This window comes from Ailuropoda melanoleuca, chromosome 11 (assembly GCF_002007445.2).
Source record: "Ailuropoda melanoleuca isolate Jingjing chromosome 11, ASM200744v2, whole genome shotgun sequence".
NCBI lineage: Eukaryota > Metazoa > Chordata > Mammalia > Carnivora > Ursidae > Ailuropoda > Ailuropoda melanoleuca.
This window is the reverse complement of record NC_048228.1, coordinates 5,599,583-5,650,121: the sequence shown is the minus strand read 5'-3', so window position 1 is coordinate 5,650,121 and position 50,539 is coordinate 5,599,583. Positions and strand designations below refer to the sequence as shown.

The window sequence follows — 50,539 nt, the reverse complement described above, 5'->3', positions numbered from 1 at the left end:
GAGGAGCCTGATGTGGGGCTCGATCCCATAACGCCGGGATCACGCCCTGAGCCGAAGGCAGATGCCTAACCGCTGTGCCACCCAGGCGCCCCGGAAGAAAGCACATTGAGGATGAAGAGTGGGGCCTATACCAGGAAAGCCGCATTCAGTGGGCACCATCCAGTCCACTCCCACCACATGAGTCATCAACGCTATGTCAGGTGGCCATCCCTCATTGCAAGGGAAGTGCAGAAACGGATACTCGGCCAATCCAAACAAAATCAGGGTTCTGTTCATAACAAAAAGGTGAAGAATGTTTACTGGAGAGGCAACAAGCAAAGCTTTCCCTGACCCCTAAGATTAGCTAGCCTAGCTCGGGTCCTACAGTGAGATACTTTCATAGTGTCATTTACTCCTTCTTTGTGCGTCCCTTACAAGTAAATTGTAATTCAATGATATCTTATGAAAATAATGTTTGATATTTGCTTCATATCAGAATATAAGCTTCGGAAGGCAAGAACCATGTCTCTCCTGCCCAGTTTATCCCAGGACCCCCAGAACCTAGCCCAATGCCTCATAACCAGTAAGCACACAATAAATATATGTGGAATTGGTAAACAAACCACTTAATAAAAGCTCATTGATAGACTTACTAACTCTAGACAATTGGCTTTACTTTTTTCTTATTTAAACTCGGACTAGAAATATTTATATGCCTTATAAGGTTAATGTTATGAAGAATATGTGAGAAGAAAATCAAGAAACACTGGGAAAATATTTTGGGTAAAAACTTGATACGTGTGGCAAGAGAGAAAACAGAGCCTTAGAATTCATAAGGGATATGCTTTAAGGTCATGGGAATAGAAAAATGTCACACAGGAGAATGCCAGGAATATAACTGCATTATTTGGTGATAAATACGGGAGGTGGGGACATACTTAGATATGGCTGCCTTTTCTCTTCCTTCTTTTCTTCCTCTTCTCCCAGGAAAAGAGAAATGTGTTCTTATAAACTGAATTAAACAACTCAGCAGAACGCATTTACCAATAGAAGTACATCTCCATTCACTCATTCAACCAACAAACCAATGCTTGCAGGAACTTGCACCGTCTTGGACCCTAGGACCACAACCGTTAGCAAATGAACTCGGTCTTGACCCGTACAGCACTTCTGTGCCAGTTGGGGCAGTGGGGCAAAACAATAAAGAGATAAATAGATTTGCTCCTGGTGATAAACGCTATGAGATGCTGTGGCAATAGAATCATGAGAGGGAAGTGATATTTAAGCCACCACCCAAGAATGAGAGGACAACTATTAGAATAGCCAGGAAAAGCACATGAGGTGGCCAGAACATGGTGGGAAAGGGGAGAGCGGCTTGATATGGTTCCTTTCTCTGATCGCCTCTCCTGTTGCTCTCTTTCGCTCACTGGCCAACCCTGCTGTCACTTGAACATGCCAAGCATGCCCTTGCCTCAGGTCCTTTGCACATACTGTCATCCTGTGCTCCACTTAAGCATTTCCATATATCTCCTTATTCACTCTGATTCAGATCTCTGCCCAATAAAGGGATAGGGAAATGGATGATGCTAGAACTATATTCATTCTCGCATTAATTCAGCACATGTTGGTTGAACTCCTACTGTGTGCCTGGTACTGTTCTAGGCCCTGGGGATATCTGGTTAGAGGCAAGGTGAATCTCTTGCTCTTGCAGGCCCTTCATTGGATTTGGGGAAATGCATAAACAGAATATGTCAGTCAGTGGTCCGTGTAAGTGGATAGGAGTTTCTATTTGAGAGAGGGTGGTCAGAAGAGGCCTCTTTGAAGAAGTTTTGAGCAGAGAGCCAAACAATCTAAGTAAGCCATGAGAAGACCGGGGCAAAGAGACAACAAATGCAAAGGTCCTAAGGCAGAAACTATCTCAAAAAACCACAAAAATAAATCTTAACAAAGCTGTTAAAAAGTGAAGTGAAAACTATGTTAAAATTTTGTGTCCCCCTCAAAAGATATGTTGAAGTCCCAGCCCTCAGTACCTTACAGTGTGACCTTACTTGGGGAAAGGGTCTTGCAGGGTCATCATGCATACATTTACATACTGAATCCAATAAGACCAATGTCCCCACAAGAAGGTCATTGGAGCAGAGATTGGAGAGATGCAGCTTCACGTCCAGCAATGCCGAGGATGGTTGGCCACCACCACCAGCATGAGGAGGCAAGGAAGGACTCTCCTTCAGGCCTCAGAAGGAGCGTGGCCCTGCTGACATCTTGATTTTGGATTTCTGGCTTCCAAAGCAGTGGGACAAGAGATTTCTGTTGTTTTAAGCCTCTGGGTTTGTGGTACACTTGATGGCAGCCCTGGGAAGGAGATACAAATGCCTTTTAGACATCCAAGTTCTGGAGTTGAGGGCAGAGTTTGGGGCCAAAGATGTAAATTAGGAGATATAATTGTAACACGAAGAGCAAAGAGGTTAGACTTCACTCTACAGCCAAACCCAACAGTCTGCCATCATAGGAACTACATGAACACGAGCAGATGGCAGCCTTTGAAGGAACAAGATGGTTGACATTCTAAGACGCCTGCAGAAATTGAAGAAGAGCCGGGCGGACCGCCATAGTATGGGATTAAATCAATGCCAGAGCAAGAACCATCGGCAGATAAAATCATCTTGTAATGGTAGACCATTAAACAATAAAACCATAACACACAATTCATGATCCAATAAATATAATAAAAATGTCTTAAATGGTGAAATGCAGCCAATACACATACGTAATGGTAACGGGTGACCTCAACAATTACCGAAGTGACAGAATTAAGTATCAAAGAACAGACCAGGAAGTGGCCCAGGTTGAAAGAGTAAGCACAACGGAATTAGCAGGTGTAACAGTAAGGAGAGAGGTAAACTTCCTTTGCGAGTGTACAGGTCTCTCCAATAAAAAGTCATCAAATTGTGGAGCAGATGTTGGTCACATCTGTGGATCCAAACCACCATAAGGACAAAAAAATGAACAAAAGGAAAAGGTACCTTGAAGTAATCAAAACTTCATAAAGCATGAAACAACGTGGAGGTTGGGATAAAACTCAGAACATGTCCGACCATTCTCGCGGTGATAAAGATAAATATAATACCTCAATTTGTAAAATGCCGTCTTCGATTAAAAATCACGTCCTTTGGGTTCTAGGGTGTGAGAAAAGGCTGCCTGGGACGGGCGTCATCCGTCTGATCGCCGGGTCGGCGTGGCGGGCCCTCCCCTGAGCTCAGGCCCCACCCGGAGGGAGCAGGCTGGGCTTTTCATGGAAGAGCTGTGGCCCCCGCTTACAGAAAATCGGCTAGGTTTTCTTTTGTCTTTCTCACAAGTCCCTTCTAGATGCCCATTTGTAAAGAAATCTCATTGCCTCTAAGCTTCAGGGCCAAATTTTTATTCCAGCAGCCTGATCATCAAATTAAAAACTGTGTAGAATCCATTTTTAACAAACAACGATCCTCAGACTCAGGCGTTTAAGTGGGTGTCTGGCAGCCGCAGGGATTTCCTGCCTCTTCTGCTGGATGAAATCGCTAGTTATGACATTGTTATGTCACCAAGACATAGAGCTTGCCAAACCTCATCTTAGACATTTATGTGGGTTTTCCCGAATTCCCTTCAGCAATTTAAATCCTAGATGTTATTGCCAGCTACCAGGAAAATTAAATAGGGAATATTCAGGAAATATAAAGTGACTAACAGTTAGCATTGCACAATTCTTTCTCATGGGCATTTTCCATGGCTGGGAAACAAACTCGAGGGTACAGTGGAACACAGTAAAATGTTCACAGACATCCTGAGGTTCAGGTCTACAGACATATGGAGAAATTTCTGGTCCTGTTCCTGGAAGGATTGAATGTTTTCACAGTAAACCTCTCTGCCTGGGGCTTGTTTGATTGTATCTTAGTCCTCGTGATTAAATACAGTCGGAATCGGGCATTAGCAAAAGTCAAGATTTAAGTTTTAGGGGCACACAGTTGCCCCTCTCTCCTAAGGATAATGCATTCCTAAGTTGAGAACTGTCCTTAGAAACACACTTAGACCTTCCCATTCAAAAGTAACCTCCCACCACCGTTTGAGATTGTATTATTATACCTTCATAAAAAACAGGCAATCTAAAGAGGAAGGGCTAACTTGTTGCCTAAACAAAGAATGGAGACCACATTGGGAGATAACCAAGGGCGGCCCTTACTCCACAGTGAGGACCCTGAAGAGACAGGGCCCGGGAAGGGAGCGCAATTCTTACCGGAGCAGAGCGCGTTCTCACGTGTGTAAGATGGAACAACAAAGCACAGGAAACAACCATGTGCCTGATTGACCTGGACTAAAAAGATACATTCCAAAAAATAGAACATAGAGTTTTTTGGCCAGGAGCCTTTACATCTGGAATCTCCTCAGTTTTCCAGTAAAATGGGAATCAAAACCTTCAGTGAAAACTTTACTTTTAAAACAGGCTTGTTTTATCTTAGGTTGTCTGTGATGGTTGAGTTTAGTTCATGTCAGTGTTAGTGTCTGAATGCACCCCACATAGGGAAGTTGTGAAAGGTGAGTAAGTTTGTTGTCTCGCTCGCTCTCTCTCTCTCTCTCTCTCTCGCTCTCCTCCTGCCCCTATATGTATGGAACAATAAAACTTTAAAGGCATGCTCATTATTTTCGCAAAACGCATTTATCTAAAGTAAAATGCTGGGCCTTGCAACCTAGAGCAAGGAAACGCTTACTTTTCTGCTAGATATCATTGTCTCTGTGAATTTCTAATTTCCTTGGAAGAGAAGACATCCACCTACAATCTATTTCTGTGTTGAGTCTAAAGTAAGTAGCACGTTCTCTCTTGGTCCCCATTCGTCCTGTGCTACCAAAAACAGGGGTGGGGGCGGCGGGGTTGGGGGGTGGTTACTCAGAATCTATAAAATCCTGCTACTGCGAAATGTTTTTTGTACCAACTGACCCCATCTCACAAACTAATAAACTGTCTAACTCCGTGCTGGTCTGCCCTCCAGAATACACATCAGAGCCAGATGGAAATTCCACTGACCAAATTAAAACACACTAATTGGGCATCAAATTTCTTCCGAAAATGTTCCTTCCCAGCATCATAGATGAGGTATCGTGTGGGTGTCGGATGTACAACTAAGAGGAAATTCATTCTTTCTGTACAAATAAATCATTCAAATTCACTCTACTAAACTTTCTTATTGGCTCCTGGAAATGATCAAATGTAGGATGTGGGGAATTTAACTGCTCAAACATTCAAAAGGCTTATTCAGTGAATGGACACAAGAATAGTGGAAACAAGACAGCTAAATTATTTTTTAGATAAGACATGTTCCTTTGCAAAAACAATTCTAGAAAATCAAAGGCTACATCTGGGATACAGACATACAGATATTCTTAGCTTCATACAAATGCATGTAAAAATCTCTGCTGTTCAAATATGCTAAATGTTTAAAGAATTGATCTTAAGACTTTCTGTTGTAACATTAACTCCTAGTTCATAGTATCACCAAGAACACACTTATAAAATTAACCTTACAGTTAGGGAATTCCCATCAACATAATCAACTCCATAAATTACAATGAACTTTCTGGCTATTGTACAATTTTTATGATGATTCAAAAATAATTGAACATCCACATTTTTTTCAGAATAGTTGACCTGACCGAAATGCCACTGATTATGTTTATAGAGCCTTAAATAACTCTGTATTCCTCGGGTCAAGGTCAACATCAACAGTGACAAATCATGTTAATAGCACATACCCTCGATAAGATGTGATACAAATGGCCCTTCACCTCTATATGGTCTTCCTCTTTCAAACCAATAACATCATGAGAAAAACACTAGATAAATTCCAATAGAGGGACATTTGACCAAACACTTGACCAGTCAGTCTTCCTCAAAACTGTCAAGGTCATCAATAACAAGGAAAGTCTGAAATTGTCACAGCCAAGAGAAGCCAAAAGGAGACAGGACCACTACTGTTATCTGCTGCTGTGGTTGGGCTCCTGGAACAGAAAAAGGACATCAGGTGAAAACTAAGGAAATCCGAATAAACAATGGGCATTAGCTGATAATAATGCATCAATATGGGTTCATTAATTGTAAGTAATGGCAACATGGGAGAAACTGGGTGCAGAGTATATGAGAACTATGGACTGCTTTCTCAATTTTTCTCTAAAACTGTCCTAAAAAATAAAGTCTATTTTTAAAATCTTTATGGCTAGTGTTTAGAATGCCAGTTTCATGTCTGTAACTTATCTGTAAATTGTTCAAATAAAAATTATATAGAGAAAAACAGGAAGAAAAGACAAATGTAATAAAATGCTACCGTAGGAGGACTCTGGGTGAAGGTATCTGAGAATTCTTTATACTAATCTTGAAACTTTTCTGTAAATCTGAAACTATATCAAAGTTAAAAAAAAAAATTAAGGCAAGGAATTGCCATAAACCACCACAACAAAAAGGGACATATATTAGGGGCGCCTGGGTGGCACAGCGGTTAAGCGTTTGCCTTCGGCTCAGGGCGTGATCCCGGCGTTCTGGGATCGAGCCCCACATCAGGCTCCTCCGCTATGAGCCTGCTTCTTCCTCTCCCACTCCCCCTGCTTGTGTTCCCTCTCTCGCTGGCTGTCTCTATCTCTGTCGAATAAATAAAAATAAAATCTTAAAAAAAAAAGAGAGACATATATTAAACGGGGAAAATATTTGTAATATATGTGATAGACAGTAAATTAATTCCTTCATATAAAAGTCGTAAGAATAAGGCAATACCACAATAGAAAAGATAAATAAATAAGTCACAAAAGAAGTATAAGGGCCAATCAACATGTGTATGTGTGTATATGTGTGTGCATACATACACATATATTCTCAACTTCAGTATCAATAAGAGAAACGTACATTTTCCTAAAACAAAATTTTGCCTAATAAATTGACCCTCAAAAACAAATCAGCAAAGGCAAAACCCTAAAACTAATAAAAAACTCCAAAGTTGGAGAGTGTATCATTAAATGAGCAATGTGCTGCTCGTGGGTGTCCCAACTGGTCCCATAATCTGGTTCTAATTTGGGAATCAAAAAAGTTCTCAAAGACGTTCAATCCCTTTGATATCATTTACTTGATAGCATTTATCCTGAGGAAATAAGCAGAGAGGTAGAAAAATTACATACAAGGCAGTTGATTATAACATTATTTGTAATAATATTATGTAAAAAGCTTAACAACTGGAACTGGTCAGGCATGAATCATACTATATCCGTATGATGGATTACTAAGTAGCCGTGAGAATATCGCATCGTGAAAGAGGGCTTATTGACAGGGGGAATGTTAACAATATATACACTGTTAACGGTCGTTATCTTTGGGTGGTGTCATTACTGTGCTGGGAATAACCTAGACACCATGGAAAGGGGTTCTGCGTGGGCTGTAGGACATGAGCACAGTGGTAATTCTATTTCTGAGGGAATGCAATGGCTGCGATAAGCAACTGAGAAGCCGAAGGATCCACCCCTGAAAAATGACATGGACTTTACAATAAAATATTGAGTTTTCCCAACTTAAAAAAAAAGGTTATGTATGTATTCATTCATTTTGCAAATATTTAAGTACCCACTCTATTCAAAATATTACAGTAGGTGCTCTGCAAGGAGAGAAGTCTACCCAGCTGGATAAGGGAATCTCTCTGTCCTCTACGAGCTTGCAATCTAGCAGGTTTCTCGAAACAGTTTTACAAATAGCTATAATATAAAGCAGAACACTGGAGGAGGGAAGGAACATGTCCAATTGAGATGACAACTGAGGAGATGGTATTTGAGATGAAACAGAGTCATCTTTTAACCAGTTGCTATTGCCATGGGGAACTCCGGGAATGAACCATGTAAGGAAAGTGCAGGGAACGGCATGACCATGGAGGAGAGGTGGTAACAGAAGGCTTATTTAGGAAAGCGTGAGTTTTCTAATTTGGCTGAAAGCGTGAAGTAAGGTGAGCTAAGAACTGGAAATGATAGGCTAAAGACGAAGACCAAAGCACCCATCTGAGAACTCTGGACTTAAACTGTTAGGCAAGTGTGGTTATTAAAGGTCTCTGAGCAGGGGCGCCTGGGTGGCTCAGTGGTTACGTGTCTGCCTTCAGCCCAGGGCATGATTCCAGGGTCCTGGGATCGAGCCCCACATTGGGCTCCCTGTTCTACTGGGAGCCTGCTTCTTCCTCTCCCACTCCCCCTGCTTGTGTTCCCTCTCTCACTGGCTGTCTCTCTATCAAATAAATAAATAAAATCTTAAAAAAAAAAAAAAGGTCTCTGAGCAGTTTGAAAATTTGAGAAAATTTGACTGACAAGATGAATCTGACTTCCATTGTGGGAACAAGGGGGACGAGATATCCAGAGAAATTCTCCTGGTTGCAGAGCAACTCAACTGCAAGCAAGATATTTGTAAACATCTTTATAAATATATGACTGGACTGGCAAAATAGTAAGTGAAATCCTCAGAGATCTGACACAGGAAAAAGCAGGACTCCAAATGGGTAAGAAAATGATGAAGTTGCCACCTGCCAACTCCTGATGGCCAAGAGCAGGGGGTCAGCAAACTGTAGTCCATGGGCCACATCTAGCTAGCCGCCTGCTTTTGTAAATAAAGTTTTATTGGAACACAGCCACAACCATTCATTTATGGATCATCAATGGCTGATTTCAGGCTATAACGGCAGACATGAGTAGTTGCAACAGAGGCAAATATTTATATAGAAATAATTATAAAATTTATATAGAAATAAATAAAATATTTATGTAGAAAAAGTTTGCTGACTCCCGGCCTTGAGTTTTAATGCATTGAGTCTGTGGGATTTGGGAGACAAAGTCAGGTGTCTGCATAAAGTGGGATGCCATAGAAAAGGCTACAAAAGTTCGGACCCTAAAAGGTGACACTTCCAGTAGATGAATTAGGAAAATGTTTGTTCTGAAGAGAGAGATGGAGAGGATACTTACTTGCCTATCTTGGCTGTGGCGGAAAGAAAAAAAATTTCCCCTGAAAATTTCTTACCATTAGCCCATCCTCATACATGTCAGAACCCACACTATCTGCGTGGGGATCCAAAAAACCCTTAGCTCAAAATGCACTTTATTCAAGTAATTCTGGCTTGGTAGTGCCTCTTGGTGTCTAGCATAAACAAAGACCAATCTTTGAATTCCCACAGATAAAGCTCTAAAAAACATAAGCTTCAATTCAAAAAGCACAAAATGCATGAGCAAACAAGTTAGGAAAACTAAGCAGAAAAAAAAAAACACCAGGAGTAGACCCACAGAACTTCAGATATTAGAAATTATTATAGAATTATAATAATAATAGAATTATTATAGAATTTTTTTAAAACTAGCACTGGGCCTTTCTTTCTTTCTTTCTTCCTTTCTTTCTTTCTTTTTAAGATTTTATTTATTTATTTGACAGAGAGAGACAGCGAGAGAGAGAACACAAGCAGGGGGAGTGGGAGAGGAAGAAGCAGGCTCCCAGTGAAGCAGGGAGCCTGATGCGGGGCTTGATCCCAGGACCCTGGAATCATGCCCTGGGCTGAAGGCAGATGTTTAATGACTGAGCCCCCCAGGCGCCCCTATAAAGTCAACTAATGTTAAAGTAGGAGATACAGAGAGTAATAACAAACTGGAAGATAGATTTGAAAAAAACTACACAAAATCCAACACAGAGAGCCAAAAATAGAAAGTACAAAAGAGTTAAGAGACACAAAGGACAAAGTAAAAGGTTTTATACTCATCTAGTCAAAGTTATAGAAGGAGAAAAAAGAATGGAGAATGTACAATAGAGGTAACAGAAATAATACCTAACAATTTCCTAGAATTAATGAAATATAGCAATCCTCAGATATAAATGAAAGAACTTCCATATACCAATTATAAGTAAACTGCAATGTACCAACAAAAAGAAAGGCTTTAGGGGCGCCTGGGTGGCTCAGTCAGTGAAGCATCTGCCTTTGGCTCAGGTCATGAACTTGGGGTCCTGGGATTGAGCCCTGCTCAGCAGGGAGTCTGCTTCTCCCCCTCCTTTTCTCTCTGCCCCTGCCCACTTGTGCTCTCTCTCTCCCTCAAATAAATAAATAAAATCTTTAAAAATAAAAACAAGGACTTTAAGGACAGAAAGAAAATTAATACCTACAAGAATGGACAGTTAGGTTGACAACTAATTTTTCATCAATAATGATAATATTAGAAGACAGGGGGATAATACTTTCAAAGTTCTGAGGAAAAAAATCAACAATTTAGAGTTGTACATACCTGAAATTATCCTTGAAGGAGGAGGATGAAAAAAAGACATTTTTAAGCAAACAAAAACTAACAGAATTTTCAACCAATATATCAATCCTAAAGGAACTTTCAAAAGAAATATATTGTAGGAAGATAGAAAAGTAACCCTAAAAATAATATCGGAAAAACAAGAAGGAGTTATGAATAAAAAAGGTAAATGGTCAAATCTAAATAAATACAGTTGACTCTTGAACAATGCAGGATTTGTTCTGTGTGTAAATTTTGACTCCCACAAAACTGAACTACTAATAGCCTACTGTTGACTGGAACCCTTTCTGATAATGTAAATAGTCAATTAGCAAATGTTTTGTATGTTATATGTATTATATGCTGTATTCTTACAATAAAGAAAGCTAGGGAAAAGAAAATGTTATTAAGGAAGAGGGACATCTGGGTGGCTCAGTTGGTTAAGCATCCGAGTCTTGGTTTTGGCTAAGGTCATCATCTCAGGATCATGGGATTGAGCCCTACGTTGGACTCTGCTCAGCAAGGATTCTGCTTGTCCCTCTCCCTCTGTTCCTCTCCCCACTCACTCTCTCTCTCTCTCTTAAACAGATAAATAAAATCTTTAAAAAAAAATCATAAGGAAGAGAAAATACATTTACAGTACTGTATTTGTCAAACAAAATCATGTATAAGTAGACCTATGCACTTATATTTCCAAACCTGTGTTGTTCAAGAGTTAACCGTATTGATGATAATAATAATAATAATAATAATAATAATAATGTCCAATTAGTGGTACTAGAGACAGAGAGATTAGAATTCTAGATAAGAAAATAAAAATTTGGAGGCAGTGATGTGAGTTAATGTGTTCTTAACGTGTTCCTTGTATTTTTCAGGAGGATAAAGATATTACCTTTAGACTTTATTTGTTAAGTATGCACTTCATAATTTCTAGATAACCACTAAGAAAGAGAACTAAAGAGTACAATTTCTAAATTGGGGGATGGGATGACAAAAAATGTAACAACTGCCTAAAAAACAAGAAAGAAGAAAAAAGAAACTCCTTAGAGCAAAACAAATAGAAGGCACAGAATTACATGATAAAAATAAATGACAATTATAGCAAATATATCAGTCATCACAATAGATATAAGTGAACTAAACTCTCCAGTTAGAAGATATTTTTTTTTAACTAGCTCTGTATTTTTTACAAGACACACCTAAAACTTAAGGAAACTCAAATATTAAAAAGATTATTTTGGAAAAAGATTCACCGAAGTACAAACTAAAAGAAAGCCAGTGTGACTATAGCAATACCAAACAAAACAAACTTAAAGAAAAAGTTATTATTAGTAGAGGTTCATTATATATTAAGAGAATGTTAAATTTACCAGACAGGTTTAGTAGTTCTAAACTTGTATGCACCTAATAACATAGCCTCAAAATATCTAAGTAAAAATGCCAACCAAATTACCAGAATAGAGTGAAGGAGAATAGACCAACAGCCAGGGAGAACCAAAGGAAGGTACTATAAGGAGCTACCCAGATCCCCCTTGAGGGCTGAAAGTTTTACCTCTGGATTAGACCCCATACTTCTATGATTGCTGCCAGAAAATAGTCCTTAGCTGTCAGCCCTCTTTAGAGAGTATCTCAGCTGAACAACAACAACAACAAAACTGCTTTGCCCAAGATTACTCTTCCTCCCAAGGGACCCACATCCAATGACTGGCCAATGAGGGTGGAAGGAATAAAGACACAGCTCCCTTGCCCAAGTTGGGACAACTCTGGAGGGCCAATCCAGCTCCAAACCTTTCCATAGGGTCAGCTAAGGCCTATCTTGGACCTGCATCACAGCTCAACTTCTCCTTCTGACCAAATCTGGTCCTTCCTCCTCCCTTCAATAGATTCCAAAAGCACACTCTAATAAATTATCCTCCATCCCAAAGCCTGCTTCCCAAGGAAAACAATCTGCAACAAATATCCAAGGGGGAAGCACTTGTAAGAAACCAAAAGTATGGATTTAAAAGTCAGGAAAGAAGATAGGGCTACAAGAAGATTTTGGTGCAATTCATGTAGAGCTGATAATAAAAGTTCAGGAATTGAATGAGATGGCTAAGCTAGAAACAAAGAGAGCTCCAGAGGATGCCCACAGTGAAGCATCCTAGGAAGAGAAGACTAGAAGGCTGGGGAGGACTGAAGAGGGACACCAAGAATGTGTGACAGTGTAGTGTCATCAAAGTCAAANGAGCTCCAGAGGATGCCCACAGTGAAGCATCCTAGGAAGAGAAGACTAGAAGGCTGGGGAGGACTGAAGAGGGACACCAAGAATGTGTGACAGTGTAGTGTCATCAAAGTCAAAGAACAGAAAACGTCCAGGTATTTGTAAGTTACAGTTTAAATGTTTATCCTATAGAGAATATTGTTGCGGATACTCGATGTACACCAAAAACATCCATTCCTGGTCCATTGTTCAATTTGACTGGAAGAAATCACCACCTCCTCTGCCTTTAGTTGATGTGTTTCCGGGGGAGCTGATTTTACCCATGGTTCCAAGGGTGGGCTCACGCTCAGGCTTGGCCACTCAGAACCCTCATTCCCTGCCCCTCCGTTGGAACTAATGAGAATCAGGCCCAGGATTTTTGCTCAAACCATTAACCAATCTTTTTTTTTTTTTTTTTAATTAAATGACCCAGAGTTTGCTGGCAGCCATCTTGCCTCAGAGCCGATGGCAGCCATCACGCTGTGGAAGAAACTCAAGATGAAGTCGCTACAAAATAGGACAAAGCCAAAAGTGAGAGCAAGCCCTGATGTGGGTGACATTGAGCACCTGAATGAAGCAGTCCATGCAGCCACACACCCTTAGACTTGTCCGTGACTGAAGCACTTAAGTCCCCCCTTTTTTTTTTTTAATGAATTTGAGTTGGATTTTTCTGTCACTAGCACAGTAAAAAAGGCCTGATGACATGAGGATAGGTATTCCATATATTCAATTTTTTACACCGAGCGTGATAATGGAAGAATTTGTGGTGTTTGAAAGTTACTGCCTCAGTTTAAACCCGCAGGTACCAGCTTTGTAACCTTGGGCATGTTACTTCACCTCAGTCATAAACCGAGTATAGTAACAGCATGGACTTCACAGGGCTGTGTGAAGGTTTAATTAACTCATCCAGGTAAAGCCCTAGAACGGAGCGCACTTCCTAGTAAATGCTATAAAAGCATTAGCTGTTATTAGTTATTATTATTCCTAATTATGAAATCTGCATAAGCGTCATTTTAATAGCTGAATAGATATTCGATATTTTACATGCCGATTATCCTACTAACAGGCCAGTTTTTAACTATTATGAACGACACTGCATCAAACAACTTTGGCTGGGAAGCTTTAGTTATGATTATTTCCTTAGTGTAGAGTGAGTGAAAATACAGTTTCAAAGAGTCTGAGTCTTGAAGTTTTTTAAGGAGGCAGAATCTACAGTCTTGTCATGAAGACTCCTTTGCATTTTTATACGAATTAGGCTTCCTGTGTGCTTGTCTATAATCCCCACCACCCAACATTCTCTGCACGTTTCTCTGGCTCACTGCCCAGTACCTAGCGTGAATGGGCACACAGTAGAAGTTCAATAAATATTGATTGGAGAAGGAAGGAAGGAAGGAAGGAAGGAAGGAAGGAAGGAAGGAAGGAAGGAAGGAAAGAAGGGAGGGAGGAAGGAAGGATGGATCCCGAGAAGTGTTGGCATTCGCTGAGTTCTCACATTGCTACTGTACCTAATCACTGGCTATATCCCCTTGTCCTTGCATTACAGAGAAAACGGTAAAGCCATTCATATTTAAAAGTTTCTCCAGGGACTTTGTACAAACTAAATCTATTTTTCAAAAGGATACATGTTGGGGTGCCTGGGTGGCTCCGTTGGTTAAGCATCTGCCTTCAGCTCAGGTTATGATCGCAGGGTCCTGGAATCAAGCCCCATGTTAGGCTCCCTGCTCCATGGGGAGTCGTCTTCTCCCTCTCCCTCTGCCCCTCCCCCCACTTGTGCAGGCACTCTCTTTCCCTCCCTCTCTCTCAAATACATAAAACCTTAAAAAAAAAGGACACATACTTATGGGTGTTTATGAGTATGGGTTTACAAGAAGATGCTCATAGGTTTGTGGCTACTTGTTACCTTCCCTTCAGAGATGCTGAGATTCTTCCCGTGCCTAATGCATCTCCCCAAGGGTTTCTGGTGCCTGAAATTTTGCTATGGCAGTTCCTCTTCTTTGCGCTAAGTGGAAATACTGCAGATCAAGTAAGACATTTTATCTTCTAAATTGTTTATGCTCCTGGAATTTAACGAAACAACCTCCCAGACAAATGAAATCATGTATACTAGTAAGCAATAGAGAATTTTGGGATCTTGCAAAGAAAGGTGTTCAAAAATCCCTCAACGAGTATATTACCAGCAATCACAATGAGAATATAGCAATAATGATAAAAACGGATATTGTTATTGAACCCTGACTGGGGCCAGGCTACGTTCTAAACACTTTGCCACGTACGATCTCATTTCTGTGGCCCAGGACCCTGTGGAGTAGGAACCACTATTATCACTGTCCTACAAAAGGTGAAGTAAGTGCTTGAGTCACTCAGCTGGTGAGAAAATTAGGATGTAAGCCCAGAGCCTGGGCCCTTCTTCACTGCGCCAGATTTCTTATTCTCATTTTACCCAGAATAAAAGAAAATATCTGTCACCGAGAGATCGATCTGGTAAGATAATAGCAAATTATTTTGGAACTAAATCCAAAGAAGTAAATGTCTCAAATTTTTCTTAGTGGAACAGTTTTGCTCTCCATATATGCTGTGTATGCTGAGTGATTCATTTGTGTCTATATCAACATGCCTCATCTGTGTTGGTGACAGTAAAGAAATGAAATAGATTTCTGAAATCTCTTAATGAAGGGTTTACATTAATATTTTAATTAATTTATTAATCTGGCAAGGGGCTAGAGCGCACCCTACTGGCCAGCTAATAGGAAATACAGCATTTCCTTGGAGGGGAATGTAATGTTAAACTTTGAGGATAAAATCAGATTCACGTCTAAAAGAAACCTGAAAAACACTGTCTTGCAAACATCCACGCATTCGATTAATGCACCTATTGGACACTAAAAAGTTTCTAGTTGTTCTAAGTTCCAGAAATGGGCTAGAACTGGAAATACAATAATCACCAAATACCTTCAAAGTTTTCTTAAGGGAGAATGAGGTCAATGAAAAGTGGTTCAATTTAAAAACAAGCAACTATATAAAGAGCCTCTCTAAAACTCATACTAAGAAAAAGGTCGTTAAGCCATGGCCCTAACACTTAAACAATAAATTGATCAATTAAAACCAGCCTGCTCAGTCTTCTCACAGGCTGAGTATACGGTACATATGTTTTTTCTTTTCTCTCTCTCTCTCTCTCTTTTAGGGGAAAATCTAGGAAGGGAGAGAAGTATCCCTAACTACAGAAGGGGAAAATGGAAGTTATAAAGAAACCTTTTCCTGCACAGTATTTCAAATGGGTGCTACAGTTGGAAGCTCCACAGAGACTTCTTTGGGGTGTGGTGCCCTTCATGAATGAACCTCGGCTCTTACCAGCATGGCTGTTTTGCAGTAACCCACAAAGGTTATTGGATATAGAAATACATATCTGTGCCCAATGACTCCAAATCATAAGGTGGCATACTAACAAATGACCTCTAAGAAATGCAATTCTTCCATTGTCCTGTGTTTTTATTGCACACTTAGCTATAAATTAGTAAAAAGGAAAATTCCATAGTCACATTTATATCATGAACAGACAAAAGTAAACACTCTAAAACTAAGAGGGTGATTCAGAAAGTGTCTCACGTAAAAGTATTTCTTTATAAACAACATAGAAACACAAAACCATCAATAATCAAGAAGAATAAACACCAAAATGTGTATCCTCTTCTGCAGGATTCAATAATCATTCAAAGGTAAATTTGGAAAGGTTGTAAGGCCCCTGTCCAGCATGTTCCTGCTTACACACGGCTTGCCGTCTTGCTAGACAGGAGGAAAAGGAACAATGTCTTTAGAAAAGCAGTGTCTGTGATTCTAGGGTTTCTGAGCCAGAGCTTCTCCTTGTTCGTACTCCAAGGACAGCTTCTTCTTACACTGAAAAACGGGCAAGTGGAAAGGGACAATTTGGGTCAATGAGATGTAAGCCTAACATTTTAGATGTTGTGTTTAGTTTTTTTTTTAATTAAAAAACAATCAGCTAATATAAATTCCTTGAGAAGTGCATCAAAACGAAATGGACTGTGAGAGAGGTAAAAAAAAAATTGTCTGACTTTAAACTTCTCTCTTACTGGAGACAATTTAAAACAAGTTAGGTTTGGTACAAAGAGAATCTTTTTACCCTAATCCTCAAGTCTAATGTTCTAATCTGCCAAAAGTCAATGAGTGCTTACTTGATGAACACACCATGCTAATACTGTTTCAAGCTGCTGTAGCATTTTCTTTTTAAACTCTTCCCAAAATATTCTACAATATCATTGACTGACCATGTTGTTACAAAATATCACTAATAGACTATTACATAAAAGATTTGTGGGGTGTGAGTCTATTCATGTAATTCAGCCACAGCTGAGAGAGCTATATTACGTGAACATAATTGTAAGCAAAATTCAGTAAGCTAGCAACTATAACTGTTTTTTCCCCCAAAATGAAAAAAGATGTTGATTTTGCTGGTTTAAAATAGATCGGAAGAAAAAAATGGATTAATCATATATTACTCGTGTGATTTTATGGTTTTTGATAATTTACCAAAACAGCTCACCCTACAGCTCACAACCATTTAGGGACTATTCTGCGGATCTTCTTTCTCTAAAGAGGGGGTGTGTTTGATGGTTGCTCTGGGAATTATCCCTGGTAATGAATAGGGGAATGTAAAAGCACGCCAATAAGGCCAAAGCAGAAATTACAACTGTATTGTAGTGGCTTGCAATAGCCTAACGAGGGTTCCTTTTGGATGAAACTTGAGCTCATCTAGGTCCCCATTCAGTAAATGCTGCACTGTGAGGTCTGAAAAGATGTTCTCTGGCAAGTTCTCAGGCTGGTCCTGTCGGTACACTGATAACAGCATATGGGTAAGTCTTAAACATAAATGAAACCAGAATGGGGGGGGGGACAATCTGGATAGATTTTCTGTGAATCAAAAAACCTAATTTGGTTAAGAAAACCAGCAAGGAGTTGTGACAAATTTCCATCATCCTAAAATAAACTAAATGAAGGGCACTAAGAACATAAGTTAATAGATGGCATAACTGAATTGTTGATAAGTAGCACAGGCACGAAAATGACCCAAGAGCCCCTGTAGGCCAGAAGGAGCCCATCAGAAAGACCAGAAAAGACAGTAGAGCTCTCTGCTAATCACGTTTATCTTGCAACTGAAAGAGGGTGAAGGGATCCTTCTTGCATGTGTGTGTGTGTGTGTGTGTGTGTGTGTGTGTGTGTATTTGAGAAAGAGAGAGAGAGAGAGAGGGAAGGCATTGAATTCAAAATTAGGCCTTTGAATTAAATTTAGAAGAATGTAAGTAAACAATAGGGGAGAAAAGGCAAATCATTTCATGGAGTGCGTAAGTTAATAGTTAACCTGAAAATGAGGTCAGAATCTCATTCCATATGTTAAACTACCCCAATTAGGTAGCGCTAAACGTGTAAGTCTCACGCACAATTGCTGAAACCAAGAAGGGGCTCTACAGGACTGAGGAGGTCAGCCGGAGGTCTGTGGCCTCTACTTAATAAGAGAGTACCATTCAGGGGACTGTTCTAGTTAAAACTGGAGGGTTTCTCTCTGTTTGCTTTTTTTCTTACTTTAGTTACTCTTGGTTTGTTATCATTTGTAGTATTTATTTTACGGTTAAACTATAAGCCTAAGTTGCATCACCGTCGGGGGAGAAGCCTCCTCCCGCAGGCTGGCGGCTGGTTTGTCCTTGGGCATCACTGGGGGCCCGAATGCCCACAGATGCTGAGAGTAGCGTGGGTCTGATAAGTAAACACCAGATTGGAAACTGAAGGAGAGGCCAGGTTGGGGTTGGGGGTGCTCCTTATGGAAGTCCGTGGGCTGCCCTGGGCAGGTCAGCTGTCACCAGGGCCTGGCCTTGATTTTCAAACATGTGGTTAGAGGAGAGGCGGCTGGGCAGACCCACGTTCAGTGGTCCCATGAAAGGCCCTCAGCAGGGTGGCCTCACTGCCCCTCAGTCTCACCCTGTCCCATGCTGTCCCCCTCTGCCCCACACTGTGCAACTCTGTCCCTCGATGTCCCGTGCTGTCCTAGAGCGTCCCTTGCTGTCCCCACACTGTCCGTCAATGGCCCACTCAGTCCATGCTGTTCCCCTGCTGCCCCTCCCACGCCTCTGCCCGCAGGCCTCCCGGTGCGCGCGGGCCTCCTGCCCGCAGAGGCTCCACTGGCCTTGCACCGGGAGTCCTCGGCCACCCCCGCGGCGGCAGCGGCCCGCGGACCCGGTAACACCCGCGAAACCCCGCTGGGGCCAGGAAACGACGGGAAACCCCGCTCGACGCTCGGCGCCCCCTTTGGCTTGGGAGGAACGCGGGCCGAGGCCGAGCCGCGCGCACACTAAGGAGAAAAATTCAGCGTCAGGATCCTGGGGGCTCAGCAGCTGCTGCTTGGAACGGGCAGAGCTGAGGCGCGGAGGCCGCCGAGGCCCAGAAACGGCTCCCTCGGACACAAAGGCTGCATCACCGCGGGGCCCCGCGACGCCGGTGGACCCCAGGCCAGCTCCTGGGCCGCGGCATCGCCCCTTTAAGCGGCGCACGCCCGGGATTGGCTGAGCGGGGGAGGTGGGGCGCCGAGCGTGATGACCCGCCCCCGCCACTCGCTATATAATGCGGCGTCGGCTGCCTCGCCGACGGCGGCCGAGTGCGAGCGGGGAGCGCGAGCGGGGAGCGGCGGCCAGCGAGTGGCGAAGCGCCTGCGCGGTGTCCGGGCCCCTGAGCCCGCGGCGCTGAGCCAGCCGGGACGGACATGCGCGGGAGGGCGCCGTGGGGCAGCCGCGGCTCCGCGGGGGTAAGGGGCCTGCGGGCTGGGGGTGGGGTGGGGAGGGGAGGGCGTCACCGCCCCGCGCCCCCGCCCCTGCCGGGCCCCTGCGCCGGACTGCGGGCGGCTCTTGACGCTGGGCGGGTCCCTGGGGCGGGAGAGGGTCGCCGCGATGCGGAGCTCCCCGGACGGATGAACAGACAGACGGACGGGGGTCGGTGGGAGGGGCCGGTCCGGAGGCGCTGCGCGGGGGCCCGGGCTTCGGGAGCCGCGGGCCAGGGTCCTGCGCCCGTGAGGCTGGCGGCGGCCTCGGCGTCCTCCTTTCCACAATGGGGCTGCGCTGCCCCGGCGCGCACAGTGTGCCCGTCAGCCCCGTCCCGAAGGCTGTGCTGGGGGATGGCCGGCCCGCGGTCCCCCAGCTCTGTCTCTCGACGACGACGGTCGTCCCCGGTCAGGGTCTTTGAATTCCACGGGGTAGTTCCGAGCCCCCCTCCGCCTATCTCAGAAACGCGATCCTTTGGTCGGAGCGTCCTAAATACTGTTTCCGAAGGAATGGAAGTGCAGAATTCTGTGTTCGGAACGTGACTGCTTGTTGGGTGTTTCTCGTGTGTATGTGCGTGTGTGTTTATATGTATATCACAGCCTCGTACAAATTAGATGACTTCTTAACCATGATTGGTGCTGTATCGGTGCTTCCTAAGTCTTTATTAGGATTTCGTCATTGCTTGAAAGGAACCAGTCTCTTACCTGATAAAAAAATATGAATAGATTGTTAGTCATAAACTTAAGTGCAGTCAGAATAGACTGTAGCTTTAAAAGAGATGTGTTGGTGACTTTAGGTACACCTGCAACACAGGTAGGGCCGGACTGGTTTCTAAGCAACTGTCGGAGGTGAAGAAAGGTGAGGTTAAAATGCCTTTTTTTTTTTCTTCTGAAGAACAGTATTCTGCACGGTTTTCAGTTTTTATAAATCTGTAAGAGTGCAAAGAATATGTGTTTGTTGAGGATACGGAAACATTCACCATACCAAGTNTTTTTTTTTTTTTTTTTTTTTTTAACTCCTTTCCCCCCACCACTTTTGTAATTATACAGTTTTCAGCAAAGTTTTACTTGAACAGACCAAAGACAGGAGACCAGGTACCCATTTCAGGAATGGACCAAAGTTCGCTAAGACAAAACAAGAGTTGGCTTCTGGTTAATTGCACTATGATTGGTTACCAGTATGTTATCAGATAACATACTGCTATCCTTTCCAGATATTGGCAGATTTGAAGACAGATACATACAGCTTTTAGCTTGAACTTCAGACGCTATTTGTCAGCTTCTTCACTGCACACAGAGGTTTATTTTCAGCTGCATGTTTCAGTGGATACTGGCTAATAGGTGATAGAGGTCCTGGGCTAACAATTTATAACCTGACATATATTAGATTGTAAACTCCTTAAGGGCAGGGAACTGTTCCTTGTACAGCTTCTATCTTGTGCAGCCTTGCACATAGTTGATGGCTGATAAATAATTGCATGGAAGCATATTTTACATCTTAAAGCTCAGCAGGATTGGACCAGTCACTGATAAGGGTGGAAAGCAAATCTTTTTTTATGGCTGTTATGAAATGTCTAAATTATTCATTTTTCACCAGATAGGTAAAATTATTGTTTCAATGAATTGTTTCTCCTACTTTTGTTTCACAATAGGTACTGGTCACTCTTTCTGTGAGATTTAATTATACTGTAGACTTGAGTTTTTGTGTGAAAATAACTCTTAACTGCTGCTTCTCAGAAGCTGAACCAGATAATACTCCCTTTCAGCTAATACTAATGGTAGCTTTTAAAAGCAAGTTGCCTAAATTACAGGTACTATCTAACATGCTTGAAACTGACCTGAATGTCTACATACCATCAGGTTGCTTTAGAAAGGTGAGCAGAGGAGGGAAAGGTGGTGCCAAGGGTAATTCCAGGAATTTGAATGTCATCAGCTCTCTCTGCCAGAGAAACAGCTCTGCTTTCAGTCTCAATAAATTTGAATTGGTACCTCATCATCAGGATTCTTTTTGCATCTTTTGGTGCTGCTGGTGTTTGGCCATGCTTCATTAAAGCAAACGAATAACCTACTAGATGCTAGATACACAGGATCCAGCTGTGGCATTCTGGCGTTATTCGCACAGCATAAATGCAGGCTCAGTAAAGGGGGATAAAACTGGTGAGTTTCAGGGTTCTGGAAGTAACTAGCATACTAGAGAAATTTGCTTTAAGGTAGGGAAAAGTTAGTGTGGGACTCAGATTTCAGAAGGGGAAAAAGGGGTTCTGCAATTTGGAATCATTACTGATACTTTAACCCAATTCCTCATACTGTAAAATGGGACAGTATTACTAAGAGGTGAATCTTCCAGGCCTTGGTGAATGTATTTGTATATGGGGCTCTGGCTCCATGAGATTTACTCCTTTTCCACTCCAGAGTGCCATGATTCAACATTTCAGGGGAAGCAGTAGGAAGGTAAGGATGAGCGGACATTGAAGCCCCTCTTGAAGACCCCCAGAACGTGAAGCCTGGCCAGGTACCGGCTATTTCAGATAATCTGTATTTCATTCGTTGTGTAGAATATTCTTCTAATTCTTCTCATGGCTGCCTCTTTTTCATCATTAAATTTCAATTTAAAAAGTCACCTCAGGGAGGTCTGCCCTAACTACCCTCGTCAGTCCGGCCTCCCCACCCTGTCCTCCTGGGGAAGTTATCACAATCTGAAATTGCTTACTGTCTCCCCGTTACCTCGGGGTGCTCAGGCAGCGGCCACGTCTCTTTCACCACAGATGATCTACTCCAGAATAAGCACCTGAGAACCATTTGTGGAAATAACTCATCCTTGCCCTCCAAGAATTTGTGAGTGAAACCCTGTGCATGGAGCTCCAGTTCCTGTCTCTGCAGTTGACTCGCACTGAGATCTTGAGCGTTTCGCTTAGCCATCTCTGCATCAGTTTCCCCATTGATAAATAAGAACATTAGAAAGAGAAGTGAGGTTGGGGTGCTTCGGTGGTTCCGTCGGTTAAGCGTCTGACTCCTGATTTTGACTCAGGGTCATGGGATGGAATTGTCATCCCCCACCCGCTCCGCACTCAGTGGGGATTCTGCTTGAGATTCTCTTTCTCTCCCTCTGCCCTGCCCTTTGCTCATGCTCTCTCTCTCAAATAAATAAAATCTTTAAAAAAAAAAAAAAGGAAAAAGAAAGAAGTGAGGTTTTTGCCTAGAACGAAGAGACCGTGGAGAGGAGAGGAGTGAAAGTGTAGCAGGGGAGTGCTGGATTAGAGAGCGGAAGAGCCTCACTGGCCTTTCTGCTAACAGGAAGATGTTTGGCCTCACTTCCTCATCTGCAGAATGCAGAGTCTAATCCCTGCCTCCTCTTACAGGGATGTTCTGGGGATCAGGTGAGATAATGTAGCAGAAAGTGCTTTGTAATTTGTGGAGTACTTTACAAATACAAGATATTCTGTTATTAAATTCTAGACTTTAAAATGGAGCCTGATTGTAACGCCATTGCTGGGATCCATGCTGCAAGGAGTGTGTTAAAATGAGGCCCATGGGGTATACGTGGGGACCCCTGTTATGGGTAAAGACAGACCTGCGTGATACCAAGTACCTTGTAAGGAGTTCTGATTGGTGAGGCATCAGTGTACCCTCAAAGATTGAGGGCTTTGAAAGAATTGCTCGAAGTAGTCACAGAATATAAAATTGATGCCTTAACCCACCCTTCCGGAGGATACATAGGCCAGATCTGCAATTAATAACTTTCACAAGAGGATTTGTGGGAGTTGAAGTAAAACAGGGACTTTCATAGTCTAAGGGTTACCCAAGAAAAACTATTAGCAAGCAGCAAATCCCCAGAAAAGTCTGTCTGAGCCACACTTAACACAAGCCTTCTAGTGGGTCAGTTAGGAGCCCGAGGGGCTTGGAGAGGCCCGGTGGTGTGGTGAGAGCCTGGCTTACGTCTCCAGGCCCCACTGTTGACCTGGAACGAGGCACTTGTTGTGCCTCCAGTCCCTCATCTGTAAATGAGGGTCATAATAGTAACCAGTCCCATGGGTTGTTGAGAGGATTACGTAAGTTATACATATAAATCACTTAGAACAATGCTTGTCAGATAAGTTTCCAAAAATTAGTTTATTTTTTGTACTGGTTTTATGTTCATTGTGACAATCTGGAGTCACCCATTGGGTGACTCCAGTGCTCACTAAGTAAATTTTCAAGTTTTAAAGACTGCCTTCCCATCATTGGACTATTGTGCTCCTTGTCGTTAAGATGAGAATAGAACCCACGTATTTTTTCCATTTGGAAATCCATTATGTGTATGTCGAAAAGGAATAATATTTTCCCACCCCATGCGTGTGCTGGTACTGATCGTAGCATCTGTAGGAAGAGTACAAAGGACAAGAGTCCGCGTCCCCGCCGTGGTCCGCTCCTGCCTCTGCGCAAGGCCGCGGAGGACACTAAGCGAATCAAAAGGCTATTGATGACGATGCCGTGGAACGAATAGGTTTTTGTTAGTTTGCCGTTTCTTAAAATACTCAGCTAGAAAATACTCTGAATTATTCAAGAAATTATGTCACTCAGCTTTACTTTCGACAGTCTGAAGATAAATTATTTTCCTTGTTGCCTCAGTTTTTACCACCTACAAGTGGGCCGTTCGGCGCTGGCCCGCTGAGGGGAGGCTGGATGCCGCGGGGCCAGATGTCCCTCCCTGGCCCGCGGAACGGCGCTGCCTGGCTCCTGAAACCGGCGCGCGTACCTTGAGTTCCTGCAGGAGCATTTCAATTACATTTTATTCATTAACTCAATATAAAAGATGTGAAGTCCTCTATGCTTCTAACACGAAGGTCATTTATGCTTCCCGTGGTAATGGGGGAGCGCGAAGGCAATTCCTGCCCGCCTGCCCCTTCGCTCCCTTCCCCCAAATCACGGTCTGTTACGGTGAAATCTGAGAAAAATCCTGAATTAGGGCCTTTGATTGTGAAGAGTATTTGGCTCAGTAAGTAAACTCAGGTCACGCAACACTGGAACTGTCGTAGACACTGAATGTGTTAGATGAACGTTACATCAGTAAGTCTTCTCATGTTATTAATAAAAGTTAAACTTCTGTCAGACGGCCACACTAAATGTCCAGTGTGTCAAACAGCTTGGCTGCCAGTGCTTTAGACAGGAATCACGATAAAAATGACGGGATTTTGTTTTGTTTTTGATATTCTCAAAGGTGGTTATTTTAGGCATTTTCAGACTGAAGATACGCATGCAGATAGGGGTTTATGAGGGCAGGATCAAAAATCATGGAATTGAAAATCTTTTTTTTTTTTTTTAGTAAAAAATAAAATCATGGAATTTGTCACATTCCGAAATCAGTTTCTTTTTACAAATCTTGGCTCTGAATAGGATTATCTTCTATCTCTTTCGGTAAGGGAATAGTCATGTAGGTAGTTGTTAAATAAGGTTGAAAAGACCATTTATCACCCTGAATAAACAGAAATCAGGTTCTAAAACCAGATTGAAAGAAGGAAATTACATCACACTTTTAAATAAGGAAGCGCTGGGCAGAACTGGATGAGTTGTATGACAAAAATGTGCCCCTCCTCCTCTTGTGGATTGCCTTTGAGATTTATTAATGAGATCTGGAAGGTAAGCACATCTAGGTTACTGTCATAAGGTAGCTTGGTTTAAAAAAAAAAAAAAGTTCCAAAGTGACTTTCCTCAATCTAAAGTCATGTGATTTCACCTTAATAAAGCACGTGTGGTATGCTTTTTTGGTGCAACATTTTTTGTTTTGTTTAAGGAAAGCGACCTTAAATTTAGCAACAAAAACAGTGAGTGCAGAAGGAATGGTGTGGAAGAGAAGGTGAAATTCATTATTTTCAGAAAGCTCTCTCCTGTTTGCTTAAGTGAATGTACAGTAAGAGAAACCAGTTTAGAAAGTTACATTGTTAAGCACTTAAGCTTAGAGTTTTTACCCAGTCTGCAAACTGTCCACTTCAGATTTTGGAAACCAGTGTAATGAAAATCTCTCGCCTGCTCCTTACCTACACTTGTCACATTATTGTCATCGGGAGGTGTCCACCCACGTTAGGTTTATCCTGTAGCTCCTCGCTGATTTAGGGGAAACGTGAGTCTGTCATGTCAGTACTTTTTAAAAGTGAGATGAATATTTTCTCAATATCTGTTTAGTAAATATTTATCAGAAACAAACGATGCCAGGATCTACACAGGAGGGGGGAAAGAAAGTCCTGTCCGAAAAGATTTGGAGGATGGGCAAGGAATCGGGGCATGGCACAAAATAACCCAAGAACATGGGGACCCTGTGCAGCTTTTCAGCGGGGAGCCAGGTAGTGGACAAGGTGGTGTGACAGATGGCCTCCAAGGAAAAGGTGCATTGTAACAGATGAGGGGAAAAGAGAAGCAAGAGCTTGAAAAAGGTGGATCAGGGCCTGCCTTCTTAGAGAGGCCTTAAGGCCAGCCTGCAGAGCTTAGAAGCGTTTGAAGATGTTTGAGCAGTGGAAGATCCGAATTTGCGCTCCAGTTCAGGAATATGGATCTGGTCCTGGTGTGCAGGGCGGTGTCAGGTCTTTTCAGACCCAGGGCAGAGCGGTGCCCGTGAACAGAAGGAAGAGAGGTTTGAGAAGCAGTGTAGAAATAGGCTGTGGAACCGGGTGATTGAATGTACACCTGTTGTAACTCAGGTTATTAAAAATGGTGCCTGTAGGAGAAGCCGGATCCTCGCAGACCCTGAACTGGTTTGGGAAGGGGGAGGGGGTGTGAAGTAAGTGACGGAGTTCGGTTTGTAGCGTGGCAGATGCCAGAGGACCGTCCAAGTGGAAAGATAATCACCAGACAATAGGAAATGCAAAGTGGAAGTTTGAGCCAGGGCTGGAGTCGAGATTCAGAGATTGAGGAGCTGTCTACGTAGAGTTGAAGCCATAGAAGTGGATCCAAACTCAAGGAGCCCGGTGGGGGAGGGGGAGCTGCAAGGAGAGCGAATCAAAGGACAGCCGCAAGAAACAGATGGTCTTAGGGGATATATTTTTTTGTCTTGAAGTTTTAAAAAAGTGATGTTAGTAGGAAACGGTAGTTCACGTCTGGGATCGGTATTTAGCTGCATTTTTGACACTCTAAAAAGCCTAAAGATCAGTTGATGAATTTTAGGGAAGTTCTTTTGCCCAAGGTCGTTCTGATCCTGTTCGACACCAGGCTGCCTGGGTTCACATTCGCTCTCATAGTTTGCATTTCATAACAGAATGCCATCTTGTGCTGAGAGATACTGATTTCCCCACGTAGGGCTATTTTTGCAGTTGCTTTCCTAATGAATTGTCAGGTAGAGCTGGCTTTACAGTTTACACAGAAACAAAAATTGAAACACTGCAGCATTAGTGAAATTTCCCTGGAGCGGTGGGTTTCTTTTTAACTTGATGTTGGCTGGGCCGATTTTTCCGGAGGAGGGTACATACTGCAGACCTAGGGAGTTCTGAGAGAGGGGTGGAAGAGCTGCAGGTGGCTTCCTGCCTCGGCCAGCATTCCCGGGAACACGCCTAAAACATTGCTTCCAAACCTACGGCAGGTCACCCTTCCGGAGCCTGTAGTTGGAAGTTATTTTCCAAAAGAGAGCATGCAGTTATGTTTCTCTCCTAGCTTCTCCCATGCAAGCAAGTAGGAAGTTCGGACAGTTTCATAACACGTCCCATTCACAATTCCCCATTGAAATGTGGAGGCAGGTCACCTTCAATGAATACACAAAGACACTATTGTGGTCAGAAGTGAGCTGGCTTAGTGAACACAATTCTTTTTATACTAAAAAAATTTTTTTTCTTAAAGCTAACAAGTAGGTGATGGAAACAATGAATAAAAAATAACCTTCTAGAACATATACATAATTTTAAGGGGCCATCGCAATGTGAGTTTAGAATTCCGAGGCCATTCCAAGCAGAGGCGATAGTTACACAATCATTCTGTTGAAAGCTAAGATTTAGATGGCAGTAGGAGGCTGACACGCAGTAATTACGAGGAGCACTTGCTGGCCTGCAGACAGGTGGGGGTTGGGCCTCCAGGATCCCCCGCAGCATTTTCCTGTAATCTGGATGAGGGATCTCCAAACGTGTGCTTTCAAACTACTTAAATACCATATTCTTCTTCCTATCTTGGCCTTTCGTTTTTAAATCACCACAGATACTTTCCCTGTGGTCTTGCCTGTGCTTGTTGGGTGCTGGGGGGGGAAGCGCCACATACCACCAGGCCAAGTGCCTGGAGGGAGCAGCGAGCAGTGTGTTCTAAAAATGTTTTTTTGTTTTTTTCTTAAGTTCTCTGTAGCTTTCCTTAATCCAGGTAAAGTAAAAACACGTGTGTTTCGTTTCAAGCTTCTGAAGACCAAAAATAAAAAATAAGACCTCCCAATAACTTAGATTTCTTAAATGGTGGGGATCCACCCCCCCCCGTTCTTGATCGTATATCTTTGAGAGACTGATCACAGGAAAAGAACACTTGACTATTTGAGATACTATTTGAAACCTGTTTGAGTCTCTGCCTCATGTATCAGAGCAGCTGGCTTCGGGAGGGTAAAAAGCTGAGGACCAGTAACGGCCCCATCTTCCCTTTGTCACTGAAACATTACTGTGTCTCCATTTGTGTTTGCGTAAAAAACAGCACTTGCAGAGTGTTTTTAATCTGTAGCTAAAAAAAAGACCCCGTGCTCTATTCATCGTGTGCGTTCAGTTGGTCCTGACGGTGCTAAGAATTCGATGGTAGGGTATAGCCGTTCATCCAGCGAGCGCTCAGTCTTTGAGCACTTGCTGTGATTCACGATTGAGACCTAGCCTCTCTCCTGGACTGCCAGTCTAGTGGGTGACAAATCTGTCCATAAAACAAATGACCTGTGTAGCCCCTCCGCCGTCCCCTGCACGCACATCTCACTCACCTGTGTCGCCCCCAGTGCTCAGCACACTGCCCGTCTCCCGGTGGCTGCATGCATGCTTGGGGAGGGCGCGAGACAGCGCTCGGAAGCGGCCGTGCACATCCCAGAAGGGGTCAGTGTTACCCAGAGAGTTGACAGATCATGTCCTAGTGTCCGAAAGAAAAAAGCCTCACCTTACTCTAAGGAAGCGTGACTCTCTGAAGAAAGCAGAGATGGATGCTAGTGGACACCTCGAGAAAGAAGGTGTGGGGCGGGCTCCTGGTCGACTCCAGACACGGACCACCTGGTGAGGAAGAGGGTCCTCACACTGAGGACCTCCTAGAGTAAGAAAAGGGCACTTACTTAGCCTCCGGCACCCTTGCCTTACAGCGAGGCGTGAATCCCGAGGCACTTCACACAGGAGAATGTGAAGAATGTGCCTGTAAGTGTGTCTTTCAGCGGGAGGAGGAAGCTGTCCCAGGCCTCTGCTGAAGCCCGCAGCCTTGCAGAACTTGATTTTTACAGGATAATGGAAATTAGATCTTCATATCTATTTCTTTATTCTCGAGTAGGTAGTAACTGGAGAGTTTGTCCTCCTGGGGCCAGCCCTGAGCTGCAGAATCCGGATGCAGGGCTGTGGGGTAACGCGGCGCCACGATACAGTCTCCGGTTCAGTGGCAGCGCTGGGGGTTAGTGGATGCCAGTTCTGCAGGACTGAATACAGTGATTTCTGAAGTGACCCGGTTGGCTTAGGGGACCGGGACCTCCGTGCCCACTATAATCGCACCCTGGAAGGTCAGTTTGTAGGACGTTAGAGAGCGGTGTGCGCTTTGGCCAGCGAGTGGGATTTGTCGTGCAGCTGTCGGGCTGCCATCGGAGATCTGCTTTTGCTCTCCATGGATTATTCCTCACTTTGCCGCAAACATTTCAGAGCTTTGATTAGTATNTAGTTTTCCCCCCCCCCCCCCCCCGCCCATTGTTCTCAGTGTCTGCATTTAAGTACCATCCTGAGAAGTAAGGATGAGTTCATCCCAAAAGGTCAGGATTGAATGAACATCTATAACTAAATTTTTCTTTCCCACATCTCCCCAGATTCTCTGCTGTTAGCTCTGTGTGGGTATTTCTGAATTGTTTATTCTCTCGTCTCTTCTCTGTCCCGCACCCACAGGGAATGCAAGCTACTGGTTGACCGCAGATCCCCAGGCCTCACAAGTGTGGAGACCTCCCAGAGTCAGACACCATGTCCACGGCAGGAGTTGCTGCTCAGGAGATTAGAGTCCCATTAAAAACTGGATTTCTGCACGATGGCCAAGCCATGAGGACCGTGAGGACCTGCTGGGGCAGCCGCAGTGAGTTTGAAAAGTAAGCGCAGGGCAGAACGGCCCTGAGATCTCTAAGCCCTTGATGGTAAACTGAGATCGAGAATACGATGGCTCCTTTTTCATGACCAAGATGTTTTTCCTTTCCTTTCAGTCACTTTTTGGACATTGACCCCATCACCATGGCCTACAGCCTCAACTCTGCGGCTCAGGAGCGCCTAACAGCTCTTGGTACGTGTCCTGGAAATCCCAGAGGGGCCTGTGCTTGAGGGACAGTGGGGATGGTCCTGGCTGGCCCTGGCTGGTCCTCCAGCACCATGCTGAAGTGAGGAAGCCACCTGAACCGTTTCCGGCAGGAGCCTGACCCCTGGTGGCAGCAGGTTCTGAAGAGAACCCTGCTCGCTCTCGAGCCACCCTGCCTTCACCCTGAGTCACCGATGCCCTGATGAGACCTGTGTGTGCAGGTGTGAGCTTTCACGGTCCGTGAGCTCCGATGCCAGCTCTGATCCACTTACAACTTTTAGGGACCTCGGATTAGAGCTCTCGTCTCTCACAAGTATCGGGAGTGCATCCGAGGGAGATCGAGTAGCGTCCACGTGGATAAAGGACTTAGGAAAGCGTGTGATGTGCCGTGTGGCACGTCTGACGTGGACACTGTGTTCCTTAGATTTTTGTCAGGAGCACCTGGCACGTTGCAAGCAGGTCCACGCTCTCCTAACGTCACGATGGGTTAACAGTGCAGACCCGGTGTCGCCTCGCTCACGCCCTGCCTGCCTTGTGTCGCCACATCTCTTACATGGCCAGGCTGGTGTGGTGCGGTCGTCACGTAAATTATACGCTGCTCGTCGTCTGCGAGTTTTGCACACGTCACAAAACCTGCCGAGATGTGTGGGTGTGCGCCGCACACATGTCCGAGGGAGATGGAAGAGATAACTCGTTCTTTGAACCGGATCATGTGCATGAGCAATCTTCTGGCCCCTAATTACACCTGGGGCCGTCCCACGGGTGTTCTCAGGGCGGCAGGCGCCCGGTGGGAGCCGCCTTGGCACAGAGCCGTGGGCGCAGGTAGCCGGGCTCGGCCTCGCGCGGCGGGGGGAGAGCACGGCGCGCGGGTCCTCGACTGACCTCTCTCGTTCGTTCCAGGGCACGCGGCGACATCCGGTCCGAGGAACGGCAGCCACTTTGCAGAAAACGGCCCCGCTCAGAAGCCCAGCCTGGCCCCCCTTCTCATCCCCCCGGGCGAAGACTGGGGGCAGCGTGAAGAGGAGCGAGTCGTGTGTGGTTTTAAGAAACTCTCCGTGAACGGGGTCTGTGCTTCTCCTCCTCCGCTCACACCCATAAAGAGCCCCCCTTCCCCCTTCCCCTGCGCGGCCCCCTGTGACCGGGGCTCCAGGCCCCTCCCGCCGCTGCCCATCTCTGAAGACCTCTCCCTGGACGAGACGGACTGTGAGGTCGAGTTCCTCACCAGCTCAGACACGGACTTGCTCTTGGAAGACTGTACGCTCTCAGGCTTCAAATACGATGTTCCCGGCAGGCGCAGCTTCCGTGGGTGTGGACAGATCAACTACGCCTATTTCGATACCCCCGCTGTCTCCGCCGCAGATCTCAGCCAGGCCCCTGACCAGACCGGCGGGGTGCAGAATTCAAACCCTCCCCCGCCTCAGAGCCACCGAAGATTAAGGAGGTCTCATTCGGGACCAGCTGGATCCTTCAACAAGCCAGCCATAAGGATCTCCAGCTACATACACAGAGCCTCTCCGAACTCCGATGAAGACAAACCCGAGGTGCCCCCCAGGGTCCCCATACCTCCTAGGCCAGTGAAGCCAGATTACAGAAGGTGGTCAGCGGAAGTGACTTCTAGCACCTACAGTGATGAAGACAGGCCTCCCAAAGTGCCACCAAGAGAACCTTTATCCCGGAGTAACTCCCGCACACCCAGCCCCAAAAGCCTCCCGTCTTACCTCAATGGGGTCATGCCCCCTACGCAGAGCTTTGCCCCTGATCCCAAGTACGTCAGCAGCAAAGCCCTGCAGAGACAGAACAGCGAAGGATCTGCCAATAAGGTCCCGTGCATTCTGCCCATCATCGAAAATGGGAAGAAGGTTAGCTCGACACATTATTACCTGCTACCTGAGAGACCACCCTACCTGGACAAATATGAAAAGTTTTTTCGGGAAGCAGAAGAAACAAACACAAGCCCCCAAACCCAGCCACCATCTGCTGACTGTGGTGTCGTCTCAACCGCAGAAAAGCTGGACTCAAAACCAAAACTGGATCTCGGTGGCCACGTGAAGCGCAAACATTTGTCCTATGTGGTTTCTCCTTAGGCTCTGGGGTCGTGGTTCAGCAGGGGCTCCCTAGGAGCCAATGGCTCTCAAGCCACTTTCCCGTTTGGTTGAGGTTCACGGGGAAATGGTTCAGGTTGAAGAATCAAATAGTTGAAGCCTCCGTCTTAGAGAGAAGGGGTCAGAGCAGCCGGGAGGCGCTCTCATGCCGAGAAGCCCTGAGTTGGTTGGCGTTGGAGGAAAGTCTGCTCCAGCGCGGAGTGTAAGCTGTGCGGGTGGGGAGGGGCAGCCGGGGAACCTTGGACATGTGTAGACATTAGAGACCTGTAGACGCCTGTGGCCTAACCCCAGGCCATAGTCGCGGGGTAACCAATTAGTTGCTACCTTAGAGTAACATATATTCAGAATGACAAAACAAGCTGGAGGACGACTCCTGACCGAAAATTGAGCAAAATGGAAGAAAACACAGTATTGTTTAGATCGGAATCATAAAAAAACAAAAACAAAATTTTTGCTTAGTTTGCAAGGGTCTGGCTCTCGGGCCCGTGAAGTTCTGTCTCCTTTATTTCCACAATCACCTGTGCCACCGAGGGCAGGCCGCACATCCGTCTGTGACTCTGCCTGCCCCGTGTAAACACCGTCCTGGGGCCTGGGTCCCTCCGGGTTCTGCCTTCTGCTCCGTCGAGGGGAGGTTGGCAGTGTGCTCAGCCTCTGTTTTCACCTGTGCACGCATGTCTCACACCTTGAGAAATGAGAAGATACCAGAATCCGTACATCATTTTCCCTGACAATTTCTGCTCCGTTCTGCCCGCTGGCGTGGCCCACTGTGGCGCGGGCCTTGCAGCCGCGGGGGCGGGGGGCACATTCGACTCCCATGGAAAAGCAGGCCGTTTGCCCGTGTTCAGGAGGTCCGTTTTAAGCAGTCGTGAAACAGTGAGCTGTGTGACTGAGAGTCACTGGGGGGCATGTGTTGTTTTTTTGTGGTTTTTTTTTTTTTTTTTTTTTAGACTGTATTAATAAAAAATACAACACAAGCTGGCCTTGTGTTGCTGGTTCCTATTCAGTATTTCCTGGGGATTGTTTGCTTTTTAAGTAAAACACTTCTGGCCAATAGCACAGTTATGTCTTAATAGCACAGGTCACGTCAGCATCTTCCTGCTTTTGAGACTTTCCGGGCCGGCTGCTTCACCTGGACTCAGTGAGAGCCACAGCGTGCGCTGGGGTTTCTGCGTGCTTCGATGTTGGGTCTTGTACAGATAAGCACAAAAGAGACGGTGCTTACTAACAGGTACACTATGACGACATTCTCTTAACAGTTAAACAAGCTGTTTACAGTTTAAACTGCTGAATATTATTTGAGCTATTTAAAGCTTATATTTTAGTTTGAACTAAATGAAGGTTAAGACATGCTTTAGAAAAATGCACTGATTTCCACGTTATGTGTACAGTGTTGGACAAAGGATTTTATTCATTTTTGTTGCATTATTTTGAATATTGTCTTTTCATTTTAATAAAGTTATAATACTATTTATGACACCGTTAACAACGTTTCTTGCCTAAACTCTTATAAAAGTTGATGTCTCAAATACGTTGACAAGCATGGCCCTCTCTAAGCACAAGGGAAGATTTTTGACAGCTTCCTAAATGCTTGAAATTTAGTGTGCTTTCCTAAGATAAGTCATTTGAGCCATTGATACTGAATCTTACACATACGCATAGTGAAAGCAAGCTGTTTGTTTTCACCTTTAACAGTTCAGAGAGGGGACTTGAACTGAGGCTGGGGTGTTACCGTCGCAACAGGTGCTGCCTGGGGAGGGGCATGCCCGTCAGGGGGAACATAGGGAGAAATCCGCTCTCAAACAGACTTGATGGGACTCACACGGAGTTTCAGGATTAGGTGTGGATTGTCGTGGGCCCTTTGGGAAGCTCTGCTGCTTGTCTGATGTGAGGCCCCCAGAGGAACCCCAGCCTGCCATGGCCCCCCCGGAGAGGACAGGCTGCTTCTCACAGCTTCTGGACCAGGAGGAAGCGGGGCCCCTGCATGTGAGGACACCTCTCCAGCGCCATGGGGCCCTGTACTCAGCTCTCCCCCCTCCTGGGCCCTCTCACCACTTCGCAGGCTCCTGGGCAATGGTGAAGCTCTCCGTGACCTTGACGGAGCCCCCGCACGTGCTTGGTATCCTCCAGAGTCAAGAGTGAGGGCTCCGAGGTCAGTGAGCCGGGCGGGGAGTCACCTGTACCTCTAGTTATGTGTTGGGTAGACTCTTTAACATTGTACCTTGGGTACAATAGGGGCGGGGTGTCCTGAGACCCACGGTAGGGAATTCTCTGCGACAACTGGGTGTAAAACCACAGCCGCTGGTACGTGCATGGACTTTGAGGTCAGTGGTTACTCGCTATGCCCTGACAGGTACTATTTCTGACATTTTACAGGTGAAGAAATGGGCTTGGGGAGTTGGTTCAACAGGCATTTGTTGGGGAATACCAACCACATTCTAGGTCCTGGGAGGTGGGCATATCCTCTGCCCTCTAGATTTTTTTTTTCTTTTTTAAGATTTTGAGAGAGAGCATGCATGAGAGGGGGGAGGAGCAGAGAAGGAGAAGCAGACTCCCCGATGAGCAGGGAACCCGTTTCAGGACTCGATCCCAGGACCCTGGGATCATGACCTGAGCCAAAGGCAGACACTTCACTGACTGAGCCACCCAGGCACCCCCACCCCCTAGAATTTAAAGCAGTCCCTAATTACAGTTTGAGGTGAGCGCCAACAAGGAGTGAATGGTACCATAGGGAACAAAGGGGCTCTACTCTCTAAGGAGGTAAGATGCAAAGGGTCGGACCCTAAGCTGAAGGAGGTGGAGTGAATAGGGAGGAAAAGCCAAGGAAACAATTTACATGTGAGCCCCTGAGGCTGGAAAGAAAAGCCTGGCGTCTTCCATAAGCCAGAAGTTGTGGCAGCAGGAGGATGGGCGCTGGGCAAGGTAGGGACCACTCAAAGATCTAGGCAGGGGAGCGACAGGATCTGATTTGTCTTAAAAAGATGACAGTGGCTGTTGCACGGGAAACAGCTTGGAAAGAAGCCGCGGAGGGAGGCAGGGATGTCGGGACGGGGAGGTGTCAGGACCTGTAGAGACAAGGGGACGGGGGAGATGTCAGGACCAGAGATGGAGAAAACTGGCTTTGAGAGGCCCTTCGAGGTAGAAACGGCAGCTTGGGGATCTTGGGTGGGACAAGCCCAGGGGCACGTGGCTCTGGCACCCCCACCCCCCCACTTCTCCCCCACCCCCTGTGTGAGCTCCACCAGCCCCCAGGGGTGCCGGGACAGTCCCAGAGACGTGAACGGAGCGCTCCCACTGATCTTTATCTGCGTCTCATATTTTTTGCCTCTTTTCCTTCCCCCCTCCATTGCCTTTCCTTGTATTGTGGTCAAGACCATCTTTTTTTTTTTTTAAGATTTTTTTATTTCAGGGAGAGAGCGTGGGTGGAGAGGAGGGGCAGAGGGAGAGGGAGAGAGAGAATCTCAAGCAAACTCCCTGCTGAGCGCAGAGCCCAAGGTGGGCTCAGCCTCACAACCCCAAGACCACGACCTGAGCTGAAATCAAGAGTCGGCCACTTAACGGACTGAGCCACCAGGCGCTCCAAGCCCCTCTTTAATTAGCTCCACATTTGCTTCCCTCTGAACCTTCACGTTTTTCCTTGATTTTGCAAGAATACCCTTTATCCCTACCTTTTCGTGCAACCAAAAGCGCCTCGCCGTGGTGTGAATGCTACACACCTACAACGCTGTCCCAAGCACCAGCTCAGTCCTCAACCCGCACCCGGAGCCAGTGGAACTCCGGAGAGTTCTTCCGGCCCAGGCCGTTGCAGGCCTCCACTCAGCCGTGCTGAGACCAGCAGCAGAGAGAATCAGCTGTTAGCGGCCACTGGATGCCCTGTGATTAGGCAGGTACTATCTAGGGACAAAGTACTGTCCTCCACTCAGGAAATGCAGGCTCCAGTCAACCTCCCACATCCGATGCAAAGGATTCCCTTGGCTTCCCCAAGCCCCACGGTCCCCTTAAAGTGAGACCAGGTCCCAGCAGGCCCAATACCACACAAACCGCAGGGATTTATTATTAGGGACTGTCTCATGGCAGAGAGCAGATGCTAAGGTCAAGAGGACTCATTTGTCAGTCGACTCAAAATGCAGATAATATTAAATACGACGTCTTCCCAGGCTGCAACAATCAATTATGTGTTGCCTATCTTTTTAAAATGTCATGTGCTTGTTTATATGTTGCTGATGTCTCTCTAGGTCTCTAGGGATATCTTAACTATGTAATGAAGAGAACTTTCCTTAAGAGGGTGTCTCTTCGCTGCTAGGGGCCCTGTTCCAAAAAAAGAGGCCGACAGATTCTTCCAGAGCATTTCATACTTGGAGAAAAGAGAACTGCATCCCTCTGTCTATTGGCTTAAGTATCAAAATATATATTAAATTATTCTCTATTGCAGTTCTTAATTTCATCACCTAATTTGTAGTTTTGAGGTACATGGAGACTTTCTCTTAAAAATAAGCCCCTAGCATGGTTATTTCATACCTGGTTTGTTTGCTTTTTTATTCTGTAGTAATTATAGACTCACAAGAAGTTTCAAACTTGCAGAGAAAGATGCCCCGGACCCATTACCCAGATTCCCCCAAAGATAACATCTCGTGAAATTATAGTCCATTATCAAAACCAGGAAATGGACATTGTCACAATACTCAGATGCAGTATTTTGTTTAGAAAGAGTTCCTATCAAAATGGACTTGGGTCCCACTCTTTTAAATTAACTTAGAAATTAATTCTGGCATTCTGTTAGGCATTTTATGAAAAGCTAATAAAGCTTTAAAAATAACATTGCCGTGTAAATATTTATACATTATGCTAATGGTAATGGAGGAGATAAAGCTGATGCATGTTAACTTTGATCGGCCAAGATTTTCTGCAAGATTAATTTGCGTGAGCGCTACTAAAGCTACGCCTTCAAACCTGGGGATCCAGGAATGGTTCCCCAGAGCCTCGAGGTGCCACAACTTTGAAATGTGTAACAAAGCAAGAAGTGAACTGAATTTCTAAGCTGGTACTAAAGGGTTGAGCTGACCTTGTCTTTAGAAAGTAAGTCTGGTGCAAACTACGGTACAGAGACTAGTTTTCTTTGCAGACCAGACCATTTGACAAATGTTCTGGTCCTTCTCTCCTCCGCATGTGAATCGTACACTTTTTAAGAGAAGTTTTTGGGTCTTATTTGGGGGACAGCAGAGAGAAGAGAGGGGAGAGGTGAGGAGAACAGGGAAGAAGGTCTGAATGTGCCTGAACTTGGTGAGCCTTGCCTTTTATTCCTTGTGACTGAATGAAATAACGTGACGTAGGCACGTCTAAGGCAATTGGAGGGTGTGAATTTTCAGGCTCGCTTTTCCCTTGAATGTATCGAACTTCAAGAACCTTCTGCCTAAGCCGCCGAGAATCTGTGTGTGGAGCGTGTTGAAACAAGCTCACCCTGGCTTTCATGTTACCTGCCCAGAACTCAGAGTGGCACACAGACCTGGTGTGTCTGACTTTCTGTATCCGAGGAAACCCTTCGCATCAGAGCAGCCCTGTAAAGCGTGCCTCAATGTCCCCGCTACCCGACAACAGAGGGGGTTTGAGGATGGGGAGGGAGGTGGGGACCGTCAGAGGGACTCTTCTGGGTACTAGTTTCACCTGCTAGAAAGAGAGCCGCCATCAGGCTGTTGGGCTTAAGTGTTTCTCACCAGGTCGGTCAGCCCTTGCCCCGTGATTCCCGAAAACTGCCAGGAGCCCTCAGCGGGTCAGCCCGGAACAAGTTCACTAACACAGCACCCGTGACCGTGCATAAATCTGCCCCCAGCCCCCACCCCCCCCACACACACTCAGTAAAAAGGCCGGGCGAGGAGGCCATTTGTTGTAACCAGGGGACCAGCCCTTGGGAGTGTTCCTGTGTCCCTCAGCGTGACTTTGTGGCCTCATGGAGAAAGGCAGCCACTTCGTGCCTTGGAAGTAACTTTGGATCCATGTCAAATAAACATCTTAATCACATGCTTCATGCATATTTCTTCATTTTTACAGTCATGAGGGTTGAGCCCAGTGCCTCCCCCCGGGACTGCCTGACTTTTGTACCCTCCCCTCTTGTGTAAGGTGGGATGAGTCTGTCTTTCTGGCCTGAGCCCGGAGCAGCCTCAGCCTCAGGCACCACAGCGCACAGGAAGCCGCACTGTGCCCCCGATCGCCAGCCACCTCGTGCGCTTGCGTGAACTGGTATCCTCGTATACGCGGCCCCTGTTTAGTAATCGATCAAAGTTCTCGGCGGAGCAGAAGCTTGGACAGTTCCCGTGGCGCGGGGAGGCCCAGGCACCGGCTCACCAGCTCCCAGCTGCAGAGGGAACGCACGCACCCACAGCAGCCCAGACGCATGATAAGACTTGTCTGCACATCATCCCGGCCCGGGAGCCTCTAATTACACGTCTGGGGCTTGCAGGAGCCCAGGTGGCCGGGCTCACATGATCGCAGAACTGTGAAGATAGCGCGGGCCGGGTTCTCACTGCCTGCGCAGCCGGGTGGGGGAGGCACCTCCGAGCCCCGTGCGTCACTTCAATACAAATTATAATAACCGCATTCCAAAGACAACAAGAGTCCATTTAACCGGGCAGTTCCTTCTTCCCAAAGCGTTGCCACGGTTTTATCTTCCCATCTACCTTTTCAGCTGTTCCATCTTCAACCTCCCTCCTGCCCCCTGACTTGGGAGAGCTACTTGGCACGGCGGCAGAATTGGTATGCCAGAGAGCCCAGGTTCGGGTCCCCAGGCTGCGTGGTTTGCTCCACACAACGTAGCTCCGGCCCGTGGGGTGTCTTGTGTGACGGAATTCGGGCTGATCTAACTTGCTCGCAGCTGTCCTTAACAGTATCCACAGCCCCCAGTTATCAGAGACTCATCTCGTGCCGGGTGCTGTGCTGGGCGCCTGAGTGCGCGGGGGTTGTGACACCATCAGATCAGCCTTGGAACCAGGAGACCCGGCTTGTAAGGAAACACACCTGTCCAGAGCCAAGTGAGAAAGTCACCGTCATCGGGCCCGGCAGTGGCTCGCGGAGGAAAGCCGTGCTGTGGGAGTGTGTAACAACACAACAGTTGTTGGTTCTGTCTTTAATCAGCTGTGTGGGAGGATTCTGAGGACCGCAGCCAGAAATCTGTTTTTGTTTTTTGTTTTTGAAGACACACTTTTTTCTTCCAAGCTTCACGAATGCTGAATCAGTCCGATTGTTCCTTTTGCAAGAATCCACAAATTTTAACAGCGATAAATAGATCAAATAGATCGCCATTTGTCATCTAGTCATTGATAAGGATCTCATAAGGAAATTGATTTACCAAACTGAAATTCTTATTTAAAATGCTTTTCTCCAAAACCTTCTCTATCAGTCCGTAGACAACTTAGATCCATGTCATTTTTTTTCTTAAAGCATATTCCTAAGGATTCTATGTATGCATTAATTACAAAATGTTTTCTGGACGCAGAGTTTTCTCTGAACAGCCTTGGTATAGGTAAAAAGAGGTGTTACCACCCACCGGCATGCATTATAATTCTGTCCTTGCTTAATCCCCACCCAAATGCCCATTTCCATCTATACAAACTCATATTATTCTTTCTGAATCATACCTAAGTGCCGCACCCTGAGTTGCACATAAAACTTGGCCATATTATTTATACGCCAGTGTGTACTCACATGGCTGGGCTGACTTAGAAGTCCACTTACGTTTTTCTGGGATTATTTATCACCTTACTTCTCCATTACTGGTTCTGGGTGGGAAATTCCCTGAAAGGTTTTCTTCTAAAATCTGGTAGCCTAATCTTAAGGATATATTTTCACCTCCTTCTCCAGTGACAGATCCTTATGTTGGCAGGTCTCTTTCCTTTAAGTTTGAACCTCAACAGAGACAAGCTGCTCTAATTATTCAAATGCAGCACTTTCTTTTACAGCTCACAGCCAGGAATGTACATGTAATAGAGTTACGGGGAGTCCGTCGATAGCTTAACACACAGGGGCCTCCTGCAGCCCTGCTAAGCATCTCCTGAAATCTCCTAAAATCAACGATCAATCTGTAAGTAAAACACAAAACTGTCTATTGGCATACCGAGTGTTTCAGGAATTAATGAAAGATACAGCACAGACAGATGCCATATGATGGAGCGATAGGATCAAAGGGAAAGACTAAAATAGTCACAGGACATGGCTTCTGTGACAGCCCCTCCAAGAGTTCTGAGAAAAGTCTGCCTTTATGGATACGGGACAGGAAGGAGCCCTGGGGTGGGTGTCGGGGTGATTATCTGGGGAACCCCTTCCAGAGTCCCTGCCAGCCGGCTTCTACCCCTCTCCCCTTGTGTGAAGCTTTGTCAGGGAGTGTGTGTGTACAAGCTGGGGCCTTGGTGACAGAGACACAGCAAGGCCCCCATTAGCAAGAACTGTCGAGGTGGTGAGCTCCCATCCCGACTACACACTCGATCTGGAAGCATGGCCCTTCCACTTCCAAGCCCATGTAATCAGAACCGGGATCTCCAGACAGGAGAGTGGGGATTTTTAAACACAAGTAGGAGCAGAAGATCAAAAGTCATCAAGCACTTGAGGAAAATTAATGTCAAGAAACGAACACAAGTCAATAAACAGAGACCAGCACCCATGTGAACATTTCACAAGGCAAACAGATGTTAAAATAATCCCCGGAGATTAGACAGAATATTACATCCACAAAAACAGCCTATTGTGAAAAACAGCCAAGGGACAGAAAATAGGAGGAAAAGTTAAGAGGCATTTAGTATCTGAGAAGACAAGAATAGAGAGTAGCATAAAAGAAATACTTAAAACATGTATATTGTAATGTATATAATTATCAGATCAATATGTTGTACACCTGGAACTGATATAATATCATATGTCAACCGTACACCAATTAAAAATTTAAAAAATAATAGGAAAAAATTTCCCAGATCTGAACACATGGGTCTTCATACAGAAAGGACCCTCTCATACCAAATAATTTACTTGAAGATAAGATACACCCAGGGCCGCCTGGGTAGCTCAGTAGGTTAAAGGGCTGCCTTTGGCTCAGGTCATGACCTTGGGGTCCTGGGATTGAGCCCTGCGTCACACTCCCTGCTCAGTAGGGAGTCTGCTTCTCCCTTTGCCCCTCTCCCCAGACACATTTCCCAAAACTGCAGAATACCAAGGATGCAGGAGAAAAAAACTACCTTCCAAAGGGAAAAATGAGCAGAAGTTACCCACAAAGGAGCACACAGGATGCTGGAAGAAAGTGGAGCCATATTACCGAGTTTCTAAGAAACAGTGATTCTGAACCCAGTCTTGTACTCGGCCAAATTAGCATTCAAATGAAAGGTCAGAACGAAATATTTTGGGCAGACAAACATCAGAAAGTCTGTCATTCTCAGATTGGCTTTCTGAAAGAATTTCTCAAGGACAGCAACACAGCAAAACAAAAAGAATCTAAAGAGGAAGAAGATGTATCCAATGGCCAATGGCGAGCAGAAAAGCCATTAGAGTTGACAGCAAAGTTTAAATAATTTTTTATGCATAACTAAAGAATTAATAATAATGGAGAACTAAGAACCCAGGTTAATCCCAGGAGGAAGAGAATGAGGAGGAAACTGGAAACAGATGGAGGCTTTGGTCTTTGGGAGGAGAGGATACAATCGATTACTGGATATTATTGAATACTATTAAATGTACATTATTATAATATCGATAGTATTATTGAATACTATTAAATGTACGTTATTATAATATCGATAGTATTATTGAATACTATTAAATGCACATAAAAAATTTAGAAGCTTACTTCTACTTCAGGTAGTAGCAAAAAAAAGCTTGCATCAGATTAACCATCCTGCCTATGACAATTATAAAGTCAGGATAAAATAGTTTAAAAAACAATGATATGAAGGTAGTGGAGAGTAATCAGTGCCCTGGAAAAAAAGGAATCAAACCAGTGCAGATCCATGTGTAACCAGCTTTCCCCCAAGACAGTTCCTTAATTCTCTCAGCGTACAAGAACTCGGGTTCAAGCTGGAAGTGTCAGTCTTATTGGGCTGAAAAGACAGAAGTTAGAGTACAGGGTTTCCTGCCAGAGTAGATGGGAATTGAGGGAGGCAGATCCTGGAAAGGAGGAAGCCCCCAGATCTGTATGCAAACATCCCCCAAATCCTTGGCTGAATCCTGGACTGCATGTGCAGGTCACGTCTCCAAGGATCCGGTGGAAAGCAGCAACCAGAAGGCAGAGGAACTGAGCAGGAATTTCAGCAGCTGCCCAACCGTGAAGACAGAGTTTGGATATCAAGTCCAGCCAAGTTCAAGGTGCTTGGTAAACCCATTGCGCTTTCTTCTAAAACCCCAGGAAGACCATATTTTAGGTGTGAGGGCCAAATTCCAAACTGAGGGCAAAACTGAAATAAACACCCTAACAAAGCCTATCACCAAACCACCACAGGATCAAAGTTATCTGCTGGTGATTTATTTACCTTCTAAAACAAATTTTATCGCTTTTCAGAGGAAGATGACAGAAGCCATTGTACTACACTATATCATCTGCAGTGTTCAGTGAATGATAACAATTATAAGACATGAAAAGAAGGAGAATGCATCTCACAATCGAGAGGAAAAAGCAGTCAATAGAAGAGACCCACAGATAACCTGATGCTGAATTAACAAAGATGCCAAATAATTATCAGAAATATAAAGATTTCACAGGAGAAGTGGATAGAAGGGGTGGAGATATAGGAAATTTTTAGAAGTAATATAGAAAATACAACAAAGAACCAAATGGAAATCTTTGACCTGAAAAATGCGATATCAAAAAATTGTTTTGTTTTAGAGGATTGACAGCAGATTGGATAAAAGAATCATAATATGAACATAAACGCAGATGAGTAGAAAGTATTCAACCGACAGCACACAAAAAGAAGAAATGACCAGAAAATTGTCTCTGTTGGGATACTGAGTGAAATTGGATATACAACTTCTAAATCATTTGAAGAAGAAGAAAATGAAACTTTAAAAAAATGATGAATCCAGGCGCCTGGGTGGCACAGCGGTTAAGCGTCTGCCTTCGGCTCAGGGCGTGGTCCCGGCGTTATGGGATCGAGCCCCACATCAGGCTCTTCCACTATGAGCCTGCTTCTTCCTCTCCCACTCCCCCTGCTTGTGTTCCCTCTATTGCTGGCTGTCTCTATCTCTATCGAATAAATAAATAAAATCTTTAAAAAAAAATAAAAATAAATAAATAAATGATGAATCCAACAAATGGAAAGAAAAAGGGGGAAATTTAACATTAATAAAATCATGGTAGGGGCATATCTGGCTGGCTCAGTACCACATGCAACTCTTGATCTCAATGCAGTGAGTTCAAGCCCCACATGGGGTGTAGAGATTACTTAAATATAAAATCTTTTTTAAAAAATCATATTAAAAAATAAACGAAATAAGTTTGCAGGAATAAGTCAAAACATATCAGCAATCACAAAAGAATGAATTAAATCTCCATTTTAAAATACAGAGATTTTCAGATTTCAATTAACAACAACAAATATGTTATTTACAGAAGACACACATAAAAAGAATGTTATGTGTTGGTTAGAACAATTTTTTAGTACAAATAACAGAAACATCATCTAACAATAGCTGACAAAGTGGGTTTATTTTTCTTGTAGAAGTCTGGGAGTATGTGGCTGCTGGTCTTTGTTCAGTAGTGTAGAGATGGTGTCTCAGCATTTCTCTTGACCTTTTCTTCATGGTCACAGAAAGGCTGCCAAGTCTCCAGGCATTACATTCACAGTGAAGGCAGGAAAAGAAAAGAAGCAATACTAGTCACATTGTTTCCTTTTTCAGGAAAAGCAAAAACCTTCCCAGAATTCTCAACAGACTTCTGGTTGTGTTTCATTAATCAAAACAGTTGTCAGCTGGCAAGAGAAGACAGTCACCCCCATCCTATATAGCAAAAGTATACAAGAGAAGAGAATTAGAAATTAGTGCTCAGTAGCCAATGAATAGTGTCTCCCACAGGTTCAAAATAGGGGATGGAAAAGATACACTAGGCAAATGTTGACCCAAGGCTAACAAGAACTGAGCTGTTACAGAGCAGTGAGAAGCCATGTGGTGGTTCTACGCTGAATATGATCGACAGGGCTCGGTACACATTACCAGCTCCCGCACTGTAGGGGCTAGAAAGTAAAAACCTCATTTCTGATGCTCTTTTGCAGCTAAGTTGTAGATGTGAATTAGGTTTAGCCAATTGCACAGACCTGTGTGAGACGTGGTAGATGGAACTGAGGCAGAAGGTTGTCTTTCTGCTCATAACCAAATTCATGGAGAGAAGTGTGAAAGACATTTGTGGCAGTGGCCAGACTCAGCATTTCAGGGTTTTATCAGCAGCTTTGTGCATAGATATGGTTGTTATGATAATAGCTTCAGTAGCCTTAGTGGCTTCATAATCCCAGTTTCCTTATGCCTGAACTAAAACTATGGTGATGTGATCTTCAACTCAACAGTTCCAAGGAGGCCTCCTGCTTACGACTTCTTCATTTTTCCAGGGATTTTATAAGCACCTAATTTCCTGTTTTAAACTCCTTTCTGCATATAATACACTGAGTGGTTTCTATTTTCTGCAATGAACCCCAAAACTGGTACCAAGTGTGTGCACATCAACACACACACACACACACACACACACACACACACACCACCCATCTTGGGATAACAGAACCCTCAGAAGCAAATGCAAACCCTCTCTGGAAGAACTCAACCTCAGTTCAAACCTCAAAGAATTCCTACAGAATGAAAAATGAAATCGAGGATAATGAACACTTCCTAAGCAAAAATCACAAGACACACAAGGAAACAAAGCACCATAGAGAAGAAAAGCAGAAACTGTAGACAGCAGACACATACAAAGGCTTCTGATTTCAGAATTATCAGATACAGAACATAAAATACATGTGTTTGGTATGTTTAAACAAATAAATATGTACATAGAACAAATAGATTTAAAAAAGAATAAAAGAAAACATTTAAAAATAAACTGTATATGTAATAATTACAATGAATAATTCAGTGGATGCTCCAGCCACCAGAGTGGACACAGATGAAGAATTAATGAACTAGCCGATGGATTTGAAAAATATCACAGAGAATGCAGTACCAAAAGACAAAGGCAAGGAAAACATGAAAGAGAGGTTGAGACAAAATATAGAGTGAAAGGCAGTAAGTTATGTTGTCTGGAAGGAGAGACCAGAGGGAATGAGAAAGAAGCAATATTTGAAAAGATAATAGATAAGAATTTGCCAGAATTATTCAAATATACCAAAGTTCAAATTTAAAAATCTAATAAATCCCGACAGATTAAAAGAAGGAAGGGAGAAAGGGAGAGAAGGAAGGAGGAAAGTAGATCCACAAATCATAGATTTGCAGTGAGATTGGAAGATACCAAAGAAAAGCAAAAGTTTTGGAGGAAGCCAGAGCAGGGGAATGAAATAAATCACCTACAAAGGAATAAGAAGTAAATGACTAACTTCTCAACTGCAACAAAGTCAGAAGAAAGATGTTAGTTAAAAGAAAACATTGTTGAACCAGATTTTTAAAAAAATAATTCCTCTATATGCTGTTCACAAGACATGCTTCCAAAACATAAGGACACTAAAAAATTGAAAATGTAGATAAAGATAAACTGAAAAACAGTAGCCAAGAGAAAGCTGAAACAGCTATCAAACATCAGACAAAATAGATAAGAAAGCAAAAATCATTACCCATGATAAAGAGGACTATATAATGACAAAAAATTCCAATTCACCAGGAAGAGATTATTCTAAACTTGTAAGCACCCAATAATATAGCCTCAAGATATATAAAGCAAATACTTACAGATCCAAGAGAAGAGACTGACAAATCCACTGTTACAGTGGGAAAGTTTAGTACAACTTTTCTTGGTACTTGACAGATCAAGTGTGTAAGAAGTAAGTAAGGATAGAGATTTGACAAGAACAATTAACAAGCTTGATTTAAAAAGATTTTTTAAAGATTTTATTTTTAAGTAATCTCTACACCCAACGTGGGGCTCAAACCCACTACCTGGAGATCAAGAGTCACAGTCTCCACCAGCTGAGCCAGCTAGGCACCCCTAACAAGCTTGCTTTAATGAATATATAAATACTGCAACCAGCAATTAAAGAATATACATTCTTTTTTTTAAGTGAACTTTTAAAAAAAAATATTTATTTATTCGAGAGAGAGAGTGTGTGTGCACACGAGTGGGAGGAGGGGAGAGGGAGAAAGAGAATCCTCAAGCAGACTCCCCACCAAGTGAGGAGCCCAACACAGGGCTCCATCCCAGAACCCCAAGATCATGACCTGAACCAAAATCAACAGTCAGGTGCTTAACCAAGTGAGCCACGAGGCAACCCTTAACCGAACTTTTTTATTGAACAATAACATATATAAAGAAGAGTATGCAAATCAAAAATATATGACCTAATGAATTCTCATGAAGTTGACACACTACAGCCCTAGGACTTGGGTTAGATCAGGAAGAACTTTATGACACCCTCAAACTCTTTTTCTCGCCGCTGCACCACCCCCAGTCACAGTCCATGCTATAGAAACCACCATCCTGACTTCAAATGCTATAGATTAATTTTGCCCATATTTACTTATTATAAGTGATATCATACACTTGTACTTTTTTGTGTCTCTTTTGCTCAATATTATGTTTGTGAGATTTATGTGTGTAGAAATATCTTTTTCATTCTCATTCCATTGTATGAATAAACCACATTTATCCATTCTTCTGTTGATGGACTTTTAGATTGTTGCCTCTTTGCAAGTAGCACAAATGATGCTGGGATGAACAGTCTTCTTTTTTTTTTTTTCTTAATCTTTATTATTCTTTTTCTTTTAGTAATCTCTACACCCAGTGTGGGGCTCAAACTCACCACCCCGAGATCAAGAGTCATGTGCTCTACCAACTAAGCCAGTCGGGTGTCCCAGGATGAACATTCTTGTAGGTGTCTTCTGATGATCATGTGTATGTATTTTTGTTGGGTATATTTAGCTTATTTTTAGCCTTTGCAGACATTGCCCCAAAGGTTTCCAAATGGTTGGAGCAATTTACATGCCCACCAGCAGTATGTGGGTGTTCCAGTTGCCAACAACTCATCAGGGCTTGGTAATATTCTACCTCTTCATTTTACCCATTCTGATGGATGTGATAAGATGCATTTTTTTCAATCCACGTGAAATAGTTACAAAAGTTGACCAACTGTTAGTTTTCACATATTTCACAGGATTGGTACCATACAGACCAGGCTCTCTGACCACACCACAATTAAGTTAGAAATCAGTGACAAAATATAGCTAGATAAATTGGAAAAAATGCATACACTTGCAAGTCATCAGAACTGAATGCTGCAACACACTGACATCAATATATAGAAACAATGTTTAATCTTGGATATGTATGTTGGAAAAGAAGAAATCTCAAAATAAATGAATCAAGCACTCAGTTTTAGAATTTAAAAAGTCTGGAGAGGAAAGAATAAGAGTAGAAATTTCTAAAAAGTAGGCAAAACATAAAATAGAAAGTATTATCGGGGTGCCTGGGTGACTCAGTCAGTTCAGCTTCCAACTCTTGACTTGGGCTCAGGTCATGATCTCAGGGTTGTGAGATCAAGCCCTGCGTTGGGCTCCATCCATGCTGGGCAAGGAGGCTGCTTAAGACTCTCTCTCTCTCTCTCCCTTTTCCTCTGCTCAATATTTACACCAATACATTTGAAAACTTAGATACAGTAGTAGGTACCTTCCTAGAAAAAACACAACTCACCAACACTATCTCAGGAAGAAATAAAGAACTTAAATAATCCTATTACCTGAAAAGAATTTTTTTAAAAAAATATGGAATGCTTCACAAATTTATGTGTCATCCTTGTGCAGGGGCCATGCTCATCTTTTCTGTATCTTTCCAATTTTAGTATATGTGCTGCTAAAGCTACTAGAAAAGAATTTCAATGGCGGTGTCTCAAAAAGTTAAACATAGAATGACCATAGGACCCAGCAATTCCACTCCTAGGTAAGCACACAAAAGAAGTGAAAATAGGCACTCAAAACAAATGGTTGTGCATGACTATTCACAGCAGCGCTATTCACAACTGCCAGAGGTGGAAACAACCCAAATGACCATCACTGCATGGATGGATGCACGAAATATGGTAGATCCATACAACAGAAAATCATTCAGGCTTAATGAAATTCGGACACATGCTGCAATGTTAAGGAACCTTGAAACATTCTGCTAAGTGAAAGAAGTCAAACTCAAAAGGTCACACACAACATAATCCCATTTATGTGAAATATCCAGAATCAGTAACTCCGTAGATACAGAATGTGGAGAAGAGATTACCAGGGCCTAGGGGAGGGGGAAGGAGTGACTGCTAGTGGGGACAGTCTCCTTAGGAAATACTGAAATGCTTTGGAATTGGATAGAGGTGATGATTGCACAACACTGTGAATTTCTAAATGCCACTGAATTTGTACGCTTTAAAGTGGATAATTTTAAGTTATATGAATTTTAGCTCAGTTAAAACAAAAAACTCATCACAAAGAAAACACCAGACCGAGATGGATTCAGAGGCAAATTGCATTAAATATTCAAATAAATAAACATGTATATATTTATGAATGATTAAAATTATATACATATATAATTTTGTTGTATGTACATATGTATGTACATATATAATTTTAAATATGTACATATGTAATTTTAATCATTCATAAATATATACATGTTTATATATGTACATAATTTTAATCATTCACAAATGTTTCTGTAGAAAAGAAAAAGGACCCTTCCCACTCAAGGTATGACTTTAGCATAAACATGACACAAAAATCATATAAGAAATGAAAATACCAGTTCAACCTTCCTCATGAGATGCAAAAAATCCTAGATTAAATACTTGCCAAACAGAATTTAGTAACGTATAAAAAAGATAAAACATAATAAACCAAGTCGGTTTATCTCAGGCATGTAAGAGTAGTTCACTAGAAAATGTACTAATATAATTCATCACATTAACAGATTAAAGAAGAAAAACCATATGATCTTAACTGAGAAACTTAGAATAGTCATTTAATAAATTTCAACATCTACCTATGACAAAAACTTAGCAATCAAAGAATGGAAGTGTATTTCCCTAACCTAATAAATAATATTATGGTAGTGTGAGATGGGAAAACTGAAGGGACCCCATGAAAATGGTTTTTTTTGCTCCTTTTCCTGCTTCTGTTCTTGCTAGGACGTACCCCCACCTTACACACACCTTATAGATCAGGTAATGTAGGTCCTTCTTGGAGAGGTCAAGGATTTAACAATTCTTTGCAGGCTTCTAGCACGATAGATAACATCCAAGGAGTGACCGGGAGGGGCTGTCATGAGCGGTTTCTAGACCACGGGTTCTCCAAGACCCCTGGCTCTAGGGCATAAGTGGTTTATGGAGAACACCTAAACACTTGCCTTTGTTTTTTTTTAACTTTTTTTTTTAAGATTTTATTTATTTTGAGAGAGAGAGAGAGGCAGGCAGAGCACAAGCAGGGGGAAGGGCAAAGGCAGTGGGAGACCCAGGCTCCCAGATGAGCAGGGAACCGGATGTGGGGCTGGTTCCCAGGACCGTAGGATCGTGACCTGAGCCAAAGGCAGATGCCTAACTGGCTGAGCCACCCAGGCGACCCAAGATGTCCCATTCTTATCTCTAAAACCTATACGTTACCATTCATGGCAAAAGGGACTCTGAAGACATGATTAGGGTTCCGGACCTTGAAAGGGGAGATCATCTTGGATTATCCAGGTGGCCCAATCTGACGACATGAATCCTTTAATGAGGAGAACCTTTTCTGGCTGCAGTCAGTCAGAGGGAGGTGTGGTTACGGAAGGATCAGCGATGCAACATGATTTACTTTGAAGCTGGAGGGCGGGGTCACAGCCAAGGAAGGCGGGTGCCTCTAGAGGCTGGAAAAGTCAAGGAAATGGATACTTCTCTAGTGTCTCCAGAAAGAAGCACAACCCTGTCCACACCTTGATTTTTGTGCAGTGAGACCCCTGTTAGATGTCTACTCTCCAGAACTGTAAGATTATATATTTGTGTTGTTAAACCACTAAAATTGTAGTATTTTGTAACAACAACAATAAAAATGGAATACAAGTATACAAGAAAAATGACAACTCTACAACAAATGTTATATTTAATTCCCTTTAAAGTCCAACACAGCGGGGCTTCTGTGTGGCTCAGTTGCTTAAGCATCTGCCTTTGGCGCGGGTCATGATCCCAGGATCCTGGGATCGAGCCCCGCATTGGGCTCTCTGCTCAGCGGGGAGCCTGCTTCTCCCTCTGCCTGCTGCTCTGCCTACTTGTGCTCTCTCTATATCAAATAAATAAAATAAAATCTTTAAAAAAAAATCCAACATGACATAAGTTGCCCATTTTGATCACTTGAATTTAGCGTTGCACTGAGGATCCTAACCAGGACAGAATGGCAACAAAAAGAAATAAAACACTTAAGGATTGGAAAGAGAGAAATAAATTGTCATTCTTTGCTGATGATATGAATAGATATATGAAAGTTTTAAAATAATTTATGACTACATTATATTGA

The 50,539-nt window shown here is 43.9% G+C and overlaps 1 protein-coding gene and 1 non-coding gene across 2 annotated transcripts; one reads left to right on the top strand and one right to left on the bottom strand.

Moving 5' to 3' along the window:
- Positions 1–19,146: 19,146 nt before the first annotated feature.
- On the top strand, positions 19,147–33,338 carry ERRFI1 (ERBB receptor feedback inhibitor 1). Its single transcript, XM_034671177.1, has 4 exons — positions 19,147–19,319; positions 29,372–29,565; positions 29,677–29,753; positions 30,666–33,338. Exons 2-4 carry the CDS (start codon positions 29,444–29,446, stop codon positions 31,847–31,849), a joined length of 1,383 nt encoding a protein of 460 aa, XP_034527068.1. The 5' UTR covers positions 19,147–19,319; positions 29,372–29,443; the 3' UTR covers positions 31,850–33,338.
- Positions 33,339–47,776: 14,438 nt separating this feature from the next.
- LOC117804535 lies at positions 47,777–47,880 on the bottom strand. Its single transcript, XR_004629012.1, has one exon. It is a non-coding gene; the product is annotated as a U6 spliceosomal RNA (small nuclear RNA).
- Positions 47,881–50,539: the final 2,659 nt, after the last annotated feature.

Bases quoted from the DNA above. Each gene is read 5' to 3' on its own strand.
- ERRFI1 (XM_034671177.1), top strand. From the start codon at position 29,444: ATGTCCACGGCAGGAGTTGCTGCTCAGGAGATTAGAGTCCCATTAAAA. The intron at 29,566-29,676 runs GTAAGCGCAGGG...CTTTCCTTTCAG, and splicing joins AGCCGCAGTGAGTTTGAAAA to TCACTTTTTGGACATTGACC. The intron at 29,754-30,665 runs GTACGTGTCCTG...CGTTCGTTCCAG, and splicing joins GGAGCGCCTAACAGCTCTTG to GGCACGCGGCGACATCCGGT.